Source organism: Oncorhynchus mykiss, chromosome 9 (assembly GCF_057628025.1).
Source record: "Oncorhynchus mykiss isolate SJ-2025 chromosome 9, ASM5762802v1, whole genome shotgun sequence".
NCBI lineage: Eukaryota > Metazoa > Chordata > Actinopteri > Salmoniformes > Salmonidae > Oncorhynchus > Oncorhynchus mykiss.
This window is the reverse complement of record NC_143030.1, coordinates 73,958,702-74,030,790: the sequence shown is the minus strand read 5'-3', so window position 1 is coordinate 74,030,790 and position 72,089 is coordinate 73,958,702. Positions and strand designations below refer to the sequence as shown.

Sequence of the window (72,089 nt, the reverse complement as noted above, 5' to 3'; positions counted from 1 at the left end):
TATATGCCTCAGGACCCACACCATCCTCAGACTACAGTATATACCTCAGGACCCACGCCATCCTCAGACCACAGTATATACCTCAGGACCCACGCCATCCTCAGACCACAGTATATACCTCAGGACTCACGCCATCCTCAGACTACAGTATATACCTCAGGACTCACGCCATCCTCAGACCACAGTATATACCTCAGGACCCACACCATCCTCAGACTACAGTATATACCTCAGGACTCACGCCATCCTCAGACTACAGTATATATCTCAGGACCCACGCCATCCTCAGACTACAGTATATACCTCAGGACCCACACCATCCTCAGACTACAGTATATACCTCAAGACCCACGCCATCCTCAGACTACAGTATATGCCTCAGGACCCACGCCATCCTCAGACTACAGTATATGCCTCAGGACCCACGCCATCCTCAGACTACAGTACATGCCTCAGGACCCACGCCATCCTCAGACCACAGTATATACCTCAGGACCCACACCATCCTCAGACTACAGTATATGCCTCAGGACCCCCCCCCCCCCCCCCAGACTACAGTAGACTCCTCAGGATCCCCCCCCAGACTAGGACCCACGCCATCCTCAGACTACAGTATATGCCTCAGGACCCACGCCATCCTCAGACCACAGTATATACCTCAGGACCCACGGTATATACCTCAGGACCCACGCCATCCTCAGACCACAGTATATACCTCAGGACTCACGCCATCCTCAGACCACAGTATATACCTCAGGACCCACGCCATCCTCAGACCACAGTCTATGCCTCAGGACCCACGCCATCCTCAGACTACAGTATATACCTCAGGACCCACACCATCCTCAGACTACAGTATATACCTCAGGACCCACACCATCCTCAGACTACAGTATATACCTCAGGACCCACGCCATCCTCAGACTACAGTAGACTCCTCAGGACCCACGCCATCTTCAGACCACAGTATATACCTCAGGACCCACGCCATCCTCAGACTACAGTCTATGCCTCAGGACCCACGCCATCCTCAGACTACAGTATATACCTCAGGACCCACGCCATCCTCAGACTACAGTATATACCTCAGGACCCACGCCATCCTCAGACTACAGTATATACCTCAGGACCCACGCCATCCTCAGACTACAGTATATACCTCAGGACCCACGCCATCCTCAGACTACAGTATATACCTCAGGACCCACGCCATCCTCAGACTACAGTATATGCCTCAGGACCCACGCCATCCTCAGACCACAGTATATACCTCAGGACCCACGCCATCCTCAGACTACAGTACATGCCTCAGGACCCACGCCATCCTCAGACCACAGTATATACCTCAGGACCCACGTCATCCTCAGACCACAGTACATGCCTCAGGACCCACTCCATCCTCAGACTACAGTATATACCTCAGGACCCACACCATCCTCAGACCACAGTATATACCTCAGGACCCACGTCATCCTCAGACCACAGTATATACCTCAGGACCCACACCATCCTCAAACTACAGTATATGCCTCAGGACCCCCCCCCCCCCCCCCCCCCCCCCCCCCCCCCCCCAGACTACAGTAGACTCCTCAGGATCCCCCCCCAGACTAGGACCCACGCCATCCTCAGACTACAGTATATGCCTCAGGACCCACGCCATCCTCAGACCACAGTATATACCTCAGGACCCACGCCATCCTCAGACCACAGTATATACCTCAGGACCCACGCCATCCTCAGACCACAGTATATACCTCAGGACCCACGCCATCCTCAGACCACAGTATATACCTCAGGACCCACACCATCCTCAGACCACAGTATATACCTCAGGACCCACACCATCCTCAGACTACAGTATATACCTCAGGACCCACGCCATCCTCAGACTACAGTAGACTCCTCAGGACCCACGCCATCCTCAGACCACAGTATATACCTCAGGACCCACGCCATCCTCAGACCACAGTATATACCTCAGGACCCACACCATCCTCAGACTACAGTATATGCCTCAGGACCCACGCCATCCTCAGACTACAGTATATACCTCAGGACCCACGCCATCCTCAGACCACAGTATATACCTCAGGACCCACACCATCCTCAGACTACAGTATATGCCTCAGGACCCACGCCATCCTCAGACTACAGTATATACCTCAGGACCCACACCATCCTCAGACTACAGTATATACCTCAGGACCCACGCCATCCTCAGACCACAGTATATACCTCAGGACCCACGCCATCCTCAGACTACAGTAGACTCCTCAGGACCCACGCCATCCTCAGACTACAGTATATACCTCAGAACCCACGCCATCCTCAGACTACAGTATATACCTCAGGACCCACACCATCCTCAGACTACAGTATATACCTCAGGACCCACGCCATCCTCAGACTACAGTAGACTCCTCAGGACCCACGCCATCCTCAGACCACAGTATATACCTCAGGACCCACGCCCTCCTCAGACTACAGTATATACCTCAGGACCCACACCATCCTCAGACTACAGTATATACCTCAGGACCCACGCCATCCTCAGACTACAGTAGACTCCTCAGGACCCACGCCCTCCTCAGACTACAGTATATACCTCAGGACCCACGCCCTCCTCAGACTACAGTATATACCTCAGGACCCACGCCATCCTCAGACCACAGTATATACCTCAGGACCCACGCCATCCTCAGACTACAGTCTATGCCTCAGGACCCACGCCATCCTCAGACTACAGTATATACCTCAGGACCCACACCATCCTCAGACTACAGTATATACCTCAGGACCCACGCCATCCTCAGACTACAGTATATACCTCAGGACCCACGCCATCCTCAGACTACAGTATATACCTCAGGACCCACGCCATCCTCAGACTACAGTATATGCCTCAGGACCCACACCATCCTCAGACTACAGTACATGCCTCAGGACCCACACCATCCTCAGACTACAGTATATACCTCAGGACCCACACCATCCTCAGACTACAGTATATACCTCAGGACCCACGGCATCCTCAGACTACAGTATATACCTCAGGACCCACGCCATCCTCAGACTACAGTATATACCTCAGGACCCACGGCATCCTCAGACTACAGTACATGCCTCAGGACCCACGCCCTCCTCAGACCACAGCTTACTCCCATCGCTCCCTCTCTCCTCAGTTACACAGCAATGCCTGTTTCCCATCAGCGTTCTGAAGTGGAGAACTGAATGTCAGAGGTCACAACCTGGGCCAAAACCCAGCTTAAGGTCACAGGGTTCAGGGGTGTGGTGGAAGGGGTGGTTAGGATATACAGGATATTACAAGATCAATAGTCAAATATTGTATTTTCATCTATTTGAAGTGAACAAGAGAACCTAAAATGTGGCAGAGAAACTTATAGCCCAGTTCAACAGAAGAAACTGAAAAAATGGGTGAATAATGCTTTAAGCTGTGAAGTGAGGGGTTAGATTCAGAAAATCACAACTGCATAATTTAGTAGTGGTATACCATAAAATACATTCCTTACATCCACTTTGGTAAATCTCTCCCACTCTGTGACCTACCCACATGGAGTTGATTAAATCCATCTCAACATTCCCATGGCTTAAAGAACCACATGAGTCTGTTTCCACAGTCATGCACGTTACATAGAGAAACAAACATCCAATGAGATGTGCTTCTTCACTTGGGATAGTGGTGTTACATACAGTACATACAATGTTAAAAACACCCTCTGCATTCAATTCCAGTCAACACATGGCCCATGGATAAGAGTGAGTGAAGATCATGCCTCCAATACGGACAGTTCACACAATTTTTTTCATGACATGGTTGCCAGGAGATTTTCAGGCAGGTCCGGATGAGGCGTAAGGAAGGAAGCGTTTCCTTTCTGGAGAGGACGCCATTGGCGGTATATTGGGACGGTGGCTGAAAAGATCCAGTTAATGATGGCTACAGATGATGATCAGAGAAACACAAACATCGCATCCCTCACAGTACATTTTTTTTGTTAATGTATGTCAGCAAAAGCCCCCTAAAACAGGGGACTTTCCTGTCTTTTCTTTGATTTAAGTCTTTCTTTGATTTCCAGTCTGTCCCTCTGAGGTAGACCCTCCAGCATTAGTATAACCAGGTTTAGAGCTCAGAGAACCTACATAGTCCAGCATCTAGACTGGCGGGTGGTGAAGACGCATGTAGCTACACATCTCTCAACCCCACCTTTTACATTTAATTTATAATGACAAATTCAACCTTATTAAAAACCCGTCCAGCATTTCTCTAGCCTGGTCGCTGTCTCTGTTTTGATATATTACATACCACTCCTTGCCAAAGATTTGGCAAATTGTCAGGAGTGACAAGAAGTGGAATGTTAGCTAAAAAGACTGGTACCCAGACTAGTATTTCTCTATGTTTAGGTCCAATCTTGAAGGTGCATCCAGCCGGCAGTGGGTTGGGTTTCTCTTTAAGCAGGTTAGCAGGAAGGGAGCTGTAGAGCTGCTCCAGCCAGGTTGGGCAGACCTCATTCTTTGCATCTTCCATCTTCTTCACTTCTTTCATTCACCCTCACCATGCATTGTCCTCCATATTGTCATGTGGGTCTGCGTCCATTATGTCAAGGCTGCATACTGTATCTATTCGCTGCGATCGACCTCTGAAGAGCATTGGGGGGGGGAGTAGATCAGTTTTTCAATTGAAACGTTTGAAAATCCCTCAAACCTGAATATAGCAGTTACATTCAGTTTGTCAGCAATCAATGCTTACCTTCTTTATCTGCCTGAGGCACTTCATCATCAGCTAAGCTAAAGGAGCGGGAAAATACAAAAAGGACAGATGTCAATAAAACTACCTTCAGTTAGGTGCAATAAAACTACCTTCAGTTAGGTGCAATACAACTACCTTCAGGTAGGTGCAATACAACTACCTTCAGGTAGGTGCAATAAAACTACCTTCAGTTAGGTGCAATACAACTACCTTCAGGTAGGTGCAATAAAACTACCTTCAGTTAGGTGCAATAAAACTACCTTCAGTTAGGTGGATTGCTAGAATAACAAACAAATAGGGTTGGGCATTCCTGTTCTAGGTGTTAGGGGACTGTGGATTGTAGGGTGAGGTGTACCATAGAATTAATCTAAGGGTTGACCTCTAACCTGGTGAGCTGTAGGGGTGTGTCATTGCTGGGGGAGACGGTGGCCGGGCCTCGCCCTCACTGGAGCCCCCAACGGGCGTGGTCCTCTTGGCCCAGGCGTTCTCCTTGGGAGGTGGAGCGAGGCGGACTGTCTTGTCTGGGAGGGCTCGGCCACAGGGGAGGAGGGCTCCTCTTCACGCCCACTGTCCACCGAGCGCTCGCTCTCCCTGCGCTTGGAGGCTGGGAATCGGAGAGGAAGAATAAAAGAAAAACAATATATGACTGTTGTCCCATGTCAACAAATGTCCAACAGGAAATGAGTGTTCTGCTTTTATACCAACCCTGGGAAAGGAGCCTGCTTGAACCACAACATTACCGTCTGAAGGTGTCTAAGTGAATAGAGTACTGATATCGTCCCTGACTCAATTACCCATCATAACCAGTAAATTGCTCACCTCTGCAGGATTGGCCACGGCTGCCTGGTTTGGGAAAACTCACTGCCAGTCTGAGAGCGTCCTGCCGGTTGGTCCTCACTGCGCCAGCTGGGGTGCCTGAGGGATGGTCAGGATCAATGAGTCAAAGATAACACAACACAGTATAATTGAAGTTTATTCTACAGACATACTCCATTTCCTCATGTTAGCCTATGATCTTCTTCCTTTTCGTAACATACCTCTCTCTGGGATTGTGGTCTGTGATTCTGTCTTCTAGCTCTCGCTGCAGTTTTTCTTGTTCCCTCTTTAGCCTCTCCTCCACCTCTCTCTCCTTGGCAGCCGTGTCCACTGGCTTGGCCCCACCGAAAATGGAGGCAGCCCTGTCCGAGGGGGCAGACAGGGCGCTGCTCTGCTCCACCTCTTTAGGTAGGCTACGGGGTTTCAGTATCAACTTGAGCCTCTCCACAGCACCTGGGTATGACCATAGAGGACAAAAAAAGGAGAGAGGTTTTAATGTACACCCTGGTACTGTGTGACTGGGCCAGTGCACATTAAGAATGACAATTTTATTTAAAACTTTCTCACCTCGGTCACAACGGCTTTCCTCCCATGTTTCGTATTGGTCACCATAGCGATCCCCACTACCCTGGTGTCATCCTGTCAGTAGCTATCCTGTCGGTAGCCATCTTGCCGGTAGCTATCCTGTCCTCCCTCATCATGCCTGTAACCAGTGCCAAATGCCCTGCGACCCCCACCACCACCACCGGCGCGACAGTCAAAACTACCCGAGGGAAGCGGCAAAAATACAATATTAGTCATACTACAAGACTTCACAAACAACATAACAAAAACACAACACCCACTATACAAAAGTCGAATGTGATCATCATATATTTTCCAAAGTTTGTCAAATATTTTCAGTTTTTGTTTAACTTTATAATATACAGAATCTAAAGGGAGGTTACTAGATTGTCAACCCTCCAGTTTGGTATTGACGGTGAGCATGAGGCTTTCCAATCGATGAGTATACATTGTTTTGCAGCAATTAGATCTAGATTTCAAAAATTACTCTAACATCGATCGCCAATATTTACATTTCCCAACAGACATACAGTGCCTTGCGAAAGTATTCGGCCCCCTTGAACTTTGCAACCATTTGCCACATTTCAGGCTTCAGTTTAAAGCCGGATTTGGATACAAAAAGATTTCCCAAGCTTTAAACATCCCAAGGAGCACTGTGCAAGCGATAATATTGAAATGGAAGGAGTATCAGACCACTGCAAATCTACCAAGACCTGGCCGTCCCTCTAAACTTTTAGCTCATGATCAGAGATGCAGCCAAGAGGCCCATGATCACTCTGGATGAACTGCAGAGATCTACAGCTGAGGTGGGAGACTCTGTCCATAGGACAACAATCAGTCGTATATTGCACAAATCTGGCCTTTATGGAAGAGTGGCAAGAAGAAAGCCATTTCTTAAAGATGTCCATAAAAAGTGTTGTTTAAAGTTTGCCACAAGCCACCTGGGAGACACACCAAACATGTGGAAGAAGGTGCTCTGGTCAGATGAAACCAAAATTGAACTTTTTGGCAACAATGCAAAACGTTATGTTTGGCGTAAAAGCAACACAGCTGAACACACCATCCCCACTGTCAAACATGGTGGTGGCAGCATCATGGTTTGGGCCTGCTTTTCTTCAGCAGGGACAGGGAAGATGGTTAAAATTGATGGGAAGATGGATGGAGCCAAATACAGGACCATTCCGGAAGAAAACCTGATGGAGTCTGCAAAAGACCTGAGACTGGGACGGAGATTTGTCTTCCAACAAGACAATGATCCAAAACATAAAGCAAAATCTACAATGGAATGGTTCAAAAATAAACATATCCAGGTGTTAGAATGGCCAAGTCAAAGTCCAGACCTGAATCCAATCGAGAATCTGTGGAAAGAACTGAAAACTGCTGTTCACAAATGCTCTCCATCCAACCTCACTGAGCTCGAGCTGTTTTGCAAGGAGGAATGGGAAAAAATGTCAGTCTCTCGATGTGCAAAACTGATAGAGACATACCCCAAGCGACTTACAGCTGTAATCGCAGCAAAAGGTGGCGCTACAAAGTATTAACAAAGTATTAACTTAAGGGGGCTGAATAATTTTGCACGCCCAATTTTTCCGTTTTTGATTTGTTAAAAAAGTTTGAAATATCCAATAAATGTCGTTCCACTTCATGATTGTGTCCCACTTGTTGTTGATTCTTCACAAAAAAATACAGTTTTATATCTTTATGTTTGAAGCCTGAAATGTGGCAAAAGGTCGCAAAGTTCAAGGGGGCCGAATAATTTCGCAAGGCACTGTAAATCGTGGAGATGGATGGATGTAAATTCCTAGACACAATGAAATGCTAGCTCAGACATTATCCCCAAAATATGTTAGTCACATGACCAGCACATGTAATAGGGTTCCGTTGTGCTCTTTGCATCTCCAACAGAGATGTGACATTTCTGTGTGCATTCTGTCGGGAATGTAGCAAGTGTAAAACAGTCCATTTGAATCTTGAGGTATTTCCATTCCAAATAAAGTTGGAGAGCAGGCCATTTATTTTATTAAAAAAGTTGGATGGAATTGAAATTAGCAGGGCATGGAATACATACACCAACGTCAGTAATACGGTTGAAGTCGGAAGTTTACATACACTTAGGTTGTGGTCATTAAAACTTGTTTTTTCAACCACTCCACAAATTTCTTGTTAACAAACTATAGTTCTGGCAACTCGGTTAGGGCATCTACTATGTGCAAGACAAGTCATTTATCCAACAATTGTTTACAGATTATTTCACTGTATCACAATTCCAGTGGGTCAGAAGATTGTGCCTTTAAACAGCTTGGAAAATTCCAGAAAATTATGTCATGGTTTTAGAAGCTTCTGATAGGCTTATTGGCATCATTTGAGTCAATTGGAGGTGTACCTGTGGATGTATTTCAAGGCCTACCTTTAAACTCAGTTCCTCTTTGCTTGACATCATGGGAAAATCAAAAGAAATCAGTCAAGACCTCAGAAAACAAATTGTATACCTCCACATGTGTGGTTCATCCTTGGGAGAAATATCCAAACGCCTGAAGATACCACGTTCATCTGTACAAACAATAGTACGCAAGTATAAACACCATGGGACCATGCAGCCGTCATACCGCACAGAAAGGAGAGGCGTTCTGTCTCCTAGAGATTAACCTACTTTGGTGCAAAAAGTGCAAATCAATCCCAGAACAACAAAGGACCTTGTGAAAATGCTGGAGGAAACAGGTACAAAAGTATCTATATCCACAGTAAAACGAGTCCTATATCGTCATAACCTGAAAGGCCGCTCAGCAAGGAAGAAGCCACTGCTCCAAAACTGCCATAAAAAAGCCAGACTACGGTTTGCAACTGCACATGTGGACAAAGATCGTAGTTTTTGGAGAAATGTCCTCTGGTCTGATGAAACAAAAATAGAACTGTTTAGCCATAATGACCATCGTTATGTTTGGAGGAAAAAGGGGGAGGCTCGCAAGCCGAAGAACACCATCCCAACCGTGAAGCACGTGGGTGGCAGCATCATGTTGTGGGGGTGCTTTGCTGCAGGAGGGACTGGTGCACTTCACAAAATATATGGCATCATGAGGAGGGACAATTACGTGGATATATTGAAGCAACATCTCAAGACATCAATCAGGAAGTTAAAGCTTGGTCGCAAATGGGTCTTCCAAATGGACAATGACCCCAAGCATACTTCCAAAGTTGTGGCAAAATGGCTTAAGGACAACAAAGTCAAGGTATTGGAGTGGCCATCACAAAGCCCTGACCTCAATCCCATAGAAAATGTGTGGGCAGAACTGAAAACACGTGTGAGAGCAAGGAGGCCTACAAACCTGACTCAGTTACACCAGGAATGGGCCAAAATTCACCCAACGTATTGTGGTAAGGCTACCCGAAATGTTTGAACAAAGTTAAACAATTTAAAGGCAATGCTACCAAATACTAATTGAGTGTATGTAAACTTCTGACCCACTGGGAATGTGATGAATGAAATAAATGCTTAAATAAATCCCTCTCTACTATTATTCTGACATTTCACATTCTTAAAATAAAGTGGTGATCCTAACTGACCTTAAACAGGGAATTTTTACTTGGATTAAATGTCAGGAATTGTGAAAAACTGAGTTTAAATATATTTGGCTAAGGTGTATGTAAGCTTCCAACTTCAACTGTAGGTCCTTCCACCCCAACCTAGGACATGCATTCCTGATTTTTTATTTTATTTATTTCACCTTTATTTAAACAGGTAGGCAAATTGAGAACAAGTTCTCATTTACAATTGCGACCTGGCCAAGATAAAGCAAAGCAGTTCGACACATACAACAACACAGAGTTACACATGGAGTAAAACAAACATACAGTCAATAATACAGTAGAAAAATAAGTCTATATATGATGTGAGCAAATGAGGTGAGATAAGGGAGGTAAAGGCAAAAAAAGGCCATGGTGGCAAAGTAAATACAATATAGCAAGTAAAACACTGGAATGGTTGATTTGCAGTGGAAGAATGTGCAAAGTAGAGATAGAAATAATGGGGTGTAAAGGAGCAAAATAAATAAATAAATACAGTAGGGAAAGAGGTAGTTGTTTGGGCTAAATTATAGATAGGCTATGTACAGGTGCAGTAATATGTGAGCTGCTCAGTAATCTGGTGCTTAAAGCTAGTAAGGGAGATAAGTGTTTCCAGTTTCAGAGATTTTTGTAGTTCGTTCCAGTCATTGGCAGCAGAGAACTGGAAGGAGAGGCGGCCAAAGAAAGAATTGGTTTTGGGGGTGACCAGAGAGATATACCTGCTGGAGCGCGTGCTACAGGTGGGTGCTGCTATGGTGACCAGCGAGCTGAGATAAGGGGGGACTTTACCTACCAGGGTCTTGTAGATGACCTGGAGCCAGTGGGTTTGGCAATGAGTATGAAGCGAGGGCCAGCCAACGAGAGCGTACAGGTTGCAGTAGTGGGTAGTATATGGGGCTTTGGTGACAAAATGGATGGCACTGTGATAGACTGCATCCAATTCATTGAGTAGGGTATTGGAGGCTATTTTTGTAAATGACATCGCCGAAGTCGAGGATTGGTAGGATGGTCAGTTTTACAAGGGTATGTTTGGCAGCATGAGCGAAGGATGCTTTGTTGCGAAATAAGAAGCCAATTCTAGATTTAACTTTGGATTGGAGATGATGATGTGAGTCTGGAAGGAGAATTTACAGTCTAACCAGACACATAGGTATTTGTAGTTGTCCACATATTCTAAGTCAGAGCCGTCCAGAGTAGTGATTTTGGAAAGTGGGGCAGGTGCAGGCAGCGATCGGTTGAAGAGCATGTATTTAGTTTTACTTGTATTTAAGAGCACTTGGAGGCCCCGGAAGGAGAGTTGTATGGTATTGAAGCTCGCCTGGAGGGTTGTTAACACAGTGTCCAAAGAAGGGCCCGAAGTATACAGAATGGTGTCGTCTGTGTAGAGGTGGATCAGAGACTCACCAGCAGCAAGAGCGACATCATTGATGTATACAGAAAAGAGAGTCGGTCCAAGAATTGAATATGGCTGCACAGTATTGTTTCTTATCGATGGCGGATAAGATATCGTTTGGGACCTTGAGCGTGGCTGAGGTGCACCCATGACCAGCTCTGAAACCAGATTGCATAGCGGTGGGATTCTAAATGGTCGGTAATCTGTTTGTTGACTTGGCTTTCGAAGACCTTAGAAAGGCAGAGTAGGATAGATATAGGTCTGTAGCAGTTTGGGTCAAGAGTGTCCACCCCTTTTAAGAGGGGGATGACCGCAGCTGCTTTCCAAACCTTTGGGAATCTCAGACGACACGAAAGAGAGGTTGAACAGGCTAGTAATAGGGGTGGCAACAATTTTGGCAGATAATTTTAGAAAGTGTCCAGATTGTCTAGCCCGGCTGATCTGTAGGGGTCCAGATTTTGCAGCTCTTTCAGAACATCAGCTGACTGGATTTGGGAGAAGGAGAAATGGGGAAGGCTTGGGCGAGTTGCTGTGGGGGGTGCAGTGCTTTTGACCGGGGTAGGGGTAGCCAGGTGGAAAGCATGGCCAGCCGTAGAAAAATGCTTATTGAAATTCTCAATTATAGTGATTATAGTGGTGACAGCGTTTCCTATCCTCAGTGCAGAGGGCAGCTGGGAGGAGGTGTTCTTATTCTCCATGGACTTTACAGTGTCCCAGAACTTTTTTGAGTTTGTGTTGCAGGAAGCAAATTTCTGCTTGAAAAAGCTAGCCCTGGCTTTTCTAACTGCCTGTGTATATTGGTTTCTAGCTTCCCTGAAAAGTTGCATATCATGGGGGCTGTTCGATGCTAATGCAGAACGCCATAGGATGTTTTTGTGTTGGTTAAGGGCAGTCAGCTCTGGAGAGAACCAAGGGCCATATCTGTTCCTGGTTCTAAATTTCTTGAATGGGGCATGCTTTTTTAAGATGGTGAGGAAGGCATTCTTAAAAAATAACCAGGCATCCTCTACTGACGGGATGAGATCAATATCCTTCCAGGATACCCGACCAGGTCGATTAGAAAGGCCTGCTCGCTGAAGTGTTTCAGGGAGCGTTTGACAGTGATGAGTGGAGGTCGTTTGACCACTGACCCATTACAGATGCAGGCAATGAGGAAGTGATCGCTGAGATCTTGGTTGGAAACAGTAGAGGTGTATTTAGAGGGCAAGTTGGTTAGGATGATATCTATGAGGGTGCCCGTGTTTACGGCTTTGTAGTGGTGCCTGGTAGGTTCATTGATAATTTTTGTGAGATTGAGGGCATCAAGCTTAGATTGTAGGATAGCTGGGGTGTTAAGCATGTTCCAGTTTAGGTCGCCTAGTAGCACGAGCTCTGAAGATAGATGGGGAGGGGGGGGGGCAATCAGTTCACATATGGTGTCCAGAGCACAGCTTGAGGCAGAGGGTGGTCTATAGCAGGCGGCAACGGTGGGAGACTTATTTTTAGAGAGGTGTATTTTTAAAAGTAGAAGTTCAAATTGTTTGGGTACAGACCTGGATAGTAGGACAGAACTCTGCAGGCTCTCTTTGCAGTAGATTGCAACACCACCCCCTTTGGCCGTTCTATCTTGTCTGAAAATGTTGTAGTTAGGGATGAAAATTTCAGAATTTTTGGTGGTCTCCCTAAGCCAGGATTCAGACACGGCTAGAACATCCGGGTTGGCAGAGTGTGCTAAAGCAGTGAATAAAACAAACTTAGGGAGGAGGCTTCTAATGTTAACATGCATGAAACCAAGGCTATTACGGTTACAGAAGTTATCAAAAGAGAGCGCCTGGGGAATAGGAGTGGAGCTAGCCACTGCAGGGCCTGGATTCACCTCTACATCACCAGAGGAACAGAGGAGGAGTAGGATAAGGGTATGGCTAAAAGCTATGAGAATTGGTCATCTAGAACGTCTGGAACAGAGACTAAAAGGAGGTTTCTAGGGGCGATAAAATAGTTTCAAGGTATAATGTACAGAGAAAGGTATGGTAGGATGTGAATACAGTGGAGGTAAACCTAGGTATTGAGTGATGATGAGAGAGATATTGTCTCGAGAAACATCATTGAAACCAGGTGATGTCATCATCGCATGTGTGGGTGTTGGAACTAATAGGTTGGATAAGGTATAGTGAGCAGAACTAGAGGTGAAACAGTACAGTGAAATAAGCCAATAAACACTAACCAGAACAGCAATGGACAAGGCATATTGACATTAAGGAGAGGCATGCTTAGCCGAGTGATCATAAGGGTCCAGTGAGTAGTGAGGTTGGTTGGGGTTACGGCGATTCAAACAGCTAGCCGTGCCATCGGTAACAAGCTAGCATAGGATGGAGGTCTGTTTTTAGCCACCTCGTGCGTTTCCGTTGGTAGATTAATGGGGTTCCGTGTGGTAGAGGGGATCAATCCAATTGGCAAAATAGATATATAGTTATAGTGACCCAAGAAAAATTGTCCGATACACCTATTCAGATAGCAGCCGATAAGACAGCTAACGATTAGCTAGATGGGCGTTCAGGTAATGTCACGTTCAGGTAATGGGACCAGTTGGATAACTCCCTCGGGCAGATAATGTCGGTAGTCCAGTCGTGAAGGTCCAGTGGGGCTCCGCATCGGCAGTAAAACGGGTCCGGATAGGTGATTGTAGCCCAGGAGTGGCTGATGGAACTCTTCAGCTGGCTAGCTCCAGATTAATTGATGTTTGCTCCGGGATCGATGTAAGCCAATAGTCACACGGATAGCAGCTAGCTAGCTGCGAGATCCAGGTGTAAATGTCCAGAGCTTGGGGTTGAAATCCGGGGATATGGAAAGAAAAATAGGTCCGGTATGTTCTGGTCTGAGTCGCGATGTACAAAACTGGCGATAGATTTTCGAGCTAAAAGATAGCTGATGACCACAAACCGTGGTTAGCTGAATACTAACATTAGCCAGTAAACTGGCTAGCTTCTGGCTAGCTTCTATTGTGGATTTCAGATTTGAGGTAAATAATAACTTTTTTTTTTTAAATTGGTGAGGCCGGTTGCAGGAGAGTGTTTTTGGAGAATATATAAAAGATATGTGAAGAAAGGTGTAAATATATACACCAAGACGAGGACAAAGGACGTCTGACTGCTATGCCATCTTGGGATAAGACCTAAGGGATGAAGACCTAAGGGATGAAGGGTCGAAACGTTGCAATAAAATCACCTGGGAGCATGAACAGCATCGTGTGGCGTTTTCCTTTTTCATGAGTTCGCCTATAACTCCATCACCTGCAAAAAAGTACCTAGATGTGCGTATGTATGTTCTTCAGCTTTTGTACTGTAGCTACACAAACATAAGATTCACACCTTTGTCCTTAGACTGTTAGGTTCTTATCTTTCAGAGTAAATAACTCACGGACTCTAGAGAAGCTTTAACCAAATTTAATTCTGCTCAAAGGATCAGACAGACCAACATTTCTCACCATCACAGTTATATACATCCCCCTTAAGACACTCCTCCTTCTCTCCAATCCTTAAATCTTATGGTTCCACAGGAAAAGGGTAGTAAACCTTTAGCAACCTTTACCTTCAGGGGATCTGACCTCACTTCCTGACCTCAACCCCTCCTCCTTCTAGTCCACAGATGTCCATCCGTCTCCCCAATAGCAATCCGTTGAGCTCCTCCCGTCCACACAGCACATTCCACAGCCACTCTCTTTCTACAGATCTCACTCCTTAATATACTATGTGTCTGATCTATCATGTCTTTATTATCTCAATGTTCAAAATGTCAAATCCAACAAGACCAATCTGCAATGTCCACAAGGATCCTTCTGTTTCTGAAGTTCTGCATGGAGGAAGAGGAGGAAGAGCAAACAACATTACAAAAGTAATGGATGACATGTGCCATCTAGTGGTCAAACCTATTGACTGCCGTTTCACCAGCTAGTGACTAAACCTATGGACTATTTTCCTTGAAGCTCACTTTGTATATTGGACTAACCTCTTTATTTAGACTCAAGGCACTCAGGAGAGATTCCACATCATCAAACTCAGCATAGCCAAAACCCTTTGAGCGGTCTTGGTTACTGGGTTCTCTAGGAAGATGTACTGCACTGATCTACAGACAGACAGACAGACAGACAGACAGACAGACAGACAGACAGACAGACAGACAGACAGACAGACAGACAGACAGACAGACAGACAGAGTCAAACAAAGATATAGTATGTCTGGGTTTAAATGAACAAATACTAGCAGCAAGTTGGCAAATACTTTATAACAGGGGTATTTAAATCTTACTCTACGAGGTCCGGACTACTGCTGCTTTTCTGTTCTGCCTGATAATGAATTGCACCCACCTGGTGTCCCAGGTCTAAATCAGTCCCTGATTAGAGGGATAGAATGAAAGAAAGAAAAAATCAGTGGAACTGCCTTCAAGGTCCAGATTTCATTTTGAGGGCTTATAATAATGTATGCCATTCAGCAGATGCTTTTATCCAAAGAGACCTACAGTCATGCCTGCATACATATTACGTACGGGTGGACCTGGGAATCGAACCCACTATCCTGGCATTACAAGTGCAATGCCCTACCAACTGAGCTACAGAGGACCCACAAAGGAATTAACTGTGTAACACAACAGATTTAGGCTTAAATGTTATGCTTTGGGTAGGGCCAAACATGTGCTAAATTTGAAATGCACTTACCCCAACGCCCCTGAAGAAGTCCATGATGGAGTCCTCAGTCACGTCGTAGGGCAGGTTGCCCAGGAAGGCGGTGTAAGGGGGACCGCGAGGAATACAAGAGCGGCCAACGTTTGGCTCCCAGGCTGAACGGGGTGCTGTGGGCAGGATGGAGCGGTCGATGGCTGGGGCCCGGGAAATATCCTCCTCTGTATGCCAGGAGGTGGATACTGGAGGGAGAAGGGAGAAATATAGAGGGATTGGAGGTTAAAGGGCCAATCTATGATTGGACATGATTTTTTTTAACTTTCAAATTAATAATATACAGTGCCTTCAGAAAGTATTCACACCCCTTGACTTTGTGTTGTTTTACAGTCTGAATTTAAAATGTATTCAATTCAGATTTTGTGTCTCTCGCCTACCCACAATACACCTTAATGGAAAGCGCTCAGGGATTTCACCATGAGGCCAATGGTGACTTTAAAACAGTTGCAGAGTTTAATGGCTGTGATAGGAGAAAACTGAGGATGGGTCAACAACATTGCAGTTACTCCACAATACTAACCTAGAGTAAAAGGAGTGAAAAGAACAAAGCCTGTGCATAATACAAATATTCCAAAACATGCATTTTTGCAATAAGGCACTAAAGTAAAACTGCAAAAAATATGGCAAAGAAATGAACTTAATGTTCTGAATACAAAGTGTTATGTTTGGTGCAAATGCAACACAACACATAACTGAGCACCACTTTTCAAATGTTCAAGGATGATGGTGGCTGCATCATGTTATGGGTATGCTTGTAATTGACAAAGACTAGCGAGTTTTTGGGGGGGATAAAAATAAATGGAATAGAGCTAAGCACTGGCAAAATCCTAGAGGAAAACCTAGTTCAGTCTACTTTCCAACAGACACTGGGAGACAAATTCACCTTTCAGCAGCACCATAACCTAAAGCACAAGGCCAAATATACACTGGAGTTGCTTACCAGGGCAACATTGAATGTTCCTGAGTGGCCTAGTTACAGTTTTCACTTTCACAATGTAATTGTACACAAACACGTTATAGCCTCAAAACATGGTTGAAAGTATAATTTTGATCTCATGGATGATGTGTCATTGCATGCATAGCTCTGTCTATGAATTTGAGAGTGGTTACATTTCTCCAGCCCCAATCCTCAGATAGTTACCAAAAACAGTGCCAGGGTCGCAATTTTTGTCATTGTTTAAACTGCAGATTTCCCTTTTAAGATCATGCTGCCTTGGTATGTACGGATCCTCACGATAAGATGGGTCAGATGCTGTTCTGACACGTTGACTATGAATACCAAAACACAGGTGTACTGACCAGAGATGAATGTCACAGAACAGGATTGGGCCTACATGAGTTACAGTAGCCAAATCTTAACAACATTTATCCTGGTTGGGAATCCTCAACGTATTGGAGAAAGGAGAACAAATAACTCTGATGCTGCATCCTTTTTCTGAAGAATCTCACCCTCTGTGTCTAGGTCATCTGTCTCGTCGGCCCAGCTGCTAGTGGGCTTGGTGGGGGGTTAACTTGGGGGTGCATTACCCCCCTTGTCCTCTGCCAGGAAGTTAGTCATGGATAGGGTCTTATTCCCCTTCTTCTTAGCTGCTGTGAGGAGAGGGTGACATTTTATCATGGTCAAACAGCTCTTTGGCAAGTTTCTGACAAGACTCACTGTGACAGGAAAATGGTAGTGCTGCCCCCCCCCCCTTGTGAAACAGACCAAACTGAGAAGTGAATAACCTCTATGGAAGAATTTTCCTCGAAATCTAAAGGCACAACCTGGATTCGAGCCAATGTCTTAAATAGTTGAACATGTTATTACTCCTACCCCGTGAAAGTGACTTTTTCATTTTTTGTTGTTGTCAAAAACAACTTTATATTGAAGGAGGGCCTTAGAGTTGCAAATGCGCAGTTCGGCGCTAAACACGATTACGTGATTCCACGCATTAGTTTAGCTAGCCAACATCGCCATGACGTTTTTCTTTTTACACATTGCAAGTGTGATTGGGGATTATAGTGGAGAAGGACATGTAACATATCTTCATACTGTCTTTGGCCTTATTGTGCTGGCTTGGATCATTTATTTAAATTTTTAATTTTTACACTGTCCTTTACAATATTGTACAGCAGGTCTCGAACCCTCGACATTCGAGCCCGAGGTCCGGCACGCTATCGACCGTGCCGCAAAAGCACAGCGCTTATAAACCCCGGGTCGTTACACAGCAATAAGGGTGGACGGGTAACCTGGCCATCCCAGTAGTGTACAACTCAGCGTGGCTTGCTTTTGGGCCAAAGGGATTGAATCAGGCAAAAATGTTTGGGTGTGTTGCACTTAGCAGTGAGTCAGTGACGGAAAATAATATCCCTGCAAAGAGACTAACAGAGCCCGATATTTAAGGGTCATTCCAAGCACGCCACATGGGTCACAGAACCGTGTGTAATGTGGATGTTCACTTTACAGACTTGCAGAAGACCATGAAATGAGGCCATCACCATTCCCTCCTCCATCAGATGTTGACGCACCACAAAAACATAAACTACCTCCCACCCTGGTCTACTACGCATGCCCCAGACACTGTCAACGTAGGCTAGCCAGCTGTCTACTCTTTGTTTACATAGATGTCAGGTCAAGTGTCTATATAACTTTGGGTACATATTTCTAAAACCCTGCAGATATAACTCATTGTGTTGACATAGTTTGTTTGGGACTGAGACAGTTGCATACTACCTATGATGGCGCATGAGCATTCCTGTGCACAATGACCAGCTGGTCTTCGGAGAAAAATAACTTTACCCTGTAAAGTGCGATGTTTACATGGTTCCATGCCCACTCCCTCCCTGCAGCGTCCGCCACGATACAGCCCCTCCTGACACAAAGCATGTGAAGTCGACACACTTCAAAGTATGCATTTCAAAACGGTGAATCCATCCCTTTCTAAAAACACCCGGCCCATGCAGAATTTAGCTAACATAATTCTCACCTGACGTCGCCATGTTGGAGAACAACTGCCAGGATCCTGGATGGAGACGCGGGCACACAAGTATCCGCGTGCATGCTTCGCATAGTGTTTTCGTGATTTGCAGTGGTGTAGATCACTCCATCACCACTGGAGAGCAGGCTAGGCCTAATTGACGGAGAGTTTTTCAAAAGTTATTAATGAGGGTGTAACAAAATGCTTGCGTTTCTATCTCCAACAGTGCAGTAATATCGAACAAGTAACAATACACATATTCAACGTCAAGGAATGGAATTAAGAATATATAAATATTTGGACGGGTAATGTAAGAACATAGACTAAAATACAGTATAATTGGATTAGCACAGTGAACGTATGTATGCCTATATTCACCATGTTAATCCCATTGCATGATGACCTTAATATGATGCCATTTACTGTATTTGGTAAATAAAGGTGTAAATGTGTTTGTTTCATTCTGAGTGGAGGGGTTTATTGTGTTTGTTGGTTCTTCAATCTGCAAAAGTCCCAACAACGATAGTAAAACTAGACAGATTCTCCCTCATACAGACATTTCCCACGTCCCAATGAGGATAAAGGCAATGTTATGCTTGTGTGATGCAAAATCTGTGGTAGAAAAGGTGTTTGGTCTGTTCTGAGTGGAGAATATCCATCCAAATCAAATGTTATTTGTTATATACACGTGTTTAGCAGATGTAATTGGTCACATACACATGTTTAGCAGATGTTATTGGTCACGTACACATGTTTAGCAGATGTTATTGGTCACGTACACATGTTTAGCAGATGTTATTGGTCACATACACATGTTTAGCAGATGTTATTGGTCACGTACACATGTTTAGCAGATGTTATTGGTCACGTACACATGTTTAGCAGATGTTATTGGTCACATACACATGTTTAGCAGATGTTATTGGTCACATACACATGTTTAGCAGATGTTATTGCAGGTGTAACAAAATGCTTGTGTTTCTATCTCCAACAGTGCAGTAATATCTAACAAGTAATATCTAACAATGCACACAATCTAAAGTAAAGGAATGGAATAAAGAATATATAAATATTTGGACGAGCAATGTAAGAGCGGCATAGACTAAGATACAGGAGAATAGGACAGAATAAAGTTAAATAAAGTTAAATAAATAAAATAAACAAATATACATGTGAGATGAGTATTGCAAAATATGTAAGCATTATTAAGCAATAAGGTAAGTGGAAATATTACTTGGTTCAAGCATATATTGTAATAACTATGCACGTGTTGGCTACAGTATGACTGTCTGCTCAAAACTTCCCCTTTTTGCATTGTATGTTTTGCCCTAAACGTTGGAGCTACTGTGGCAACAGCTTCCCCATGCCTTATAACTTTTGAAGAACAAAGCCAGTATTTTGGATGGGTTTATTGTGTGTGTGGCTGCATGCGGATGTGGCGTATCACACAAGTCAGAGGTTAGGGCCAAGGGGAGATCTTAACTCCCTCACTCATTTCCTTGGCTACCGAAACCAAGATCTGAAATACTTAGTTACTCCAAAACACTTCAATCAGTGTTTTGACAACAGGAATCCACATGCATTCCACACAGTAGCCTGTAGACTTAGACTTGGAAGTACAATGTCACTGTGATAGAACTTTGTAATGAAAACCTTGGTCTTCCACTTCTATCTTATTTGGTTTGACTTAACCTGCTAGTTGGATAATATTCGGTTGTGCTTGACAAATATGTCATAAGGTCATTTCTATCTGTTGAGTGAAAAGATACTGCTGTTATACTGAAGGACATTTTGACTGCTCACTTGCGAAACCATTTTATTGTACATGTTTGTCCCTGATTGTTATCTGTTTGTCCAATGGCAAAGTATCAGGAGGGAACAGGAATAGGCGTGACAATTCCATACAAATAATGGTATTTTTATTAATTATACGAAGAGTGCCTTGGTCCTCCTTTCTTTACGATGATCAATTTACCCCTTTTACCAAAGAGCACCCTCTGTCTACCAAAATCTACTATTGTGTACCTAAGCAGCACTTCCCTACCTCTTTTTTTCTACATATTGTAGTCCTTCATTTGATATACTGAACACATATTTTCCATTCGTTTTTGCCTTAGGCTAACCCTCATGATGATGGAAAGCACCGTTGAACGTCAGAGTTTCTGCTCAATGACTAGGCAGGAAATTAGTTATTCCGGTCTGGAGCCTGGCCTGATTTTGTGTGTGTGTGTGTGTGTGTATGTGTGTGTGTGTGTGTGTGTGTGTGTCTATAGAGTTTTTTTTGTCTTTGCGAGTGTTGCTTATTAGATCATAGATCAAGTCAAATTAATTTAACGAACACTGTTACAATTTACATTGGACACAATACATCTTTGTGTGGTCTGACTTATTTTGAGTCAGATTTGGTTTAATAGACTTATAAGACTGCGCCATTGTATGTTGCTAAGCTAGAAGCTGCTGGTAGATGACAGAATGGAAAACCCAGTGAGCCAAGTGTATGCTCTCTCTTCCATCTCTCTCTTCCATAACCATCACAGGGTCCTTGTTACAGCACAAGGCTGTGGATGCCAGTCTGGCTGGTTGGACTCGGCTCAACTTGCGGGTTCCCTGCTCCTTTACAGAGAGTTTTACTGGTGCTGACATGTCTTACTGGAAATCATGGTTGATGTGTGTGTGTGTGTGTGTGTGTGTGAGTGTGTGTGTGTGTGTGTGTGTGTGTGTGTGTGTGTGTGTGTGTGTGTGTGTGTGTGTGTGTGTGCAGGGGGTTAATTGATGACAGATCTGTTTTTGTACAATACCAGCAGTACAGTGTATATCCACAAAACATATGGGTACCATTTTCACAGAATACATGGAATGATAGAGAATTATTCAGTGTTTCAGATTTTTTTTTATTGTTGGGAAAGTATATATATATTTTTAAAGATTTTTGTCACTAAGTGAGTTCTTGTCCTTTTGCTTTTGGAATGTACTCTTGGTTCCCCCGAAAAGCATCAGTCAGCACCTGCCAATCGACTACTGTACTGTAAGTACCCTTTCAACAGCATCTCATAACACTCATAGAACATTTCTCAATGGATTAATAATAACAAATTGGACTTGATCAAGGACATCTCAGGTGGCATGGTAGCCTAGTGGTTAGAGCGTTGGGCTAGTAACTGAAAGGTTGCTGGATCAATTCCCTGAGCCGACAAGGTTTAAATCTATTGTTCTGCCCCTGAACAAGGCAGTAAACCCATTGTTTCCCCGGTAGGCTGTCATTGTAAGTAATAATTTGTTCTAAACTGACTTGCCTAGTTAAATAAAGGTTACATTTAAAAATACATTTTAAAATCTCATCAAGTAATGAGTGCACAGTTCCTTAGATCTGTCATTAGAACCGATGTCTCATTTCACTGCAAGTTCCATCGACATATGATCTAAAGCTCTCCTGACAGATATGTTTTCTGTGTAGTTCTGATGCTCTTAACCAATGATATTATGTTATGATATTTATTACATTCCATGGGTGACATGTGTGCCCCTATTCACACTGACATGGCCTCATTTTGACATCTACAGATTGTGACTTCACAGTGCAACACCTCCAGCTCACTTGTTATAGTTCTCACTTTATCTGTTTTCAGATGGTATTATAATATAGCCTATAGAATCAACTATTCGCAAAGCAAGCTGTGTTTCACTCTAAATGTGTAACTGGCATGTAATAACCAAAACAAATGAATTACACTAAAAGGCTTAAAAAGCCAAGATGATCTCCCTTGGGAACAGCGTAACCAGGTCCACCCAAGACTGTTCTGTGGTTACTGGCAGGATCATTAATTCGATTTTTCGACACAGAAAGCAGAAGGAATGCTGGCTCAAGCTCATTACGTACACGATCATAAGACTTACTTGACCACACACTGTCTCTTTTAGAAAGAACCACACTGACCATGCTGGGACGAAGTCCTTTAACCAAATTCTTTAATAATTGTATATAGTCCAAACCATGCTCAGAGAATTACTGCAATTAGAAGTTTGGAAGAAAACACTATTCTTAATTATACTATTTAATTGTTAGCAATGAAATCACATAAACACGTTTTCAAGCTTTTCAAGCTGTGTTTGATCTGTCTTGAGAACAATGAACAAAGATGTCAGAGTAACCTGTAGAAAGACATTGAATAGGTCAGAAAATGTGTTTAAACTTGCAGGGGGAGGTTGGTAAAGCCATACCTGCAGTGGCTGTCCAGCTGCACTAAATTCCACATGGATTGTGTTATTTGCAGTGACATCTATGTGTGAGCTCCCCAAAAGGCAGGTCTGTCAACATTGCAGAAGGTATGCAGGCGAACTGCGTGATTGATTAAAGATCTGTTCTCTTACACTCCTTGATTTGCAAACAGCAGAGCTGAGAAAAGGGCTGGTAAATTAGTTTAATATGATTTTACAGCGATAAGGGGGATGTTTGCTGTGGATCACGCTCCATCTGAAACTATTCAAGTGTGTGCAGCAGTGGCAGTAAAGAGTGCAGGGGTGGCATTAAATTACAATGCTAAAGCCCCATTTTAATGACACCCTCCCTTCTCTCTCTTGGCAGGCAAACTAGTCTCCTGAGGTTCTACAGATGCCTGCATCACAAAAATGTCAGCTCTCCTCATCCTTACTGAAGAGCACTGATGAGGAGAGACTAAGCGGAGACAGAGGAATCTAGGTTGGGAATCTAAGATACAGGACTTTGTTAACTGACCTGGGTTTGATTTTACCATGGATGAGAGATGATTTCATGAACAATAACATTGACATCCCTTTTATGAAGTTTGGACTGGCTCCAGGCATAAATGACGTAAGTGGTCACTTAGGGCCCCAGGACGCTAGGGGACCCCAGACCAAAAATAAAAATATATATAATTTGTTTTTGTTGCAGTAACTCAGTCAGGTCTGAACTTATTGTTTCGAGTTAGAATAGTAGAGTACACAAGGTGCAAGTTGTGCATCACCAAATTGTTTCTTGTTATGTCAGTCACTCAATTAGCCATGTCAGCCAACACTTTTTAGATAAGTACGTTAGCCTGGCCAGCTATCTAACCAGTAACAATGGCAGAATACTGACCACTCACGCAGGGCACGTGCCCAGAGGGCCCCCATTGATTTTGATAGTCACTCTCACTCAGATATCATTAACATGGCATAAATCACAGAAAAATATGTGGAATTGTAAGAAATGAACTGTAAAACTGCAACAACAAAAATCTCTGCCCCATGGCAAAATGTGTATGAGCCCTTTAGGTATCCAAAAAAATGATATAAAATAATCTGATAAATGAATTTGGCATTTACTGCTATAGCCCATAGAAACTAATTGAATAACACATTCATAAATTGCAAGAAATATAGAAAAATAAAATAAATCATAAGGAATAAGGTTTTAAAATGTTTGTCCTATATCTGGGACGTTTTTTTTTTTTACACATATTTAAACCCCATAGTTTTGGGGGCGCAAAACTACCTCCATACTGTACTTCCATTTGTTTGTATGGGTTACATTCAGACGAGTCCCGTGACGCTTGTTGTGGTCATAGAGAAAAACGGAGAACACCATTGTGTTCGTGAGAGTCTCCCCTTTCCAGAGAGTCATATGCGGAAGGCAGACATGGGCGGATGCAGTGGATTGAGCCCACGCAAAAAAATCTGGGATCTCTAGCTTAAACTGACAGATTTTGATGGGGGGAAAAAACACACTTTAAAACTGCAAAAAACATGTTTTACTGTTGAGAGTTAGAATTGTATAACTTAAAAGGTGCAAGTTTGACATTTGGTTGTGCATCAGCAGTTTCTCTCTTGTTACAGTATGTCAGTCACTGACAGTCACTCAATTAGCCCATGTCAGCTAACAATTGTTAGATTTGTAAATTAGTCTAGCCCCATGGCAAAAACAGTAGAATTCCTTTGGGCCCACAAAAGGCTAGATTAAGTATTATTTTGTCCAGGGAGTGAGAGAGTGTTGATGGTTGATATCCTCAGCAATATCCTACCACACGAGGGAGTGGTGATCTAGATTCATTCAAAACAGACGTTTCTACATCTACTTGTTGTCAGCAGTTTTGTCAGCTTTGGTAGTTTATAAGTCAGTTCTCTTAATTATCTCAATCCTTGAGATTTCCCATTAGTCTGTGTGTATGGGTACAGAAATTATTTCAACGTTCAGCTCAAGATAGCTAGTATTTCTCAGTGTGTCTGTCTGATCTGTCTGGGCCTTGATGATTAGTGTGTGATCTCAGCTGTAATGTCTACAGTCAGGAGATAATATGGGCCAACTATGGACGCGTGGTGCCAGATACATAGCATGCTTCAAATAAAGGGCCCACTTGAGGTCATAATTTCACCCTTGTGATATCTAGGAATCTCTCTGATTCTCATAGAAATGAAGGGAAAATGAAGAAAAGAAACAAAGTAATAACAGTTTGTATTATTGTTGTGCATTTGATTGTGTAGATTTATGTGTCTGCTTTACAAAAAAAAGACCTGTGTGTTCTCATGGGCATGTTTTGTATAAATATGACGTGATCTGAACATCCTGATCCTACCAATCTCCTCACTCAAATAGAGATAATTCTGTTTTTCCTGTTTTAATAAGGAGCGTTTGGCTGGGCTGGCATTTGATAAATAAGCTGGTTTATTTGCACAGGGAGGATAAACAGCCAATGGTGTACAGAAGGTGAGACAACTCCTCTGCAGAAAAGCCAGATTTTGTAATGTCAGTGAAACTGTTTCGGGTCAACTTGGTGGAGATTTTTCCAACAAATAACTTTCATTATACTTCAGCCATTATCCTCTCTGACTTATCCCACCCCTTTGTGTCCAGCTCACAGCTCACTCCACACAACAGGCTGACAGAAAACCCTGGGAAGAGGGCAGAACATCTAGTCCTGTTAAGTAACACCAGGGATAACTGGCTAAATGTGGAATTTTGAGGTCAATTCTAAATGATCCATGAAAGTGCAACTCAAATGGTATCGTTGAATTCCGACTGTGTCAGCTGACCATTGTTGGGGAGTAGTGGACAACATGTACATTTTGCAGTAGTTTGGTGGTAGTTGAACTAAATTCCATTGCTGCACTTAAGTAAAACTACTTTAAAGTACTACTTAAGTAGATTTTTACTACTTTAGTACTTTACTTTACTATTTATATTTTTGACAATTTTTACTTTTACTTCACTACATTCCTGAAGAAAATAATGTACTTTTTACTCCATACATTTTGAATGCTTAGCAGGACAGGAAAATGGTCCAATTCACACACTTATCAAGAGAACATCCCTGGTCATCCCTACCTGCCTCTGATCTGGTGGACTCACTAAACACAAATATTTTGTAAATTATGTCTGAGTGTTGGAGTCTGCCCCGGGCTATCTGTAAATTATGTCTGAGTGTTGGAGTGTGCCCCGGGCTATCTGTAAATTATGTCTGAGTGTTGGAGTCTGCCCCGGGCTATCTGTAAATTATGTCTGAGTGTTGGAGTCTGCCCCGGGCTATCTGTAAATTATGTCTGAGTGTTGGAGTCTGCCCCGGGCTATCTGTAAATTATGTCTGAGTGTTGGAGTCTGCCCCGGGCTATCTGTAAATTATGTCTGAGTGTTGGAGTCTGCCCCGGGCTATCTGTAAATTATGTCTGAGTGTTGGAGTGTGCCCCGGACTATCTGTAAATTATGTCTGAGTGTTGGAGTCTGCCCCGGGCTATCTGTAAATTATGTCTGAGTGTTGGAGTCTGCCCCGGGCTATCTGTAAATTATGTCTGAGTGTTGGAGTCTGCCCCGGGCTATCTGTAAATTATGTCTGAGTGTTGGAGTCTGCCCCGGGCTATCTGTAAATTATGTCTGAGTGTTGGAGTCTGCCCCGGGCTATCTGTAAATGATGTCTGAGTGTTGGAGTCTGCCCCGGGCTATCTGTAAATTATGTCTGAGTGTTGGAGTCTGCCCCGGGCTATCTGTAAATGATGTCTGAGTGTTGGAGTCTGCCCCGGGCTATCTGTAAATTATGTCTGAGTGTTGGAGTGTGCCCCGGGCTATCTGTAAATTATGTCTGAGTGTTGGAGTCTGCCCCGGGCTATCTGTAAATTATGTCTGAGTGTTGGAGTCTGCCCCGGGCTATCTGTAAATTATGTCTGAGTGTTGGAGTCTGCCCCGGGCTATCTGTAAATTATGTCTGAGTGTTGGAGTCTGCCCCGGGCTATCTGTAAATTATGTCTGAGTGTTGGAGTCTGCCCCGGGCTATCTGTAAATTATGTCTGAGTGTTGGAGTCTGCCCCGGGCTATCTGTAAATTATGTCTGAGTGTTGGAGTCTGCCCCTGCTTATCTGTCAATTTAAAAAACAAGGAAATCGTGCCATCGGGTTTGCTTTATGTAAGCAAGGTGAAATTATTTATACTTTTACTTTTTAAGTATATTTTAGCAATTACATTTACTTTTGATACTTAATGTATATTTAAAACCAAATACTTTTAGACTTTTACTGAAGTAGTATTTTACTGGATGACTTTCACTTTTAATTTTCTATTTTCTATTGCTTTTTTCTCTAATATGACGATTGGAGTAAAAGCCATGGATTACAGGCAACATTCGCAGTGAGCTAAAGGGTAGAGCTGCCGCTTTCAAGGAGCGGGACTCTAACCCGGAAGCTTATAAGAAATCCCGCTATGCCCTCCGACGAACCATCAAACAGGCAAAGTGTCAATACAGGACTAAGATTGAATCGTACTACACCGGCTCTGAAACTCGTTGGGTATGGCAGGGATTGCAAACCCTTACAGACTACAAAGGGAAGCACAGCCGAGAGCTGCCCAATGACACGAGCCTACCAGACGAGCTAAATAACTTCTGTGCTCGCTTCGAGGCAAATAACACTGAAACATGCATGAGAGCATCAGCTGTTCTAGACAACTGTGATCACGCCCTTCACAGCCAATGTGAATAAGACCTTTAAGCAGGTAAACATTCACAAGGCCGCAGGGCCAGATGGATTACCAGGACATGTACTGCGAGCATGAGCTGACCAACTGACAAGTGTCTTCACTGACATTTTCAACCTCTCCCTGTCTGAGTCTGTAATATCAACATATTTCAAGCAGACAACCATAGTTCCTGAGCCCAAGAACACTAAGGTAACCTGCCTAAATGACTACTGACTAGCACTCACATCTGTAGCCATGAAATGCTTTGAAAGGCTGGTCATGGCTCACATCAATACCATTATCCTAGAAACCATAGACCCACTCCAATTTGCATACTGCACCAACAGATCCACAGATGATGCAATCTCTATTGCACTCCACACTGCCCTTTCCCACCTGGACAAAAGTAATACCTATGTGAGAATGCTATTCATTGACTGCAGCTCAGCATTCAACACCATAGTGCCCTCAAAGCTCATCACTAAGGACCCTGGGACTTAAACACCTCACTCTGCAACTGGATCCTGGACTTCCTGACGGGCCGCCCCCAGGTGGTGAGGTTAGGTAACAAGACATCCGCCATGCTGATCCTCAACATGTGGGCCCCTCAGGGGGGCGTGCTCAGTCCCCTCCTGTATTCCCTGTTCAATCATGACTGCAGGGCCAGGTATGACTCCAACACCATCATTAAGTTTGCTGATGACACAACAGTGGTAGGCCTGATCACCGACAACGACAAGACAGCCTATAGGGAGGAGGTCAGAGACCTGACCGTGTGGTGCAAGGACAACAACCTCTCCCTCAACTTGATCAAGACAAAAAAGATGATTGTGGACTACAGGAAAAGGAGGATTGAGCTCGCCCCCATTCTCATCGTAGTGGAGCTGGTTGAGAGCTTCAAGTTTCTTGGCATCCACATCACCAACAAACTGACATGGTCCAAGCACACCAAGACAGTCGTGAAGAGGGCATGACAAAACCTATTCCCCCTCAGGAGACTGAAAAGATTTGGCATGGGTCCTCAGATCCTCAAAAGGTTCTACTGCTGCACCTTCGAGAGCATCCTGACGGCATCCTGACGGGTTGAATCACTGGTACGGCAACTGCTCAGGCTCCGACCACAAGGCACTACAGAGGGTAGTGCATACGGCCCAGTACATCACCGGGGCCAAGTTTCCTGCCATCCAGGACATCTATACCAGGCAGTGTCAGAAGAAGGCCCTAACAATTGCCAAAGACTCCAGCCACCCTAGTCATAGACTGTTCTCTCTGCTACCACACGGCAAGCGGTACCGGAGCGTCAAGTCTAGGTCCAAAAGGCTTCTGAACAGCTACCCCGAAGCCATAAGACTCCTGAACAGCTAATCAAATGGCTTCCCAGACTATTTGCTATTTGCATTGCCACCCCCCCTCTTCTATGCTGCTGCTACTCTAAGTATTCATCTATGCATAGTCACTTTAATTACTGTACCTACATGTACAGTGGGGCAAAAAAGTATTTAGTCAGCCAACAATTGTGCAAGTTCTCCCACTTAAAAAAGATGAGAGAGGCCTGTAATTTTCATCATAGGTACACTTCAACTATGACAGACAAAATGAGAAAAAAAAATCACATTGTAGGATTTTTTATGAATTCATTTGCAAATTATGGTGTAAAATAAGTATTTGGTCAAAAAAATGATCTCAATACTTTGTTATATACCCTTTGTTGGTCAAACGTTTTCTGTAAGTCTTCACAAGGTTTTCACACACTGTTGCTGGTATTTTGGCCCATTCCTCCATGCAGATCCCCTCTAGAACCAGTGATGTACTTCCATTGTGAAGTAATTGGTAGCTTGGTAAACTATATTTTCAGAGTAGCTTTCTCAACACTGCAGCAGACACAGATCTCTGGCATACGTTGTCCAGGTTTAAACCTTAGATAACATTCCCATATGAATGCAGGAGTATGTACAGTATTTGTGAGTGTGAGAAAGCCCAGCTGTCATGTTGGTGTGTATACTGTCTCTTTTTATTCAGCCGTACCTATGACAAAACACAGTATTTAAGTGCAAACACTTTAAAGTACTACTTAAGTAGTTATTTGTTGTATCTGTACTTTACTTTTTTATATTTTGACAACTTTGACTTTTACTACACTACATTACTAAAGAAAATAATGTACTTTTTACTCCATACATTTTCCCTGACACCCAAAAGTACTCACTACATTTTGAATGTTTAGCAGGACAGGAAAATGGTCCAATTCACACACTTATATTCACACAAGATAACATCCCTGGTCATCCCTATGGCCTCTAATCTAAAGGACTCCCAAAACACAAATGTTATCCCTAGACTCCTATCCCTAGACTCCACCACTACCACCCCCACCCCTAGACTCCAATACTCCCACCCCTATCCTTAGACTCCAACACTCTACCACTCCTACCCCAGGACCCCACCACTCCTACCCTGAGACTCCACCACTCCTACTCCTACCCCAGAACTCCAATACTCCCACCCCTATCGTTAAACTCCACCACTATCACCCCTATCCCTAGACTCCAACACTCTACCACTCCTACCCCCAGGACTCCACCACTCCCCCCCTAGACTCCACCACTCCTACCCCTACCCCTAGACTCCACCACTCCTACCCCTACTCCTAGACTCCACCACTCCCCCCTAGACTCCACCACTCCTACCCCTACCCCTAGACTCCACCACTCCCCCCCTAGACTCCACCCTCCCCCCTAGACTCCACCACTCCCCCCTGGACTCCACCACTCCCCCCTAGACTCCACCACTCCCCCGTAGACTCCACTTCCCCCTAGACTCCATCACTCCCCCCTAGACTCCACTACTCCCCCCTGGACTCCACCACTCCCCCCTAGACTCCACCACTCCCCCGTAGACTCCACTTCCCCCTAGACTCCATCACTCCCCCCTAGACTCCACCACTCCCCCCTAGACTCCACCACTTCCCCCTAGACTCCACCACTCCCCCCTAGACTCCACTACTCCTTCCTAAATCAGCTGATCTCTCAAAGTGCTGTACAGAAATCCAGCCTAAAACCCCAAACAGCAAGCAATGCAGGTGTACTCCACCACTACCACCCCTACCCCTAGACTCCACCACTACCACCCCTACCCCTAGACTCCACCACTCCTACCCCTACCCCTAGACTCCACCACTCCCCCCTAGACTCCACCACTTCCCCCCTAGACTCCACCACTCCTACCCCTAGACTCTACCACCCCTACCCCTAGACTCCACCACTCCCCCCTAGACTCCACCACTCCTACCCCTACCGCTAGACTCCACTACTACTACCCCTACCCCTAGACTCCACCTCTCCTACCCCTACCCCTAGACTCCACCACTACCACCACTACCACCCCTACCCCTAGACTCCACCACTCCTACCCTAGACTCCACCACTACCACCCCTACCCCTAGACTCCACCACTCCTACCCCTACCCCTAGACTCCACCACTCCACCACTCCCCCCTAGACTCCACCACTCCCCCCCTAGACTACACCACTCCTACCCCTACCCCTAGACTCTACCACCCCTACCCCTAGACTCCACCACTCCCCCCTAGACTCCACCACTCCTAGCCCTACCCCTAGACTCCACTACTACAACCCCTACCCCTAGACTCCACCTCTTCCCACCCCTACCCCTAGACTCCACCACTACCACCCCTACCCCTAGACTCCACCACTCCTACCCTAGACTCCACCACTCCTACCCCTACCCCTAGACTCCACCACTCCTACCCCTACCCCTAGACTCCACCACTACCACTCCCCCCCCAGACTCCACCACTACCACCCCTACCCCTAGACTCCACCACTACCACTCCTACCCCTAGACTCCACCACTACCACCCCTACCCCTAGACTCCACCACTCCTACCCTAGACTCCACCACTCCTACTCCTACCCCTAGACTCCACCACTCTTACCCCTACCCCTAGACTCCACCACTACCACTCCCCCCCTAGACTCCACCACTACCACCCCTACCCCTAGACTCCACTACTACTACCCCTACCCCTAGACTCCACCTCTCCCACCCCTACCCCTAGACTCCACCACTACCACCACTACCACCCCTACCCCTAGACTCCACCACTCCTACCCTAGACTCCACCACTACCACCCCTACCCCTAGACTCCACCACTCCTACCCCTACCCCTAGACTCCACCACTCCTACCCCTACCCCTAGACTCCACCACTACCACTCCTACCCCTAGACTCCACCACTACTACCCTAGACTCCACCACTCCCCCCCTAGACTCCACCACTACCACCCCTACCCCTAGACTCCACCACTCCTACCCCTACCCCTGGTCTCCACCACTCCCCCCCTAGACTCCACCACTCCCCCCCTAGACTCCACCACTTCTACCCCTACCCCTAGACTCCACCACTCTCCCCCCTAGACTCCACCACTTCCCCCCTAGACTCCACCACTCCTACCCCTACCCCTAGACTCCACCACTCCTACTCCTACCCCTAGACTCCACCACTCCCCCCTAGACTCCACCACTCCCCCCCTAGACTACACCACTCCTACCCCTACCCCTAGACTCTACCACCCCTACCCCTAGACTCCACCACTCCCCCCTAGACTCCACCACTCCTAGCCCTACCCCTAGACTCCACTACTACAACCCCTACCCCTAGACTCCACCTCTTCCCACCCCTACCCCTAGACTCCACCACTACCACCCCTACCCCTAGACTCCACCACTCCTACCCTAGACTCCACCACTCCTACCCCTACCCCTAGACTCCACCACTCCTACTCCTACCCCTAGACTCCACCACTCCCCCCTAGACTCCACCACTCCCCCCCTAGACTACACCACTCCTACCCCTACCCCTAGACTCTACCACCCCTACCCCTAGACTCCACCACTCCCCCCTAGACTCCACCACTCCTAGCCCTACCCCTAGACTCCACTACTACAACCCCTACCCCTAGACTCCACCTCTTCCCACCCCTACCCCTAGACTCCACCACTACCACCCCTACCCCTAGACTCCACCACTCCTACCCTAGACTCCACCACTCCTACCCCTACCCCTAGACTCCACCACTCCTACCCCTACCCCTAGACTCCACCACTACCACTCCCCCCCTAGACTCCACCTCTCCTACCCCTACCCCAGACTCCACCACTACCACCCCTACCCCTAGACTCCACCACTACCACTCCTACCCCTAGACTCCACCACTACCACCCCTACCCCTAGACTCCACCACTCCTACCCTAGACTCCACCACTCCTACTCCTACCCCTAGACTCCACCACTCTTACCCCTACCCCTAGACTCCACCACTACCACTCCCCCCCTAGACTCCACCACTACCACCCCTACCCCTAGACTCCACTACTACTACCCCTACCCCTAGACTCCACCTCTCCCACCCCTACCCCTAGACTCCACCACTACCACCACTACCACCCCTACCCCTAGACTCCACCACTCCTACCCTAGACTCCACCACTACCACCCCTACCCCTAGACTCCACCACTCCTACCCCTACCCCTAGACTCCACCACTCCTACCCCTACCCCTAGACTCCACCACTACCACTCCTACCCCTAGACTCCACCACTACTACCCTAGACTCCACCACTCCCCCCCTAGACTCCACCACTACCACCCCTACCCCTAGACTCCACCACTCCTACCCCTACCCCTGGTCTCCACCACTCCCCCCCTAGACTCCACCACTCCCCCCCTAGACTCCACCACTTCTACCCATACCCCTAGACTCCACCACTCTCCCCCCTAGACTCCACCACTTCCCCCCTAGACTCCACCACTCCTACCCCTACCCCTAGACTCCACCACTCCTACTCCTACCCCTAGACTCCACCACTACCACTCCCCCCCTAGACTCCACCACTCCCCCCTAGACTCCACCACTCCTACCCCTACCCCTAGACTCCACCACTACCACGCCTACCCCTAGACTCCACCACTCCTACCCTAGACTCCACCACTACTACCCCTACCCCTAGACTCCACCACTCCCCCCTAGACTCCACCACCCCCCCCCCCTAGACTCCACCACTCTCCCCCCTAGACTCCACCACTTCCCCCCTAGACTCCACCACTCCTACCCCTACCCCTAGACTCCACCACTCTCCCCCCTAGACTCCACCACTTCCCCCCTAGACTCTACCACTCTTATCCCTACCCCTAGACTCCACCACTACCACCCCTACCCCTAGACTCCACCACTCCTACCCTAGACTCCACCACTCCTACCCCTACCCCTAGACTCCACCACTCCCCCCCCTAGACTCAACCACTCCCACCCCAGATGACCGTAGAGCATATAACATCAGACAGAGCTATGAATATGTGTCCTGTTGGAACCTCAGTCCCAAAGCTCCTATGTGAGTTGCTTTTGACACTACGGTATTCTGCCCACTCAAACTGCACAATGATCAAGCCGATAATACAGTGTAACAAGATATGATGATGTCACTCTCAGATAGAAAGTGTCTTACAGTCTTACAGGTAACTCATCTCTGGGTTCTATAAGACCCTTGGCATAGTCTTTTATGAGTATTAGTGCTAAAGCCAAGTAGCGGTTTACAACATTTCTCCCTTCTGCCCAACAACTGCAGAGTTCTTTTCCACTTCTGTCTAGGGGAGAGATAGTGCCTGACTCCCAGCAGTAGCAGAAAGTTCCTTTTTTGGTCTTATCTGACTGGAATGACAGGCCAAATGCCAAGTAGTCCAAAGGGAGGAAGACTTAACAAAGCTGCATGATTGCGTCTAAGGCTTGGACTGCTGCTGTGTAGTTTCACAGTCAGAGCTGTCATGCCAGGAGAATTTTCAGATGAAATACTCAGATAAGACAAGTTAGTATGCATGAAATTTGAGTCATACATAGCCTGCTGGTAATTATATATAATTACAACTTTTTTTTCTGTCGTATTCTCAATGGCTGTTATCTGTAAATACTGGAAGTGATCTGATAGTGTAACTAGCATACAAGCCAATGCATTCCTATAGCAATAGGATTGTGTATTAGTCATTGTAAAAGAGGGATCCCATGTTGGTCAACATCTTCTCCAGAGGAGCAGGAAGTCACGAGGAGTAAAGCAGAAGTTCTGCATGACTGCTGTGACCAGACGTGACTGGGGCCTGGCCAGTAGAGGGTCTGTGACCCGCCGTGACTGGGGCCTGGCCAGTAGAGGTTCTGTGACCAGCTGTGCCTGGGGCCTGGCCAGTAGAGGTTATGTGACCCGCCGTGCCTGGGGCCTGGCCAGTAGAGGTTATGTGACCCGCCGTGCCTGGGGCCTGGCCAGTAGAGGTTATGTGACCCGCCGTGCCTGAGGCCTGGCCAGTAGAGGTTCTGTGACCCGCCGTGCCTGGGGCCTGGCCAGTAGAGGTTATGTGACCCGCCGTGCCTGGGGCCTGGCCAGTAGAGGTTATGTGACCCGCCGTGCCTGGGGCCTGGCCAGTAGAGGTTATGTGACCCGCCGTGCCTGGGGCCTGGCCAGTAGAGGTTCTGTGACCAGCCGTGCCTGGGGCTTGGCCAGTAGAAGTTATGTGACCCGCCGTGCCTGGGGCCTGGCCAGTAGAGGTTCTGTGACCAGCCGTGCCTGGGGCCTGGCCAGTAGAGGTTCTGTGACCAGCCGTGCCTGGGGCTTGGCCAGTAGAGGTTATGTGACCCGCCGTGCCTGGGGCCTGGCCAGTAGAGGTTCTGCGACCAGCCGTGCCTGGTTGCCTGGCCAGTAGAGGTTCTGCGACCAGCCGTGCCTGGTTGCCTGGCCAGTAGAGGTTCTGCGACCAGCCGTGCCTGGGGCATGGCCAGTAGAGGGGTGTGATGGTGGTGACAGTCTCCTGATGACCCTGTTGTCACTGTGGTAACTGTTACAGCCGTGTGGTCACAGCCGTTTGTGGCCCCTTTTACAGCTTTGAGGTCACAGTCATACACTCCCTGATGACATGTGTCCAGTCCAGTCCAATCATTTCTCACAGCTAGAGAATATTACTCATGTAAAATGCTACTTTCTAATCTATTTTATAGTATAAAGATGGTTTACTCAGAGGCCGTTAGTGTGTTTGCCACTGTTGCTCTGGCAACATTCACTGAAAACGTTGATGTATATGTTGCCAGAACAACTGGGCAAACAAGGATTCTTATTCCTTAATTTTTTTTTACCAGGTAAGTTGACTGAGAACACATTCTCATTCACAGCAACGACCTGGGGAATAGTTACAGGGGAGAGGAGGGGGATGAATGAGCCAATTGTAAACTGGGGATGATTAGGTGGCCATGATGATTAGAGGGCCAGATTGAGAATTTAGCCAGTTAACACCGCTACTCTTACAATAAGTGCCATGGGATCTTTAATGACCTCAGAGAGTCAGGACACCCGTTTAAAATCCTGTCCAAAAGACAGCACCCTACACAGAGCAGTGTCACCAATCACTGCCCTGGGGAATTGGAATATTTTTAAGACCAGAGAAAAAGAGTGCCTCCTACTGGCACTCCAACACCACTTCTAGCAGCATCTGGTCTCCCATCCAGGACCAACCCTGCTTAGCTTCTGAAGCAAGACTGTAGTGGGATGCAGGGTGGTACGCTGCTTGCATGAATTACACAAACCTCTCCTCTCAACATAGTCTAGGAAACAAATGTCATGAAAGAAGGGCTTTACACAAAACATCCAATGTGTGACTAGAGAGATGCCAAGTCAAGTCAGAGGATTGACACAATGTCCTGAAGACTTTGGACCTTGGCAACGAAGGACCTTCACAACAAATAGACCAAGGTGGACACCCTCCAGTATAGGGTGGGAGAGATGTCTCTCAGGGTGTGTTCATAAATGATATCTGGAGTGGCAGAGTGCGCTCAGAGTGTTGTCAGATTGTCCATTCGTAAGTTCAGAGCGTTTTGCTCTCGGAGTGCCGAGGAGTAGGGTTGATCCAAGCGTTCTGACCTCACAACGGCAGTCAAGCACCCAAGCTAACTGGCTAACGTTGGCTAGCTACTTCCAGACACAAATGAGAGAACACCTCACATTTTACTCACCCTAGCAGAGCTGGTTAGGCTGTTTTCATGTTATCCAGAGCTTTGGTGACCTGTAACTGTGCTGCTTTTTTGCCAACGTTTATTCAACGGGTGTTGAGCGTTCGTAAATTCATCAGTTATTCTGCTCTCTGGCACGCTCAGACGAGAGTGCTCTGAAATCATAGTAGATAGCCAGAGTGAACTTACGAACGCACCCTAAAATGGATTCCCAGATCATTAACACTTGGACAGGGCTGTGGATGGGGCTCTGAGGGAATGTCTGACCTAATCATCAAATGGCAGCATTGTTAACTGGAATGATAGGGCAAAATGTATATTTCAGCCCAAATAGACATACCCAAACGTTATTATTTTTCATGAGATGGCCATAAACAATAACTGGTAATGTTGCATTGTTTTAGAAAATTCTGGGAAAAAAATAGTTCAAAATTGCAAAGGACACAAGCTCAAGTAAACATACAATGAAAATCTGAAGAATGTGGTATGATATTTTCCCTATTCAACAAATAGGGCTTGAAATGACTGAAATGATTTTTCTAAATTTAGTAACAATCAAATATAAATGACTTACTATAAGATTTCACCTTTTTTATAACTGTAAAATAATTATCATCATAATTAGTGCACCATTTCATATAACTGACGACAGATCATTTATCTCTAAACGTCCACTGAGCGGCACAGAGACACCATTTAAATGTGTGCAGACTGGTTAATGAATGCAACTCCGTCACTCAGAGAAAGAAGAACATTGATTATTTTTCTGAATAGGTCAGAAAATGTGACATGTCTCTCCCTATACAAATGTGGGGTCTGAAATCTGACACTTCAAGTCAGCTCTGCTGAAAGAGTGGAAACAGAGAGCAGACAGATCGGTCTTTCTGGCGCTATAAAGAAGCTCACAGAAATGTCATTTGGAGCCGGTCCAGAACTGCTCAAACTCTCCCATTTAGGGGACTTAACATTTAATCCCATGCCTTCTCCTCCACTCTCCACTCCCTACATTCCTCTGGTCAGATACGCCTGTCTTGCCCTTTGTATCAGTGCCCAGATACAAAGGAATGTGAATGGGGTGGACAGGACTACCCTGACCATATTTTCCACTCATAACGGTAAACAGAAAACTAGCTGGATCTTGTTTTCCAAGGTCTTGTCCAGAACAGGTTGACAAAGTGAGCCTGACGTGTCTATTGGCGTTTCATGTTGGAGGAAAGACCTGTTGATGAACTCAGCAGGTTTGTGGGTGGGTTGTTTTAATTGGGGTCATTTCATCCTTTGTTCACTATAAATGTTGACTCTCCCTTCCTGCTATAACATTCCTTTCTCTACACTGTATTCACATAGCAAAGTACAGTGGTCTTTGTGCACAATGAACTAAAAGATCCTGAGTTTCTCTAGTCAGACACCATTACTACTTTGTCTAATCATTTAACTTCAATTGTGGAGTTTGAGTTAGTTACTCATTCCAAGAATGCCAAGGTTAGGTTTTAGATGAGCTTACGTTTGGTGCAGGCATAGAATAATAAGTTCCTGTTCCTTTAGTTTGATTTCATAAAAGTGGGTGAATTATTAGTTTAAATTAGTTTAAATGGGTGAATTATGAGTTTAAATTCAAAACTCATTTTACTCCCAGATGTGTTTTCATGGTAACTCCTCACAGATATACTGTAAGAATTAATGGCACACTGTGAAATCTTACATCAAGAAGTAGACGTTTGCTTACTTCTGCACACCAGGGAGCTGTATTTTTAGCCGAAAGTAGTCATACTATACTGTGTGGCTCTCTGTGACTGGTTGTTCAGTTCTCTGGTTAGAGTTTCCACTGGGACAGACCAATGGGACCAGACCACTTGGATAGACCAATGGGACTAGACCACTGTACCAGACCACTGGGACCAGACCAGTGACTCATGCACCACCGGAACAGCCAAAATACGTATTTTGTGCGGTTCGCCTGAAATGTCCAACCTTCTAACCAGGCACCAGAAATGGAAAATGAAAAGGAGGGAGAGCCCGAAAGCTAGGTGAACAGTGGCCTCTTTCACACTTATATTCTTACTTAATCCACCCCTCTCCTTCCCCTTGCCTCCCCCGGCCTTCTCACTCCTCCCCCACAACCCCCTGCCTGCTACAAGTCAGTTATTTTGAAGTTTATTATCTAGTGCTGCAGGGTTTTTCTTTACTTTTGAATGAGGTTTGAAATAAGGCTGAGATAACCTTTGAACTGGCGGATATGCTTTCTACTAAGTGCTTTGCTGTGCTGTCTTTGGCTGTCTCTTCATTGCACATAATTGATTTAATTCCATTCCATTTTAGAGCACTTTACTGGTTCTAAATCTCATTCCAGTCTTGTTGAAACACTGACCATGAATGGCCTCAAACAGCCCAGAGCAAAGTCAAATATACGACTAAGAAAAGACAGTAGACAAGACGGCACTACCTCCCTCATACTGTCTAATACAGTATATGACTGTATGACACCTCCCTTCTACTGTAACATATTACTGTACGACACCTCCCTCCTACTGTAATATATTACTGTATGACACCTCCCTCCTACTGTAATATATTACTGTATGACACCTCTCTCCTACTGTAATATATTACTGTATGACACCTCCCTTCTACTGTAATATATTACTGTATGACACCTCTCTCCTACTGTAATATATTACTGTATGACACCTCTCTCCTACTGTAATATATTACTGTATGACACCTCCCTTCTACTGTAATATATTACAGTATGACACCTCTCTCCTACTGTAATATATTACTGTATGACACCTCTCTCCTACTGTAATATATTACTGTATGACACCTCCCTTCTACTGTAATATATTACTGTATGACACCTCCCTCCTACTGTAATATATTACTGTATGACACCTCTCTCCTACTGTAATATATTACTGTATGACACCTCCCTTCTACTGTAATATATTACTGTACGACACCTCCCTTCTACTGTAATATATTACTGTATGACACCTCTCTCCTACTGTAATATATTACTGTATGACACCTCCCTTCTACTGTAATATATTACTGTACGACACCTCCCTTCTACTGTAATATATTACTGTACGACACCTCCCTCCTACTGTAATATATTACTGTATGAATCCTCCCTCCTACTGTAATATATTACTGTATGACATCTCCCTCCTACTGTAATATATGACTGTATGACACCTCCCTTCTACTGTAATATATTACTGTATGACACCTCCCTCCTACTGTAATATATTACTGTATGACACCTCCCTTCTACTGTAATATATTACTGTATGAATCCTCCCTGCTACTGTAATATATTACTGTATGACACCTCCCTCCTACTGTAATATATGACTGTATGACACCTCCCTCCGACTGTCTAATAATATATTACTATATGGCACAATTAAATTATTATAATAGGCTGACAGTACTTCCTCCATGGAAAAACTCCATTCCATCCACATGGACATTCCTGTGTATTCCTTTGAATCTGACAGAATGAGAGACAGAATAATAGCATATCTGATCCCTGTGGACTAATAACGGCTCACCTTTGATGGCCTGCAGGGGTAATCTCTTGGCAGGAGAGTCCAGTGGAGCCCAGTGATGCAGAGGAATGGCAGGTATGCAGTATAGAGATTATGCACACTGTCTCTGGAATTAGCCTGGCATGCTCAGTCTCCCCGATACACTCGCTGCTCTGCTTCCATCCCTCTAATGCAAGGCGGCTGGGGATCTCTGGCTCTAACAACATATATATCTATCTGTGTGTGGTCTAGTTTTTAACTTTGAACTAACCAATAACAACCTGTTGATATTAACGTATTGAACCGGATGTCTGATCGTCATAAAGGATGCAAGTGGATCACCATAGAGACCAAAAAAGTGCATCAAATAAAGTGCAGACTAGCTAATGTGCAGGAAAAGAGTGGACTGTGAGTAATGAAATAGCATTGGAATGGAGGCCCAGTCCATCAGTAAGGGGGTAGAGAGAGAATGTTGGGTCAAAATGCAGAATGAACCCAGAATTCCAGAGAACTTCATAGACATGTACGTATCTGGCTAGACCGGGAACAGAGCTGGATGGGGTGTGCCAATTCTTTAAAGCTGTATATCTGTGTCTGGGTTTTACATTGTTGTTGCTTGAGTGATGTTGCTTTCCACGTCACATCAAGAGCTCTATTTTATCCGTATCATGGAAATTCAGAGTTACAGTGTGATTTAAATGTAAAGGAAATGTCTCTGTGTTAGCAGAGGCTTCTGGAATAGCCTGCCAGAGAACCTGAGGGGGGCCGAAACTGTGTACATTTTTAAAACAGATCCTGAAGCAAACCTTCTTTTATCTTTGCTTTTCCTTAGGGTGCTTTTTGATCTCTTAGTTTTTATTGTTATTCTTTTGTTTTTATCTTCTTATGTTTGTTGTGTAGCAAATATTGATATATTTACATTTTTAGTTATGTTTTTTCCTGTGAAGCGCTTTGCGTTGCATTCATGTCTGAAATGTGCTATATAAATAAAGCTTGACTTGACTTAATAAATGCTGCAGATGTCGGCTCAATAAGACATTACTATCAGTAATACAGATTCAATAGAGCCCCAATTTAGCATTTATTTCCTGTATGCATTTAGAGAGGAAACCAACTGATTTGTCCTGATTGGTTACAGTAGATGAAAACAGAGACATACACATACAACCATTACATTAAGTGTTTGACTTCATTTATTGTGATTGTTTCATTGGTCATTTTGTGAACAATTAACTGTTATTCTGGCAGTGGTGTGTCATAATGGTGATGATGATGATGGTAGTGATGATGATGAGAGAGAAGATGTTTCTTGACTGGGGTGGTTATCCTTGGACAGTTTCAATCCCTCCTTCAGATTTGACATCCTCAGTCACTCCTTCAGACACTACTTTGCCATCCACTAGTGTCTGGGTGACAACCAGCGTCTTTGTTCGGAAAGCTTTAGTTGGTTTCTTCTCGACAGCAACCTCAGCTCTAGAGAGACACAGATGAAAAGACAGATACCTTACTACAACACAGTCATTTCCATATCAGACCTGAGCCCTTGTGCATAGTCGCATGAAGCTAGTTTGAATCTAATTTGCAAATATTCCATGCCTCATAGAATAACAAGCAAACAATAGAACAAGGCCAGCCGTTTAATGATAAGCTACTAGTACAGCTGTATCGCTCCAGTAACTTGATAGTTTTATCATCTCAACATACTTCAGGTATTGTAGTTGTTACACCACCCATACCAAGCAGGACATGTAGCTCCACCTGTCATCTCTCCTTGTTTTACTCACTTCAAGTCTCCGTCCAGCAGCCTCCTGTACTCGGCGATCTCAGCCTCCAACTGTATCTTGATGTTGAACAGGATATGGTAGTCCTGTGTCTGATGTTGGATGTCGGAGCGGATGTGGGTCAGCTCAGCCTCCAGCCTCAGGAGGACGGCGTTGTATTTCTGCAACTCCATGTTGTAGCGCATCTCAATGTCATGAAGGTTCCCCTTCAGAGACTCATTCTGTGGTTGGGAGGCAAGTACGCGGTCATAGGATGGATCCACCAAGATTGAGTTCATTTTGAAATGGTTTGGTAGCTATTGTATGAAATAATCATTCTTACCAGGCTGATCTGGGACTGAAGCTCAATCTGCAGGGACTGAATGCTCCTCCTGCTTTCACTGAATGTGGTGTGTGCCTCCTTCAGGGCCTCTGTATTCTCAGTCACCTGGACCTGCACCTCTGTGATCTGGACACACACACACACCAACATGTTAACCCACAGTAATACAGTGCAGAACATTGAAAAGTGTTAGGAAGGAGTCGTACTTTGGATTCATGCCACTCTTTGAGCTCCTCCTGGCTCTTCAAGGCCATCTTCTCGTACTTGGCCCTCATCTCCTCCATGATCTTTCCCAGGTCGTGTCCCTTAGAAGCATCCACCTCCACCTGCACGCCAGCCATGGAAATCTGGGTGCGTAGCTCCAGCACATCCTGACACAAAGGAAACAAGGAAATCCATTAAATTAATGACATGGCGTTTATGGTAGTAACCTATTTGAAAATTTGTCAGTTGACAGGAACCGTTCCTTACCTCTGCATGGTTCTTCTTCAGGTTGATCAGTTCCTCTGTCAGAAACTCGATATCGTTCTCCAGATGCAGCTGGAGCACGATGGTGTCATCAAGTGTTCTCCTCAGATTTGCGACATCACTCTCGACAGTCTGGCGCATCCCAATCTCACTTTCATGCCTATTGACAACAACATTAAGAATGTAAAGACGTGGACATGATGAAAGAATGTTGGCCCTATAGATTCATGCCAACAGATGATAGCAAGTGACACGTTTCTTTGTTAATAAGCACTCACTTGACCTTGAAGTCCTCTGCGGCTAGGCCGGCACCCTCAACTCGGATAGCAATCTGTGCATTGCCCACTGTCATCTCCAATATCTGAGGGAATATTAGAGGTAGGAGAGGGATGATTCTGGGTATATCTGTGGATCTGTTCTACAGGGTGGAGCAACATAAACATGTCCCTGGGTGAAACCCGTCACTCCATCTTTGTGCAGGTAGAAACAAAGTGACACTCACTTAAATATCTATACAGCGTCAACATGGTGGAGCCACCTCTGATAAGATGTGCTGTAAATCACATCAGTTTACTGCGGGGTGGTTCTGTGAAACCTCGCCTAATAAAAGGCTTGAGACAGTATTTCCCAACTCTTTTCCTCCAGTACCCCCAGCAGTATAGATTATTTTGTTGTAGCCCCAGACAAACACACCTCATTTAACTCATCAATGGCTTGATGATTAGTTGACGAGTTGAATCAGGAGTGCTTGTCCGGGGCTACAGTAAAAATGTGTACTTTTGGGGGTATTTAAGAACTGCAAATATTGGCTTTAAATATTGTGAAATTAATGAGTGGGGAGACCTAATTAACCATACAGTAGGGGTGGTTTGGAGCAGTCAGGATCAGGGTTGGGGTCAATTCCATTTAAATTCCAGTCAATTCTGGAAGTACCCCAAAAATCTTCAAAGAAAAAAAATGTGGAATTGGAATTTGGTTTACTTTCAGAATTGACTGGATTTGAAAAGAAAATTAACCCCAACCCTGAACAGGATATGATTCCACACACATAATACTTTGTATGAATCACACTTGAATTTAATGTCATTATTTGAGGGCCTCACCTTCTTCCTCAGGTCCTCCAGCGTGGCTTCGTAGCGACTGTAGTCTGCCCCAGCAGGCCCTTTCTTCTCCAGTACCTCCCTGATCTGTAGCTCCAGCTTGTCGTTGACCTGCTCCAGGTTCTTTACTGACTCCAGGTAGGTGGCCAGACGGTCATTCAGGAGCTGCATGTTGAGCTTCTCATTACCCATAGTGAAGCCACCATCAGCTGTAACACCTGTGTACACCTGGTGCTCTGCCCCTCCTCTGAAGCCCCCGAGCCTGCTGGTGTGGACGGAGGAGATTCTGGTCCCGTGTACCCCGCCACCGCCATGGGCACTCTGTGAGCTCCATGGCTTTGCGTGTAGGCCTCCACTGCCACTTTCAGCACGATGACAAGTAAATCCAGGATGCGTACTGATACGTACAGACTCCATGTCTTCAGAGAGGAAATCCAAGAAGAAGAGAAGAAGAAACAGAGAACCACCTGACACTGGCACAGATTGATTCTACCGAGCGCGAGGAGGATGGATGTTAGAGGTTTTTATATACAAGGCTGCATTCTGACGCGCCACTCCCTTCGATCACTATCACTTTCTAACCTTTAGTCTCCTACATAGACTCTGTCCTCTCCACCTCTCCACCCCCCATTGTGACTGTGGTTTGGTAACTATGGTCAATGAGGAAGGGGAAAGTGTAGTCTATGCCACTTATGTAAGATTGAACCGTAGATAGCAAATGTACTGAATTTAAAATAGCAGTTATAGACTCTTATTCGGAAGTCATTCAGAATCAATATTGTGTACAGTATTGTGTTGTATTCGGCACATGTGTACAGTATTGTGTTGTACACGGCACATGTGTACAGTGTTGTGTTGTATTCGGCACATGTGTACAGTATTGTGTTGTATTCGGCACATGTGTACAGTATTGTGTTGTATTCGGCACATGTGTACAGTATTGTGTTGTATTCGGCACATGTGACAAATACAAATACCATTTGATTTGAAATGTGTCTTCCGTAGATAACCCAACCCCTCTGAATCAAAGCTAACCAATAAAGCAAATATTTATTTCATCATGTGGCTCAGCTGGTAGAGCATGGCGCTTGCAATGGCAGGGTTTTTGGTTCAATTCCCACAGGGGACCTGTATCGAAAAAGCATGAAACTGTATGGACTCACTGCTGTAAATTGCTCTGGATTAGAGCGTCTGTTAAATGACTAAAATATCATGTTTGATCTTTTGTAAAGCACTATTAGTAGGTAACATAACACTAACTATAAAATATACTGGTGTGGCAGGGTAGCCTAGTGGTTAGAGTGTTGGCCTAGTGGTTAGAGTGTTGGACTAGTAACCGAAAGGTTGCAAGATCAAATCCCTGTGTGCTGACTAGGTACAAATCTGTCATTCTGTCCCTGAACAAGGCAGTAAACCCACTGTTCCTAGGCTGTCATTCAAAATAAGAATTAGTTCTTAACTGACTTGTCTAGTTAAATAAAAAGGTTTTAAAAAAAATGATTTCCATATTTCAGATCTGTGCAAATGATTAACTTCTCTGTTCAATGTGTGTTAATTATTCGTGTCAATTTGTTGTATTAAAGTTGCCATGATGACATTTACCACAATCTATGAGAAGTGATAACCTATAAAACCTGATTGTTGAGTTACACAGCAAGTGCATAGCCATTAAAAGAGAAGAGCCAAGAGTCTGACCAATGTTTTATTGGACAATGAAAGTACATCACACCAGGCAAATTCAACTGGACAGAAAGAAAACTAAGATGACAAGGGTAGAAAAATACATTTGACAGATTTACAGATATTTTACTTAATCCAATTGCTAGTTTTAAAGGTAAAATCATATTGGTTAAAGCCAATTTCATCCCAAATGACTCAGTTCTGAACTGTACTGTAAATGTATATACGCCTAAATGCGTAAGTTAAAAAACACTTAAGACTCAAAAGCAAAAGAAACATGATGAAATAAATAAAGTGGAGATCATTTTCTTCTTATCCAGCTAGATGTTATCTTATGTCTATGGTGTGTTGGATGGTGTTGTACAATCAGGACGACGTGGAATGATGGATGTAGTCTCACAGGTTCCTCTCCTTTGTCTCTGTGCTGGAGGAGACAACCTTCCCGTCCACCAGGGTCTGTGTGACGGTCATCACCTTGGTCTTCACTGTCCGCTGGTCCTCCAGAGCATCCTGGAGCCTGAGAGAGAGAGGGAGAGAGAGAGAGGGAGAGAGAGAGAGAGAGAGAGAGAGAGAGAGAGAGAGAGAGAGAAAGAGAGAGAGAGAGAGAGAGAGAGAGAGAGAGAGAGAGAGAGAGAGAAAGAGAGAGAGAGAGAGAGAGAGAGAGAGAGAGAGAGAGACATTCACAACTATCAGTCAACATAAAAATATTTATGCAATGGTTATTTTTGCCTCCAAGACAGAAAATGGCCATTGGATGACTATTTACCACAGTAGGCTCTTGGCCGGCAACAAACTTCATGTTCATTCCCTTTCTCAAGTCTGCTTAATTATAGGAATTATGCATGCAACACCAATTAAGGATTTCTCTCCCTCTTGTCTTACTCACTTGAAGTCTCCTCCGTCCAGCAGTCTCCTGTATGTGGCGATCTCCGCCTCCAGCTTCATCTTGATGTTGAGCAGGTGCTCGTACTCCTGCGTCTGCTGCTGGATGTTGGAGCGGAGGTTAGTCAGCTCAGACTCCAGACCCACGAGGATCTTGTTCAAGGATTCCATCTCCATGTTGTAGCGCATCTCCGTGTCTCGCAGCGTCCCCTCCAGAGATCCTTTCTGTTAGACAGAGAGAGAGAGGAAGAGTAAAGACAGTCAGTACAGGTGATTGTAACTTGTAAATTAACATAAAACTTAAAAGAAAAACTCCACCCCAAAAAACTATCATTTGGTGTTTGTTTGTTGATATAGTCCCAAAATGTGGTGCATGTCAGCAATCCAGTTTTCAAGATATATAACTTTTAAAATATAGAAATGCAGCTGACATGTAAAACGGGACAATATCAACAATAGACTAATTAAAGAAATACCAAAAGATTGAGTTTTCCTTTAACCAATAGCATTGATGCCATGATGTCTTTTGTACACACTGGCTGTGTGAATATAGTATTGTTGAGGGATCTTACCAAGCTCTTTTGTGAGTCCAGCTCGATCTCCAGTGTCTGTAGCTGTCTACGGAGGTCGTTGATCTCTGTGTGTGCGCCTTGGAGGGCCTCTGTGTTCTGTGACACCACAGACTGCACCTCTGTGATCTGGAAGGGATATAGAGGTGATACAGATGTCAGTTTTAAAATCATTGGTTAAGTAGGAGTTTCTGTGACGGTTTCACTGTGAAGTCATCAGTGAGTGGTAAATGAATAAGCTGGTAGGTGTTACCCGTGTTTCATGCCATGCTTTGAGCTCCTCTTGGTTCTTCAGGGCCTCTTTCTCGTACTTGGCCCGGACCTCAGCCATGATGGCGGCCAGGTCCTGGCCCTTAGGAGCATCCACGTCCACCTGCACTCCAGACTGGGAGATCATGTTACGCATCTCCATCACTTCCTGTTGGGGTAGAAAGACAACAACGTTAAAATTCATTAAGCAATATGTTTTCAAGAGTGAAGTCAGCGTCCGTATTTAGGCTGTTCGTTTGGGTACTCAACGTGCCCCCCCTGGGTGCGTCCTATGTGTGTGCCGCACCCACCACACCCCCGCTAAATCCCAAAGATCTCACACGAAACAACCCCTGTTTTTACAGTATGGTTGACTGTCTCCGATGGTGGCATGCTAGGTCTTGCTCTATTTAAGCCATTGTGATGACAAGGGAGATGGTAAACATGTGTTTGGTGGTACAAGAGGGGTGGGGTTGTGTACCATATTGGTTTGGTGGTTGAAAGGGGGGGGGGGGGGGTTGGGGTTGGGCCATGGTGAACTTACGTTGTCGTGGTTCTTCTTCAGGAAGATGAGCTCCTCCTTCAGAGCTTCGATCTCACTCTCCAGGTTCATGCGGCCCATGTTGGTGTCATCTATGACCTTCCTCAGGCCAACGATGTCAGCCTCCACAGACTGGCGTATGGACAGCTCAGACTCAAACCTGCAACACACAGCAAACAGCATCAGATACAATGCCCTGGAGAGCTACGGTGAAATATTCTCCAGTGTCCGTTTAAAGGCCCAGTGAGGTCAAAACATAATTTTCCTGTGTGTTGTGTATACTTCCATAATATGAGATTTGAATAATACTGTGAAAGTGTTAAAATTATGATAATGCCCAATTAGTGTAAGAGCTGTTTGAAAAGACAGCCTGTTTTGGTGGGATGGAGTTTTGGCCTGCCTGATGACATCACCAGGCGATCATTTGGTTAGTAGACCAATTAGAAAGAGATTTCCAAACCTCTGCCAATAACACCTAGTTTTCAGTTTTCCACTCCCCACTAAGAACACTTCCAGAAAATCCTAGCTAAATTATTTATTGAGAAATGAGTCTTTGCTAAGAAGCCATTTCTGTGCCAGTTTGACCGTTTTAATTGAAAACAATCACAGTAAGGTATTTAAATATTTGGATATTGAGATAAAAAACTTCTGCATTGGACAGTTAAAGCATAGACTGTAGAGTATGGAGGGTATGCAGTTAATGTGTCACAAGTTACTGTTAATTAAGGTGTGTCAGCAACCGTCTGCTTGTTTAGTCACCGTTAATTAAGGCGTGTCAGCAAATGTCTGCTTATTTTACACCGTTAATTAAGGTGCGTGTGCAACTGTCTGCTTTGCCTAGCTTGACTTACTTCACCCTGAAGTCATCAGCAGCTAAGCGGGCATTGTCGATCTGAAGACACATACGGGCGTTGTCTGTTGTGGCATCAAACACCTGCCACACAAGGAGAAAATAAGTTAACGTCAACATACTTTTCATTTCATTTCTTTCACAGCAGTTTCAATGCTGTACTATTGTGTAATGAGTATGAAAGTGACAAGGCTGATGACAGTGGCAGCCAGGAGCAGCGGAGGCCAGCTGCCCCACAGCTGCAGTGTTTGCTCTCCATGGTATAGTAGATAAGGCTGGCGATGGATGGATGCAGGTTACAAAGTTCGGGAGGCAATCATTAACAAACAGCCAAGCTGAAAGTGCAGTGGAATACATGGCAGGATGGAGGCAGGTGATTTGCATCAGGCGGGAGGTTGGTGTGTGTGTGTGTGTGTGTGTGTGTGTGTGTGTGTGTGTGTGTGTGTGTGTGTGTGTGTGTGTGTGTGTGTGTGTGTGTGTGTGTGTGTGTGTGTGTGTGTGTGTGTGTGTGAGGTTGGTGTGTGTGTGTGGGAGGTTGGTGTGTGTGATGGGGAGGGGGTGGTTACTGGGTTGGGTTTCCTGTTGTTCCTGTCGTGAGAAGCCTTGTTTTTGTAAAGGAGGAATATTTGAACTAGCGGTCACATCCTGGTATCACGACAAAGAAAAATAAACCCATTGTGATCTATGCGTTGGGGGTTGATTACGTGCCATGGGCAGTTGGTAAAGCCAACACATCTATGTTGGCAAACACCAGCTTAACTCCCTAGGCATTCCTTCCCTGACCTTTTATGTAAGGCTTCATAATGACAACCATAACAAGAGCAGCAGACTAAGCAAATATTTTAACACATATTTACACAGCTCATGTTCAGTTTACCATTGGTTTTTCTCATTTTCAAGGTTAAGTTCAATGTCCTTGTTTGGAATTTTTTTCAAAGGGACAAAGAGGTGAAGGAAGTGACTAAACTCCACTCCACGGTGAAGGAAGTGACTGAACTCCACTCTGCAGTGAAGGAAGTGACTGAACTCCACTCTGCAGTGAAGGAAGTGACTGAACTCCACTCTGCAGTGAAGGAAGCGGACTGAACTCCACTCCACGGTGAAGGAAGTTTCTGATGAACTCCACCAACTGAGTGGATCAGAGACCAGGTTTTGTGGAATTCAGCTCCGACTACATCGATTCGCCCAAGGTCAATACTTAACAAAATTATAATTATGAAACGCTTACCTTGTATCTATGTTTGTCCTCTTTCTCTTTGTTTGCTGAAATCCATACTTTTTCACTAAAAGCTAATCAAATACAACCACTGACTGTTTCCTTGTTGAGATTCAATTGGCACATGTGCATTATTGAAAAAGTATGGATTTCAGCAAACCAAGAAAGGCACACATTTACAGAGGACGGACATAGGTACAAGGTAAGCATTTTATAATACAATGTTGTTAAAGTATTGACCATGGGCGAATCGATGTAGTCGGAGCTGAATTCCACAAAGCCTGGTCTCTGCTCCACTCTGTTGGTGGAGTTCATCAGGAACTTAATTCACAATGGAGCGGAGCTCAGTTAGCTAGCAATATAAATTCTGTAATGATAGTCTTGTGATATATTTGCATTTTGTCTCTCGCTATTGGTATCTTGCATCTAATCTCCATATTTTGCATAGTTATTATTCTTGTCACTTTGGGTGGTTTGACTTTGGCACGTTGCTCCAGCAAGGTCTACACAGCAAAACCACAGAAGCATGACTGGAATGTTCCAGAATCCAATGGAAAGAGCTTTTCGGATATGTTTTTTTATATTTTAATAAATACTATAATATAGTATCAGGCAGTATTTACTGCATGCTTTAAAGTACACGAGTAACTTGTTGCAGATGCAAGAGACCTATAATAATGACTGTTTACTAGATGTCTAACAGTATTTTTCCGAAGTATCAGCAGCTCTGAACATTTCCAGTTGAATGACTCAGAATATCCTTGCAGTATACACACATAAACCATTATAAACCCATATGTCAATCATTCAGTACTGTTATATATATATATACATGGAACACTATCAGAGAAATGAGAATGGAATGACGTGGTTAGACGGACTACTTCTTAATGACACAGTACATTGACTCCCAAACTCATTTACCATGCTCCACCATCAAAGTAAGGACCACACCATGAAATAGTAGCCTTGTGTAAGTTGTGAGTAAGAACCACACCATAAAAGATCCACAGACCACACACTGGTTGAATCCACGTTGTTAACCAACTTAATTTCAATGAAATTACATTTAACCAACGTGGAATAGACGTTGAATTGACGTCTGTGACCAGTGGGTAGTAAGTAGCCTTGTGTAAGGAGTTCAACTTTCTCTCATCTATAGTCTATGGTGCAGTTTTCTCATTTAATTTACTGCTACACACTTACCACAGCTGAGAGGAAATATCAAAATAACCTTTTTAACTTTACCTACAGCTGTAACGACTCTCCCAGTTTGCATGGTTAAATTTGTGCAAAACTCTTGATGGTTATAATGCAGATAATCATTTGAAATGCTACAGTATCGTGGTTTCATTGCTAACAATCTTTGTGCTAAACAGTTAACTGATAGCAGGAAGTTAAATAAACACATCCATGACCCCTGAAAATGCTAGCTGGACCTGGAACTCTGGCCATGTCGAAGGTCAGCTAGCAGAACCCCTTGGAATTCCCCTTCTTATTGCTTTCTGTCTGCCCCTTGACCTTCTGCCTGGGGATGCCGGCACCTTGCCATCACTAATCAGCAGGGTTCTAACGGACGAACCAGCTACACTGGGTCTTTACTACCCAGGTCAATAACCTGACAAGGATATAGTAGGGCCACTGTGTTTCCTCTGTCACTCTGTTACTCTCTTCTGTCAGGTCAGCCATTCTAGGACAGTGAACTTGCATTTCAAATATATATTACTTCCCTAAAGCTCAATGGTGTAGGGTTTGTCCAGCATCTCATACTAGCCAGTACTCCTTCCTCCCCCTGGCCTCTCACCTTCTTCCTCAGGTCATCCAAGATGGCGTTGTAGCGGCTGTAGTCGTTGACGTCTGGGCCTCTCTTCTCCATGGCCTCCCTGATCTTCAGCTCCAGTTTGCCGTTGGCCTGCTCCAGGTTCCTCACCATCTCCAGGTAGGAGGCCAGACGGTCGTTGAGGTTCTGCATGGCAAACTTCTCATTGCCCATGATGTGAGCAGTGTCCCCGCTGGCGCTCACCTGGATGCTGCTGGACATGGAGCCCCCGGAGCCTCCCATCCCAACCCCCATCCCTCCCATCCCGCTTCGCACACCCGAATAGGACACAGAGGAGATTCGGGTCCCCTGACCCCCAGCACCACCATAGGTGCTGGCGGCCCGGTAGGTGGGAGCAGTAGAGTTGTGAGTGATGGAGTAGCCGTACCCACTGCCAGGTCCCCTGACGCTGCTTCGTTTGACACTCATTTTGTTAGATGGAGTGAGATTGAGAAAGGCACAGAGAGTTGAGAGTGGGCCGGCAGAAACAGGAGCACACAGACACACAGAGCATGGGAAGAGAGGAAGCCGCTCAAACTTTATAACCCTGCTGGCCCCCACAGTCCCTCCCCCTAAACACTCCTCTCTTTCCAAGTTCCCTCCCTCTCTCCTCTGTGCACCAAAAGCACTTTTTTTTATAGAGTCCTTTGTCTGGCTTTGCACTCTCAAACTTGAAACTCTACAATATACTGTAATTTAAAATGTGCATTTTTGTTTGCCTCAGTTTGTAACTATTCCATGTCAAAGTCCATCGGTAATTTGAGATTTTCATCTCTTTAGTTATAATGTCACAAAGTAAGTAATCAATGTATATTAATTATGGACTGGTACAACAGAGTGATGGTAATCAGAAATATTTTCTGATTGTATATACTATTAATTCTGGACCCAAATATGGTCATTTTTTATATGAACCACATGTGTGAACTGTAATGTGTTATTAATGTATTTGTGTTCCACTCCCTAGACAAGGTGTTTCTCAATTTCCTGACCGGTATACATTCTTCCTGAGAAATGACGGATAGTGAGCAGGGGTTAGTCATGTTCCTGAGAACACCTGAAATCACATAAAACTTTTTATTTCAAGTTGTGACAACTCATGTCCCTGCCAGTTTGCATCGCAAATCACACAGGTGTATAAAGGCGCAATCCAGAATTGGTAAACGCATTTTTGGACTTATATAGATTAAATGATATAGGCTAATGCCATGGAATCTTGAAGAATGTATCTCATGAATGTCTCATGAGTTTAGATCAACTGTCGTACCCTATCAGAATCCCAAAATATAAGCTTCTTAAAACCTCTTAAGGATCGGGCCCTTTTTTTAAATGTTCACCTAAAATGACATAACCAAATCTAACTGCCTGTAGCTCAGCACCTGAAGCATGGATATCCATATTCTTGATACCATTTGAAAGGAAACACTTTGAAGTTTGTGGAAATGTGAAATGAATGAAGGAGAATATAACACATTAGATCTGGTAAGAGATAATACAAAGAAATAAACTTTTTTTTTTTTTTTAATCATCTTTGAAATGCAAGAGAAAAGCCACACTGTATTATTCCAGGATAGGCGCAATTCCGATTGTGTTCCACTCCCTACACAAGGTGTTTCTCAATTTCCTGACCGGCATACGTTCTTCTTGAGAAATGACGGATAGTGAGCAGGGGTTAGTCATGTTCCTGAGAACACCTGAAATCACATAAAACTTTTTATTTCAAGTTGTGACAACTCCAGTGTGTATGTGCGGTTTTAGGCTGATCCAATGAACCATTGTATTTCTGTTCAAAATGTTGTATCAAGACTGCCCAAACGTGCCTAATTGGTTTATTGATACATTTTCAAGTTCATAACTGTGCACTCTCAAACAATAGCATGGTATTCTTTCACTGTAATCGCTACTGTAAGTTGGACAGAGCAGTTATATTAACAATAATTTAAGATTTCTGCCCATATCAGATTGGTCTATGCCCTGGAAAATGTTTTTTGTTACTTAAAACCTCATGCTAATCACATTAGCCTACGATAAGCTCAACCATCTCGTGGGGGACACACCAATCCTGTAGAGGTTAAAAACTTAAAAAGAAGAAAAACTGACAAAATGTCACAAAATGTCATCATAATATACACTGAGTATACCAAACATTAGGAACACATTCCTAACATTAAGTTGCACACCCCACCTCTTTTGCCCTCAGAACAACCTCAATTCATCTGGGCATGGACTTTACTAAATGGAGAAAGAATTCCACAGGTATGCTGGCCCATGTTGACTCCAGTGCTTCGCATAGTTGTGTCAAATTGGCTGGATTACCTTTGGGTGGTGGACCATTCTTGATACACACGGGAAACTGTTGAGTATGAAAAATCCAGCAGTGTTGCAGTTCTTAACTCAAACCGTTGCGACGCGGCGACAATGAGACAGCCTATAGGGAGGAGGTGAGTGACCTGGCAGTGTGGTGCCAGGACAACAACCTCTCCCTTAACGTCAGCAATACAAAGGAGCTGATCGTGGACAACAGGAAACGGAGGGTCGAGCACGCCCCCATCCACATCGATGGGGCTGTAGTGGAGTGGGTTGAGAGCTTCAAGTTCCTCGTTCTCCACATCACAAAGGAATTAACATGGTCCAAATACACCAACAGACTCTTGAAGAAGGCACAACAACCCCTCTTTCCCCTCAGCAGGCTGAAAAGATGTGGCATGGTCGCTCAGATCCTCAAAATGTTCAATAGCTGAACCATTGAGAGCATCTTGACTGGCTGCATTCCCACTTGGTTTGGCAACTGCTTGGCATCTGTCTGCAAGACATCACTGGGGCTGAGCTCTCTGCCATCCAGGACCTCTATACCAGGCGGTGTCAGAGGAATGCCATAAAAATTGTCAGACTTCAGCCACCCAAGTCATACTTCTCTCTTCTACCACACGGCAAGCGATACCAATGCACCAAGTCTGGAACCAACAGGAACCTGAACAGTTTCTTCCCCAAGCCATAAGACTGCTATTTGATTGTCCTCCACCTATCTGAGGATCTGAGTTTCAGACAAGCTAAACAAAATAACAATTAGCCTAGCCCCTGGGTAGACATGCAGGAACAAAGACAACTCTAATCTTGTAAATATATCAACGGGAAAAAACCCTGGAATTTCACCCAATGAGATATGTAAAATAAAGCTGCTGGCTCCCAACAAGGGAAAATTCTTACAGGCTGTTTTCTCAGATGCCATTCTCTTGGCAGTTAATTGATTTTCTTATTTTCTCTCTCTCTCTCTCTCTCTCTCTCTCTCTCTCTCTCTCTCTCTCTCTCTCTCTCTCTCTCTCTCTCTCTCTCTCTCTCTCAAATTCAAAGGGCTTTAATGGTGTGGGAAACATATCTTTACATTGCCAAAGCAAGTGAAAAAGACAATAAACAAAGGTGAAATAAACAATAAAAATTGAACAGTAAACATTACTCTCTCTGTCTCGCTCTATCTCTTTCCATGGGGTGAGGAAGGGGTGTGAGGGGGGTGCTGTGAGATTATTTAAGAATCTTTGAAGAGGAAGGTTTTCAGATATTTTCCAAAGATGAGCAGGGATTCTGCTGTCCTAGTTTCAGGGGGAATCTAGGTTCCACCATTGGGGTGCCAGGACAGAGAAGAGCTTTGACTGGGCTGAGCGGGAGCTGCCCTCCCATAGGGGTGGGAGGGCCAAGAGACCAGAGGTGGCAAAACGGAGTGTTCGAATTGGGGTGTAGGTTTTGAGCATAGCCTGAAGCTAGCGAGGGGCAGTGCCTCTTGCTGCTCCGTAGGCAAGCACCATGTTTTTTTTTTTAGACTGGAAGCAGGTGGAGTGTGCGGAAGAATGGGGTGACATGGGAGAACTTAGGACGGTTGAACACCAGGCGTGCTGCAGCGTTCTGAATAAGTTGCAGGGTTTTGATGGCAACGGCCAACAGCGAGTTGCAGTAGTCCAGACGGCATATGACAAGTGCCTGGATTAGGACCTGCACCACATTCTGTGTGAGGGAGGATCGTACTCTACAGATGTTGTAGAGCATGAACCTGCAGAAGCAAGTCACTGCTTTGATGTTTGCAGAGAATGACAGGGTGTTGTCCAGGGTCCCTCCAAGGTTCTTTGCACTCTGGGAGAGGGACACGGTGGAGCAGCTCCGTCTTGTCGAGGTGGGGGGCCGACATCTAAGCTGAGATGTCTGCCAGTCATGCAGAGATGCGAGTCACCAGCTGGTTGTCAGAAGGGGGAAGGAGAAAAGTAGTTAAGGGTCATCCACCTAGCAATCTTCCTCTCCCTCCCTCTATCTTTCCTGCTCTCTCTCCCTCCCTCTCTCCCTCTCTCTCTCCCTATATCTTTCTCTCCCTCTCCCTCTCTCCCTCTCTCTCTCTCTCTCCCTCTCCATCTCTCCCTCTCTCTATATCTCTCCCTCCCTCTCCCTCTCGTCCTCTCTCTCTCACACTCTCTCTCTCTCTCTATTTCTCCCTCCCCCTCTCTCTCCCTCCTTCTCCCTCTATCCCTCTCTTTATCTCTCCCTCTATCTTTCCCTCTCTCCCTCTCACCCTCTCTCTTTCTCTACGAATCTAGTAAATGCACTGTAAAAAGAAAGGGATTCAACATACAATTGTGAGGCAGCCAGCTGCAATAGGATTGTGAGTTTGGTCAACATTTGGGAATATAGCTGAATCTACATACAGTGTTGCATTCAAAAGGCAAATATGAATTTGTACCTCGACTCAACAAGTTTTTATACATTAATCCCACTGTGAGACGAGTTTGTTGAGTGAACAATGGTTCAATTTCTTGTCCTTCTGAAGTCCACCCAACTCACAGTATTACACTGATAAAGCAATGTTAGTGTTAGCAGTATACACACAGTCACCTATTTACAATTTGTACCACCAGTGTTTGGATAGACCTAATATAAGAGGCCATGAACTAACAAGCCTGTCCTACAAAGCCAATAAAATAAAGATCACTGTCTCATTTCTGCCTGCAGTATTATTGTCTCCTCTAATGCTGTAGAAGGTATATGTGTCCCAGGGAATCAGGAAGGAGCATGAGGCAGGAAATTAAGTCAAGAAAGAATTCTGTACAAATTTAAAACAACTAACTTAGCCTCTCTTGGAGGCCTCCATAGATATACCAGAGTTATAGACTATATAGAGTTGGGCTAATGTGGTTTCTGTTTAACAGTTCCGATATACATTACCAGTCAAAAGTTTGGACACACCTACTCATTGGACACACCTACTCATTTTGTTTATTTTGACAATTTTCTACATTGTAGAATAATAGTGAAGACATCAAAACTATGAAATAACACATATGGAACCATGTAGTAACTGAAAAAGTGTTAAACAAATACAATTCTTCAAAGTAGCCACCCTTTGCCTTGATGACAGCTTTGCAAACTCTTGGCATTCTCTCAACCAGCTTCACCTGGAATGCTTTTCCAACAGTCTTGAAGGAGTTCCCACATATGTTGAGCACTTGTTAGCTGCTTTTCCTTCACTCTGTGGTCCAACTCATCCTAAACCATCTCAATTTGGTTGAGGTCAGGTGATTGTGGAGGCCAGGTCATCTGATGCAGCACTCCATCACTCTCCTGCTTGGTCAAAAATCCCTTATACAGCCTGGAGGCGTGTTTTGGGTCATTGTCCTGTTGAAAAACAAATGATAGTCCCACTAAGCACTTACCAGATGAGATAGCGTTTCGCTGCAGAATGCTGTGGTAGCCATGCTGATTAAGTGTTCCTTGAATTCTAAATAAATCACTGACATTAGCAAAGCACGCCCACACCATCACACCTCCTCCTCCATGCTTCACGGTGGGAACCACACATGCAGAGATCATCAGTTCATCTACTCTGCATCTTACATAGACACGGCTGTTTTAACCATAAATCTCACATTTTGGACTCATCAGACCAAAGGACAAATTTCCACTGGTCTAATGTCCATTGCTTGTGTTTCTTGGCCCGAAGCAAGTCTATTCTTCTGATTGGTGTTCTTTAATAATGGTTTCTTTGCAGCAATTTGACCTTGAAGGCCTGATTCAACCATTCTCCTCTGAACAATTGATGTTGAGATGTGCTTGTTAATTTCTTAGGGTTGCAATATGAGGTGCAGTCAACTTTAAAGAATGTATCCTCTGCAGCAGAGGTAACTCTGGGACTTCCTTTCCTGTGGTGGTCTTCATGAGAACCAGTTCATCCTAGCGCTTGATGGTTTTGCGACTGCACTTGAAGAAGTTTTGACTGACCTTCATGTCTTAAAGTAATGATGGACTGTCGTTTCTCTTTGCTTAATTGAGCTGTTCTAGCCATAATATGGACTTGGTATTTTACCAAATAGGGCTATCTTCTGTATACCACTCCTACCTTGTCACTACACAATTGATTGGCTCAAACACATTAAGAAGGAAAGAAATTCCACAAATGTACTTTTAAGGCACAACATCTTAATTGAGATGCATTCCAGGTGACTACCTCATGAAGCTGGTTGAGAGAATGCCAAGAGTTTGCAAAGCTGTCATCAAGGCAAAGGATGGCTAAAATATAAAACATATGTTGATTTGTTTAACACTTTTTGGATTACTACTAAAAGATTCCATATGTGTAATTTCCTTTTTTTGATGTCTTAACTTTATATTTCAATGTAGAAAATAGTAAAAATGACTTAAAACCCTTGTATGGGTAGGTGTGTCCAAACGTTTGACTAGTACTGTATATATCTCTGGTTAGAACCATGAGAAACTCTGTCTTAGACAGCCTGAGAGAAAGTGTGCTACTCTATGTACAGTAGATATTCCCTTATGCTGTGGTGGATATAACATAATAGAATGTTCATCCAAATGGTAAGATACATAATGTGGGCTATATTTACCAAAGGCATAGCCCACCAGACCTCATATTATATTTTTTTATGGCTAATGTTAATATTCTAGGCTCATCAAGTTGAAAGGCCTGCCGAGTCTCGCCTGATCCTCCCTGGTGCCACACCTGCTTGGGAAACAGAGATATTGATTGGGGGTAGAAGACTGATGCAGATAGGGGATAGCTGGCTTCATGGCCCATCCTGTTGGAGCTTGTCTGTCTTGTCTGCTGTGTTCCATCTCATAAGCAATTCACCCCCGTAACCCTTGAAATTAGTCCAATTTTTTACAATCCTGGATAACACAGTGTTATCTTAGGCCAGGATTCAATCCGATCACCCTTGTAGACAGTGCAGTTTTTAAAGGCAATGTGACCACGTTTGCTGAGGTCGCGTGCAAGGTAAATGATGCAGATTTCTTCTCAATTGGATATTACCTTTAAATGTTGAAGTACGCTATTTCGTGGATCTAATGCAGTCCAGATGAAATCCAGGCCTCGGTTTTGATTGATGTAGACTTGGGAGAATGGTAACGCAAGCCTAGTGTTATTGCCATTCTCAATCGGAAAGATGTTCCTCAAAGGTATGTATAACTCACTATTACGTACCTGGTATCAGCAAATAAATTATACTATGTGGTCCTTCATGAACAGGTTGTACAAGAGTGTGACTTAATGGTTCCTGGGAAGCCTAAAGGGTAACTGTAAGTGACTGTAAGTCACTCTGGATAAGTGTGCCTGCTAAATGATCAATAATACGTGATATAAATGTAGGATAACTTGACTGTACTATGGCATCATATCGAGAGGTTTCACATTATGAATGAATCATACCTGTGGCAAAGCTTTTGGCAAGCAGGTGTATAGTAGGTTGCAATGACATCACACGCCTCACAAGTGTTGGCCTAGTCTCAAAGCTCTACATCACCCACTAATCAGACGGGACCGTTCAGCATGACATGATGTAGAAAGCTAGGTATCAAACACAAACCAATGAAACAGGTGTGAGCCTGTAGCCTGGTCTCAGTAGGTATGTTTACTTTGCCCAGCCTTATCAGCACTCTGAGATAATACTGACTCCATAGATTGATCATTCACCCTGGCTCTAGGCGTCACAATGTGATTGAGTCATTGTTACATTAAAGGGAGGAGTGGGTTTACCGGGTTACACTTTAACATTTAAAGCCTTTGGAAGAGTTATTTGGATTGTCCTCAGATGGGCCTCTGACTGGGTTGACCCCATTGACCTCTGGCCTGGGTTGGCTCCATTGACTTTTGACCTCTGGACTTGGCCCATCTTCAGAAGATAACCTTTTCACTAGAGTAATAATGATTTTCCTCTTAGCCAGGGATCTGACTGCACAGGTCTGTTAGACGGTCCGTAAGGCTCTTGTTCCAGCCATGCCCGTCCGATTTATGTCCACCCCCAGTGTCAAGGAACACCCACAGAGGGCCTTGTATCTAAACCCGGCCACTGATCAGATCGACTAGCTACAATAGGCTGTCTCAGCTCTACTAGATACAAAAGGCTGTCTCAGATCGACTAGCTACAACAGGTTGTCTCAGATCGACTAAATACAACAGGCCCCTCAGATAGACTATCAACAACAGGCTGTCTCAGATCGACAAGCTACCACGGGCTGTCTCCGATTGACAAAATACAATAGACTGTCTCAGATGAACTATTAACAACGGGCTGTCTCAGCTCGACTAGTTACAACAGGGTGTCTGAGATTGACAAGCTACAACAGGCTGTCTCAGCTCTACTAGATACAACAGGCTGTCTCAGATCGACTAGCTACAACAGACTGTCTCAAATCTACTATCTACGAAAGGCCACTCAGCTCGACTAGCTAAAACAGGCTGCTCAGATTGACTAGCCACAACAGGCTGTGTCAGATCGACTAGCTGCAACAGGCTGCCTCAGATCGACTAGCTACAACAGGCATAATATTTCGGATCGTTTAGGTACAACAGGCATGCTGTCTCAGATCAACTGGCTACAACAGGATGTCTCAGATCGACTAGCTACAATAGGCTGTCTCAGGTTGACTAGCAACAACAGGCTGTCTCAGCTCTACTAGATACAACAGGCTGTCTCAGATCGACTTGATACAACAGGCACATTAGAATGACTAGCTACAACAGGCCCCTTAGATCGACTAGCTACAATAGGCTGTCTCAGATTGACTAAATACAACAGGCTGTCTCAGATCGACTAAATACAACAGACTGTCTCAGATCGACTAAATACAACAGGCCCCTCAGATCGACTAGCAACAACAGGCTGTCTCAGATCGACTAGCTACAGGGTGCTGTCTCCGGTTGACAAATACAACAGACTGTCTCAGATCGACTAGCAACAACAGGGGATCTGAGATTGAAAAGCTACAACAGGCTGTCTCAGATCGACTAGCTACAACAGGCTGTCTCAGATCAATTAGCTACAACAGGCTGTCTCAGATTGACTAAATACAACAGGCTGACTCAGATCGACTAGCTACAACATGCTGTCTCAGATCGACTAAATACAACAGGCTGTCTCAGATCGACTAAATACAACAGACCCCTCAGATCGACTAGCAACAACAGACTGTCTCAGATCGACTAGCAACAACAGGGTGTCTGAGTTCGAAAAGCTGCAACAGGCTGTCTCAGATCGACTAGCTACAACAGGCACTTTAGAATGACTAGCTTCAACATGCCCCTTAGATTGACAAGCTACAATAAGCTGTCTCAGATCGACTAGCTACAACAGGCTGTCTCAGGTTGACGAGCAACAACAGGCTGTCTCAGCTCTACTAGATACAACAGGCTGTCTCAGATTGACTTGATACAACAGGCACTTTAGAATGACTAGCTTCAACATGCCCCTTAGATTGACAAGCTACAATAAGCTGTCTCAGATCGACTAGCTACAATAGGTTGTCTCAGATCGACTAAATACAACAGGCTGTCTCAGATCGACTATCTACAACAGGCACTTCAGAATGACTAGCTACAACAGGCCCCTTAGATTAACTATGTTCAACAGGCTTTCTCAAATCGACTAGCTACAACAGGCTGTCTCAGCTCCACTAGCTACAAAAGGTCACTCAGATCGACTAGCTAAAACAGGCCCCTCAGGAAGTCCAGGATCCAGTTGCAGAGTGAGGTGTTTAGTCCCAGGGTCCTTAGCTTAGTGATGAGCTTTGAGGGAACTATGGTGTTGAATGCTGAGCTGTAGTCAATGAATAGCGTTCTCATATAGGTGTTCTTTTGTCCAGGTCTGAAAGGGCAGTGTGGAGTGCAACAGAGATTGCATCATCTGTGGATCTGTTTGGGTGGTATGCAAATTGGAGTGGGTCTAGGGTTTCTGGAATGAAGGTGTTGATGGGAGCCATTACCAACCTTTCAAAGCACTTCATTGCCACGGACGTGAGTGCTACGGGTCTGTAGTCATTTAGTCAGGTTGCCTTTGTGTTCTTGGGCACAGGGACTATGGGGATCTGCTTGAAACATATTGGTTTTACAAACTCAATCAGGGAATTGTTGAGAATGTCAGTGAAAACACCTGCCAGTTGGTCAGCACATGCCCAGGGCACTCGTCCTGGTAATCTGTCTGGGCCCGCAGCCTTGTGTATGTTGACCTGTTTAAAGGTCTTACTCACGTCGGCTACAGAGAGCTTGATCACAGTCGTCCGGAACAGCTGATGCTCTCATGCATGTCTCAGTGTTGCTTGCCTCAAAGCGAGCATAGAAGTGATTTAGCTCGTCTGGTAGGCTCGTGTCACTGGGCAGCTCGCAGCTGTGACTCCCTTTGTAGTCTGTAATAGTTTGCAATCCCTGCCACATAAGACGAGCGTCGGAGCAGGTGTACTATGATTCAATCTTAGTCCTGTATTGACGCTTTGCCTGTTTGATGGTTTGTCACAGGGCATAGTGGGATTTCTTGTAAGCTTCCGGGTTAGAGTCCCGCACTTTGAAAGCGGCAGCTCTACCCTTTAGCTCAGTGCGAATGTTGCCTGCAATCCATGGCTTCTGGTTGGGGTATGTACGTACAGTCACTGTGGGGATGACGTCCTCAATGCACTTATTGATAAAGCCAGTGACTGATGTGGTGTACTCCTCAATGCATTCGGAATCCCGGAACATGTTCTGGTCCGTGATAGCAATACAGTCCTGTAGTTTAGCATCTGCTTCATCTGACCACTTGTTTATAGACCGAGCAGGTGCTTCCTGCTTCAATTTTGGCTTGTATGCAGCAATCAGGAGGATAGTTGTGGTCGGATTTACCAAATGGAGGGCGAGGAAGAGCTTTGTATGCGTTTCTGTTGGTGGAGTACAGGTGATCTAGAATTTGTTTCCCTCTGGTTGCACATTTAAGATGTTGATGGAAATTTGGTAGAACTGATTTAAGTTTCCCTGCATTAAAGTCTCCGGGCCACTAGGAGCACAATAAGCAGCCACGAAAAGTATAGCTGAAAACTCTCTAGGCAAGTAGTGTGGCCTGTAATTTATCACAATATACTCAACTTCAGGCGAGCAAAATCTAGAGACTTCCTTAGATTTCGTGCACCAGCTGTTGTTTACAAATATGCACAGACCGCCCCCCCCCCCCTCGTCTTATCGGAGTGTGCTGTTCTAACTTACCGATGCAGCATATATCCCGCTATATCCGTGTTGTCGTTCAGCCACAATTCCGTGAAACCTAGCTACAACAGGCCCCTTAGATCTACTAGCTACAACAGGCTGTCTCAAATTGACTAGCTAAAATAGGCTGTCTCAGATAAACTGGCTACAGCAGGCTGTCTCATGTTGATGTCTTTGTTGAAAAGCTGAAAACATAAGTGCCTGTCACCAGTAATGTACCAGTCAGGTGCAAACAATTATCAGGTGTTCTCAGCATTCCTAACAGGGTGAGTGGTGCACCACAGACATCACATCAGCCATCTAGTCTGACCCACCTGACATCACAGGGGAGTGTGTGTGTGTGTGTGTGTGTGTGTGTGTGTGTGTGTGTGTGTGTGTGTGTGTGTGTGTGTGTGTGTGTGTGTGTGTGTGTGTGCGGGGGGGTGGGGGTGGGGGTGTTGTTCTTCTTTCCGGTTTCCTGGTGGTGTGTTCAATACATCAGCTTGCAGGCTGACTCTAAAGATGACTCCTGGATTCCTGTAAGTCATTTTACAGCAGCTATTGTTCTGGTCTGGAGGGTGGGTCTCTGGTATGGGGTGGTGTGAGTTCTGTAAGGTGGAGGGAAGCTGTAGAAGGGAGGTAATAAGGGATTGGGTGAGGGCTATAGAGTTAGCTCTCTGTGATAGGGTTAGGGTGATGATGGAGAGTGAAAGCCCTAAAGGACAAACTTAAAGGACAAGGACACATACAAACATCCCCTCTCTGTCTTTCTCCTTGTTTTCCTGACTCTGTTTATTCACGCAGAAATGATTTCTCCTTCTCTGTCTTTCTCTCCTTCTTGCATGCTCATTCCCACTCCGTCTCTCTGTCTCCCCCTCTTCCACACCACACACATTCTCCCTCTTAGTAATTACCACCACGAATCCTCCCTCTGACGTCAGAAACCGTAGGAAAGTTCCAAAAAGGTCCCATGGTACCCATGGCAACAGAAAAACAGGATTTGGGTTTATTTGGAAGCACGTAGCCGGTTTCATACGAAATGATCCCAGACAGTTCTTAGCAGGTTTCAGTGGAGTTGACACACCATATTCCACAAGCATGTGCTAAGCACAACCGGAGTTGTTCACCCCACATCTCTGTTAGCAACTCCCTGCATAGAAACAGACTGGGATTTCAGAGACACAATGGGTTCGTTTGAGTGGATGGGCACAGTGAAATAAAAAAAATAAAAAACACTATTCTCAGTCCAGATGATAAATGGTCTGATAAAGAGTTTTCTGGATTGCACACAGCTCATTGTGCTAAATTCTCAAAATGCCCACATTAAGATAGCTTTCAGAGGCAAGGGGAAGGGAAGGGATGAGACAAATAAATACTTTCTTCTTTCACAGCACTGGCCTTCCGTGTTGTTGTTGGTGGTGAAGAATCTGCATACAGAGTTCTAGGGACACCTATAGATCCTGCCATAATACAAACAGTGTGGCATCCCAGCCACATCTATGTCTCTATCCAACAGACATTCAAAATGGCACTCAGCTCGGACACTGAGCAAGATCAGAAACCTGCAGCTTTCTCCCAATCTTAGTCCAATCAATTCACTAAGGAATGTGAAAAAGCTTTCAGCTAACACGTGGAAGTAACCAAGCCGTTTCTGGGAAGTGAGTCTATTTGGGGATCTGAGTCCCTAATTGTTAACAGAATTGTAATTATACCTTGGCGACCAGCTACAGTTTCTATACTTAACTGATCCTATAGTGGGTATGATTGTTCTGGAAAACCCCTTTCAAATGGGGTATGCCCAGTCTGAAGAGAACCCCCTTCCTTACAACCCTTAACAACATAAGCAAACCTGGAAACCATCACATATTCCTCTGCTTTTCTTTTTCCACGGCATGCCACAGTGGCAGTTCACACATACTGGCGGGAATTGGGCAAGCCTTGCTAAATCCCTCCCTCCCTTTTCCCTTCCCCCACCGTGGCAAGCCAGACTGACACACACATTCAGAGGCCCTTCCTCCAACGCCCCAGGCCGACACACACACTCAGAGAAATGTCTCATGTGTTTGCTAAGAGCAGCACATGAGTATGAAAATGATCTGGGAAGTGACTTTCTTCTCCTCGTGGTTTGCTACAGATGTAGGATCTTAACTTGATCAAGTTTGCTACAGCAGGAAGATAATCCTGCAGTAACAGGAAATGTGAATAATTATGTTGATTATAATTAATATACATTTTTGTAGGGGTTTATAAAGGGAAATCAAGTCTGAAATTTCAAAGTGGAAATTACAAACTTAAGAAGCCTTTTTAAAGCTCAAATACACTACAAAGTTCTGCAACAGGGTGATCAAATTAAGATCCTACATCTGTATCAAAATCAAACGGTAGTTGATCTCTGTCAGTCACAAGGGGAAGATCTGTAGTCTAAGCTCGAGATGAATCTATCTGTCTAGCAATGACTTGTTGGCATGTTGGCGTCTGGATAGGCAACAATAAGTGACCTTTTGTGACACGTATCCTTGTATTTAGTACAAAACTATAAAGCATGGCAAATTAAATTGCACCATTCTTGTTACTTTATGACAAATATAAAACATCATGGATCATGATTCAATATGTAGAGAGACCATGTCATTGTGCTGTCCTTTACCTACTGTAGGTTGTAGCCTACCTGGGGTGTGTGAACCTTTTAGTCCAGGGGGTCAAATTTGCAGGGAATTGTCTTTTGTGATAGAGGCACCACATTTCACACAGCTAGTGACCTCAGAAGTGTTTTAGCTATAGTGCCGTCACAGATTTTTTGGATATTACCTCCCTGGCCACCAAACAGCTCCACGGGGTCATATTGTACAGGTGTCACATGACCATATCCCCATAAATAATAGGTACATACCTATCAATGATGAGGGGATCTGGAGAACACAATAAAATGTAGATATGCCATATATACTTAATGTACAAAACATAGAAACATCTTCCTAATATGGAGTTGCAACCCCTTTTTCCCTCAGAACAGCCTCAATTCGTCGGACATGGACTACAAGGTGTCGAAAGCGTTCCACAGGAATACTGGCCCATGTTGACTCCAATACTTCCTACGGTTGTTGTTAAGTTGGCTGGATGTATTTTGGGCAGTGGACCATTCTTAATACAAACGTGAAACTGTTGAAAGTGAAAGTGTTGCAGCTAACATACCCTGTTGAATGGCACTTCAATATTTTATCTTGCCCATTCACAGTGACATATATTTGTGGATTCCAATGGAAGCCAGGCTTCCCCCCCAAAAAAAATTTCAAAGAAAAAAATACAAGTATTTCATCTCTCTGTGTTGTCATAATTTTCCTTCAATTCTCAAGAGGCTGAATGTATTGTATTTCACCGGAGAAAGCATCCGAGTGAGTGAAACAGCGCCCCCCTGTCTCTGTATGTGTAGGCCTGTAGGTCTGGTGATAAAGAGTATGACATGTTGCCGCCCGTAGCATTGAATGCAAGGAAAGCCAGCGACAATTTGTCCTACCTTGATAAAAAAAAAATAGATATAAAATAGTAGCCAATCAGAGTTGAGTTAAACTGTGTGAGCTCAACTGTGAATGGTCCTGTCGCACCAAAAAAAAAGTGTCAATGGAAGCCAGTTTGGATTTGACTTCATTCCTATCACAGAGAAATACGTCATCGAGAGAAACAACTTGAGTTGTTGTTGCTAGCTTGCTAACAAAAATGGGCCTTTTCCGAAATGATCCATGGATGAAGATAGGGATTTTGATTTATTTAAATCTTTGCACTGGCCAATGATTATAATGGCGAATCTGCTCCAACTGTAAAATACAGTACATTGTGCCCCTGTCCTGAGAGGATGGAAGTTCAATATGCATCTAGATCTAGAAGGCTGATGTTAACTAGCTAATGTTGCCCATGAAAGGAAGTTAGTCTAGCCTGCAAGCATTTTAGCCAGGTAGCCTAACCGTTTCGTCAACATGAAAGAGAAGAGGATGGCATTGGCGTTTCTCTAGGGTTGAGTAGGGTGAGGAAATATTATTTTTCTACTTGCACGAACACACACACACACACACACACACACACACACACACACACACACACACACACACACACACACACACACACACACACACACACACACACACACACACACACACACACACACACACACAGTGTTCATGTAAGTCAGAAGCATGGACAGCCAAATCCTATTTAGCTGGACTAAATTGTTTTTGGTATGTGTATTAGACTACTGTATTAGACTACTGTATTAGACTACTGTATTAGACTAAGCAGAGAAGACTAGATGATGTTAAAGTGTTAAAGAGGTTGAAATGGTGTTAGGATAGTGGAGGCAGCTCCTGTTTTCTTTGCGACGTGCAATAACTGTATGTAACTCTCTGTGGTTTTAAATCAATAGCTGTTAGTTTTCCAAACATGTGAGCGACATTAACTGTCTTGACCAAGCTGTCGGTCACGTAACTGTTTGTTACATGCAATATGCTTTGTGAACGTCACCTGACAAGAGGTTGCTCTCTGGTTTTGTGATGAAACAAATGTGTGGTTGAATTTATTCTGCCACTGTGTCTTCTTATCGTCTCGGCTTTTAGGCCTCTATATCACAGTCACAAGGCATATGAACTAACAGGTTATAGAGCAAACAACACCATTATCACATGAGTTGTAATACGGCTTTTTTTTCCTGGTTTGGCTTCCCCAGTGATTTTACCCACGGATCACTACAGCCCATTCACCCTCTGAACGGCACACATACAAAAGTCATTTCTTAACTGTCTCAAGGCTTAAAAATCCTCCTTTCACCTGGATTCACCTGGTCAGTCTATGTCATGGAAAGAGCAGGTGTTCCTAATGTTTTATACACTCAGTGTATATTGCATCCTTAAATATATTTTTTTCAATAAAAGTGCATAAAATATGCATATACTTTAATTCTCATTTTTTATATTTTACATTGAAACTCTTACAACTGTCATAAGGGTGTTCTATTAAGGCTATTGATTGCAATGATATAATATTCTGTATTGTGTCAATAAAAAAAATATAGCTGTGTGTGAAATGTGGTGCCTCTGTCACAAAATACCCCCAGAAATAACTTAGGCGCTGGACTATTAGACATGGGAGTGGCCGGATCTTATGACCAATGAACCCACCCTGTGGAAAAAGCAGAACCGTTTGCATTTCAGAGGCCCACAAATATATCTGTCTCATCTGCCCCTCACTTCCTCCTTTCTCTTATTTTGCTATCAATCTCTCTCTCTCTCTCTCTCTCCCTCTCTGTCTCTCTCTCTCTCTCTCTCTCTCTCTCTCTCTCTCTCTCTCTCTCTCTCTCTCTCTTACTCTCTGTCTCTCTCTCTCTCTCTCTCTCTCTCTCTCTCTCTCTCTCTCTCTCTCTCTCTCTCTCTCTCTCTCTGATCTTTTAGCTGTAATGTAGGACTTTGATCCTTCGCTGTCCTTGTATCCCAGGGTGGAATGGGCCTTGTGTACAAAAACATGACAAGAGAACTGATAAGAACTGTGCAGGGGAGTCATGGAGAAGCACAGCTTGCCATCTAATGATATCAGAGTAACATTGGAAGGCCATGGAAGGCCATGGAAGGCCATGGATTGGAAGGCCTTGACTTGTCCTGTTACTTTATTTCTCGACTGACCTTCTCCGCATGCCCATTTCTTACTTGTTGTATGTATTCTCCTCTCTATTTATGTATTCTGCTCTCTATTTTATTACTACATCTAGCTATTTAAGATTTCACTTGGGAGATGTGAGAATGCAAGGTCATTTAGATTTCTGGGGGTTTCTGTTTGGTTTGTCAACACTCCCAGGAGATAACCTTATACAGATGTAGGATCTTAATTTGATCATCCTGTTGCAGCTTTAAAAAGGCTTCTGAAGTTTGTAAATTCCACAGAAATGTCTGACAAAAAATGTACCAACCCCTATAAAAATGTAAATTAATTATAATCCACATAACAATTCACATTTCCTTTTGTTGCAGGATAATTTTCCTGCTACAGCAAACTGGCACAAATGAAGATCCTACACCTGTATGATTACTGTTCCTACGTTCCATTAAATGGTTAAAACATTTATCAAGTCAAGGGCAGGAAGCGACACACGAGTGTAGATGGAACAAGCAGCTATTAAGGTCATGAATTAATCTATTTAGTCATGCATGCCTGAATGGATGGAGCTTCCTTAAAATGAGGGGTGTGTATGGGTTTCCAGGGCAACAGGTCAGTTGTGATTGACTCAGTGGTCAACATTAGAAGACACATTTTATCTCGTCTTATCAGTGGCGAATAGGGAGGAAAAGCCTCAACCTTGGATATCTACTGTGTGGTTAAATAGCAATACAAGTGCCAAGGATTAATGACTGTATCTTATGTCATAGTTTGTTACACATGAATTCAACAGCCACTGCGCAGGTCACAGTGGTCTTCTTCAAGATCAGTAGGGGGCAGAAGAGGGTAGGTGTTCGGTGCACAGGTAGGCTACAACCTACAGTAGGTAAAGGACAGCACAATGACATGGTCTCTCTAGTCTCCGCACCCATTTTTACCCACAAGATCTTTGCACTCGTTTCCTCTTTGCACTTCCTCGCATGGGTTTCCTGTTTGAAAGCAGACTTTTTTTCATTACGTATTTCGTCCCCCCCGCCTCGTGCTCATACATGGCCAGTCCTGGCATTGCTGAGTGTTCTGGGAATGCAGGTTCTTATCAGCTGCCTACAACCCACCAAATAAAAGGTGTTGTGACTGGTCTCCAACAACAACGAGTGAAAAGAAAACAAGCTCCGCTTTTATTATGTGTCCAGCTGTTATCGCAACTATACATGCTGACTGTATAGGAAATTACAGGCCTGTAAACCTCTCTCTCTCTGCCTCTCTCTCTCTCTCTCTCTCTCTCTGTTGATCTCTCTCTCTCTCTCTCTCTCTCTCTCTCTCTCTCTTTCTCTCTCTCTCTCTCTCTTTTTCCCACTCTGTTTCTCTCTCTCTCTCTCTCTCTCTTTTTCCCACTCTGTTTCTCTCTCTCTCTCTCTCGCTCTCTCTCTCTCTCTCTCTCTCTCTCTCTCTCTCTCTCTCTCTCTCTTTCCCATTCTGTTTCTCTCTCTCTCTCTCTTTTTCCCACTCTGTTTCTCTCTCTCTCTCTCTCTCTCTTTTTCCCACTCTGTTTCTCTCTCTCTCTCTCTCTCTCTTTTTCCCACTCTGTTTCTCTCTCTCTTTCTCTCTCTTTTTCAAATCTAAGCAAATGAAATTTTATTTGTCACATGCGTCGAATACAACAGGTGTAGTAGACCTTACCGTGAAATGCTTACTTACAAGCCCTTAACATTCTGACATGCAAACACTTGGTATATTTGGAAAGAAGTCATCTGGGAGATTATGAGGAAATTATCAGAAGATAGATAGGAGTTACGTAGTTCAGAATACACAAGATCAAGCACAGACAAAATAACTGTTTTGTGTGTGCTTTCATCTTTCATTGACAAGCTATAAGTTAATTATTGATGACTAGAGATGGAAACCCATCAGATGGCTTCCACAACATCTGAATGATATCAGAAAAACATTTGAGTGATAGACCTAACAACTAGAAATGGGCAGATACAGTGCCTTGCAAAAGTATTCGGCCCCTTTGAACTTTGCGACCTTTTGCCACATTTCAGGCTTCAAACATAAAGATATAAAACTGTATTTTTTTGTGAAGAATCAACAACAAGTGGGACACAATCATGAAGTGGAACGACATTTATTGGATATTTCAAACTTTTTTAACAAATCAAAAACTGAAAAATTGGGCGTGCAAAACTATTCAGCCCCTTTACTTTCAGTGCAGCAAACTCTCTCCAGAAGTTCAGTGAGGATCTCTGAATGATCCAATGTTGACCTAAATGACTAATGATGATAAATACAATCCACCTGTGTGTAATCAAGTCTCCGTATAAATGCACCTGCACTGTGATAGTCTCAGAGGTCCGTTAAAAGCGCAGAGAGCATCATGAAGAACAAGGAACACACCAGGCAGGTCCGAGATACTGTTGTGAAGAAGTTTAAAGCCGGATTTGGATACAAAAAGATTTCCCAAGCTTTAAACATCCCAAGGAGCACTGTGCAAGCGATAATATTGAAATGGAAGGAGTATCAGACCACTGCAAATCTACCAAGACCTGGCCGTCCTTCTAAACTTTCAGCTCATACAAGGAGAAGACTGATCAGAGATGCAGCCAAGAGGCCCATGATCACTCTGGATGAACTGCAGAGATCTACAGCTGAGGTGGGAGACTCTGTCCATAGGACAACAATCAGTCGTATATTGCACAAATCTGGCCTTTATGGAAGAGTGGCAAGAAGAAAGTCATTTCTTAAAGATATCCATAAAAAGTGTTGTTTAAAGTTTGCCACAAGCCACCTGGGAGACACACCAAACATGTGGAAGAAGGTGCTCTGGTCAGATGAAACCAAAATGGAACTTTTTGGCAACAATGCAAAACGTTATGTTTGGCGTAAAAGCAACACAGCTCATCACACTGAACACACCATCCCCACTGTCAAACATGGTGGTGGCAGCATCATGGTTTGGGCTTGCTTTTCTTCAGCAGGGACAGGGAAGATGGTTAAAATTGATGGGAAGATGGATGGAGCCAAATACAGGACCATTCTGGAAGAAAACCTGATGGAGTCTGCAAAAGACCTGAGACTGGGACGGAGATTTGTCTTCCAACAAGACAATGATCCAAAACATAAAGCAAAATCTACAATGGAATGGTTCAAAAATAAACATATCCAGGTGTTAGAATGGCCAAGTCAAAGTCCAGACCTGAAT

General features: G+C 44.4%; 3 protein-coding genes and 2 long non-coding RNA genes across 7 annotated transcripts; 1 reads left to right on the top strand and 4 right to left on the bottom strand.

Annotated features, from left to right (window-relative positions):
* Positions 1 to 3,348: 3,348 nt before the first annotated feature.
* Positions 3,349 to 6,040, bottom strand: LOC118966105 (uncharacterized). Its single transcript, XR_005053334.2, has 5 exons — positions 5,803 to 6,040; positions 5,585 to 5,680; positions 5,152 to 5,369; positions 4,766 to 4,803; positions 3,349 to 4,655 (listed from the first exon to the last, which is right to left on the bottom strand). It is a non-coding gene; the product is annotated as an uncharacterized LOC118966105 (long non-coding RNA).
* An 8,466-nt stretch (positions 6,041 to 14,506) lies between these two features.
* Positions 14,507 to 41,454, bottom strand: LOC118966104 (uncharacterized). Of its 3 annotated transcripts, XM_036988828.2 has the most exons (7): positions 40,325 to 41,454; positions 18,778 to 18,921; positions 18,591 to 18,663; positions 17,261 to 17,401; positions 15,791 to 15,996; positions 15,084 to 15,200; positions 14,507 to 14,927 (listed from the first exon to the last, which is right to left on the bottom strand). In XM_036988828.2, the coding sequence occupies exons 1-4, from the start codon at positions 40,525 to 40,527 to the stop codon at positions 17,366 to 17,368; spliced, it is 456 nt and encodes a 151-aa protein (XP_036844723.2). In that variant the 5' UTR covers positions 40,528 to 41,454; the 3' UTR covers positions 14,507 to 14,927; positions 15,084 to 15,200; positions 15,791 to 15,996; positions 17,261 to 17,365. The 3 variants fall into 3 exon arrangements, 1 of the variants encoding a protein (XP_036844723.2); XR_016483429.1 differs by lacking the exon at positions 18,591 to 18,663 and having other exon boundaries at positions 40,325 to 40,710; XR_016483430.1 differs by lacking the exons at positions 18,591 to 18,663; positions 40,325 to 41,454 and having other exon boundaries at positions 17,261 to 17,398; positions 18,778 to 18,901.
* LOC149981333 (uncharacterized) lies at positions 21,287 to 23,490 on the top strand. The gene is made up of 3 exons (XR_016483431.1): positions 21,287 to 21,401; positions 21,760 to 21,793; positions 23,351 to 23,490. It is a non-coding gene; the product is annotated as an uncharacterized LOC149981333 (long non-coding RNA).
* Positions 41,455 to 41,475: 21 nt separating the features above from the next.
* LOC110532754 (keratin, type I cytoskeletal 18) lies at positions 41,476 to 44,623 on the bottom strand. The gene is made up of 7 exons (XM_021616878.3): positions 43,975 to 44,623; positions 43,150 to 43,232; positions 42,875 to 43,031; positions 42,610 to 42,774; positions 42,404 to 42,529; positions 42,085 to 42,302; positions 41,476 to 41,773 (listed from the first exon to the last, which is right to left on the bottom strand). Exons 1-7 carry the CDS (start codon positions 44,386 to 44,388, stop codon positions 41,623 to 41,625), a joined length of 1,314 nt encoding a protein of 437 aa, XP_021472553.3. The 5' UTR covers positions 44,389 to 44,623; the 3' UTR covers positions 41,476 to 41,622.
* Positions 44,624 to 45,660: 1,037 nt separating this feature from the next.
* On the bottom strand, positions 45,661 to 52,280 carry LOC100136778 (K18, simple type I keratin). Its single transcript, NM_001124724.1, is given in 7 exon segments — positions 45,661 to 46,168; positions 46,538 to 46,758; positions 47,106 to 47,231; positions 47,356 to 47,520; positions 47,896 to 48,052; positions 48,744 to 48,826; positions 51,763 to 52,280. Coding segments are annotated over 7 exon segments (1,317 nt in total). The 5' UTR covers positions 52,207 to 52,280; the 3' UTR covers positions 45,661 to 46,047.
* Between the last annotated feature and the right edge of the window lie 19,809 nt (positions 52,281 to 72,089).

What these genes read in the sequence shown, in the direction of transcription:
- LOC110532754 (XM_021616878.3), bottom strand. Translation starts at nt 44,388, where the DNA reads ATGGAGTCTGTACGTATCAGTACGCATCCTGGATTTACTTGTCATCGT. An exon ending in TGAAGAAGAACCATGCAGAG is followed by an intron (nt 42,775 to 42,874) that starts GTAAGGAACGGT and finishes CCTTTGTGTCAG; the next exon opens with GATGTGCTGGAGCTACGCAC. An exon ending in TTCAGTCCCAGATCAGCCTG is followed by an intron (nt 42,303 to 42,403) that starts GTAAGAATGATT and finishes TCCCAACCACAG; the next exon opens with AATGAGTCTCTGAAGGGGAA.
- LOC118966104 (XM_036988828.2), bottom strand. Translation starts at nt 40,527, where the DNA reads ATGTTGTTAGAGCCAGAGATCCCCAGCCGCCTTGCATTAGAGGGATGG. An exon ending in ACCCCTGCAGGCCATCAAAG is followed by an intron (nt 18,922 to 40,324) that starts GTGAGCCGTTAT and finishes TCCGTCAATTAG; the next exon opens with GCCTAGCCTGCTCTCCAGTG. An exon ending in TAAACATCGCACTTTACAGG is followed by an intron (nt 17,402 to 18,590) that starts GTAAAGTTATTT and finishes CTCTCCTCACAG; the next exon opens with CAGCTAAGAAGAAGGGGAAT.